General features: G+C 31.6%; 2 protein-coding genes across 2 annotated transcripts; both read left to right on the top strand.

Annotated features, from left to right (window-relative positions):
• The first annotated feature begins 20243 nt into the window (after positions 1-20243).
• On the top strand, positions 20244-30245 carry LOC127732957 (toll-like receptor 4). The gene is made up of 2 exons (XM_052242185.1): positions 20244-20523; positions 27327-30245. Exon 2 carries the CDS (start codon positions 27352-27354, stop codon positions 29887-29889), a length of 2538 nt encoding a protein of 845 aa, XP_052098145.1. The 5' UTR covers positions 20244-20523; positions 27327-27351; the 3' UTR covers positions 29890-30245.
• Positions 30246-33927: 3682 nt separating this feature from the next.
• LOC127732954 (toll-like receptor 4) lies at positions 33928-43776 on the top strand. The gene is made up of 2 exons (XM_052242181.1): positions 33928-34065; positions 41063-43776. The coding sequence occupies exon 2, from the start codon at positions 41096-41098 to the stop codon at positions 43655-43657; it is 2562 nt and encodes an 853-aa protein (XP_052098141.1). The 5' UTR covers positions 33928-34065; positions 41063-41095; the 3' UTR covers positions 43658-43776.
• The last annotated feature ends 27297 nt before the right edge of the window (positions 43777-71073 follow it).

The raw sequence follows: 71073 nt of genomic DNA, 5'->3' as shown, positions 1-71073 counted from the left end.
AGAAAACCAACTGATTTATGCTAAAATAATAACTGAAAAAACAGATATGACAGACAGCAACCAACAACAACAGCTGAATTACATGGTCCTGACTTGTGATCGGCGCATAAAGAAAGCGGCACGTTTGAACATGTTTGTGGGCGCTCAAGCCTCCCCTAACCTCGGATAGTGGTGTAACAATAAAACATAAGGCCAAATTGTAAAAATCAGTTTGAAGGGGCTTGTCAGAACAACCCGACTTTCAACCAATGTTAAAAGTCTTGAAGTGACACATGACGTTCCAGAAAATAGCACTGATTTTCTGAAAGCATTTGATACGCATACTATGTAGCACAACTACCATAATGCTGTAATGAAATTTTTTTGGAGAAGTAAATTTGTAAATTTTTACTCGAAACGGTGCAAATATATTTCTTATTCTGCAAAAACTAAACAGTTTATAACTTTCGTGCGTCCGAGCACTTTTCTGGATTTGCCTTAATCAGGAACACTTAGACCTAATATTTGAAAGCCAGGTACATGTAAATGCATAGAAACTTTAGAAGCTATTTGACCAAAAAGGACCTAAACTGAATAGCCAAACTCATCTAAGGTCAACTTTGCATTCTTAATTGATCAACGGGACAAGTATGTTGTAAATCATGTCAGTACTGAAGCATTGACTACTGAGCTGATGTTACCTTCGAGAACTAACAGTTTACCACCTGTGGTATCGATCCGAAGCGCCATTCTGGATTTACCATAATCAGGAACGCGCCAACCTAAAGATTTGAAAGCCAGGGATGTGTAAATACATAAAAAAACGTTAGGACCTAAACAAAATAGCCAAATTCGTATAAGGTGAACTTTGCCTGAGGGAGTCGGAACTTTAGTTTCTTCCACATTTCTTAATTTATCAACCGGATAATTTAGATAAGTATGTTATAAATCATGTCAGTACCGAAGCATTGACTACTGGAATGATGATACCCTTGGGGACTAACAGTTCACACCCAGTGGTATCAACCCAGTGCTTTTAAATGAAATAAACACTGTATAAATATAGTGCGTCGAAAAGCTTTACTAGATTTTCTGCAGTAGTTTCATTCATGCAAATTTATTTGTTAGTTTTAGTAAATAACAACACCAAAAGCACTGTTTTTAGAGTAGGGTTATTTTCTTGTGTTTTCAATGCCGATTGGTTGAATCTGTTGAAATGGTGGTGTTACACCTAAATGTTAGTGACTGTGTAACAAACGATGAATTACCACTAAATGATATTTGTTAAAGTGTATATAAAAAGAACATTTCAGTTGTTCACAATAATTGAATGCAGACTTATTTAAACAAAACCATGCTGTACGATAAGCTGGATATAACACTAACTCAAGCCCTATAAATGTTGACAATTTTTAAAACATTTCATTTGTACGATTTCACTGATCTATGCAATTTAGTAGCAGATTAGATTCATAACATGCTGATCTGCCTCGGCTGATATAAAGAAAGAAGGAAAAAAAGGGGGAAGTCCATAAAACCTGATAAAATTAAACTCTCGACTATATCAATCAACGGAACGAATGGGAAACAACTGTCATATTCTTGACTTGGTACAGGTATTTTCTGAAGAAAATGGTGGGTTAAAGCTGGTTTATAGCTAGCTATTTCTCCCAATGATTTGATAGCCAAATAGACAACTATCCACAAAAGACCAAATGACAAGACTGTGAACAGCTACGGGCCATCATACATCAATGAACAAAACCCATACTATATAGAAAGCTTCAATGACCACAGAATAACAAAATGTGAATAATTCGAAAAAGAAAACCAACGATCTGGTTTATACTACAACAATAAACGTAATACTAGTATGGAGGACATCAATCGACGGCAAGCAATGAATTACAGGCTCGGGACAGGACAAGCACATAAAACAATGCCGAATGATTTTTCTGTTCTCTCTAAGTTTTTTTTTTTATATGCCTATTTCATTTTTTGTCAACAATATCTATAATTACTGTATCAATTGATAAGATACGTTTAAGTTGTTTTTAAGAAAAAATGTAAAAACGTGTATTCGTGTAAAAAAAAGAATTTAGTTAATTCAATTAAAGGTTTCGTTTTTTATCTGGCGCAGAATACCAAATGCTTCGTATTGAAATACATTTTTTTTTCAAATTTGGGTTGTCTTTCTTCAGACTAAATTTCTCAACACGCTGGTTTTTAAACAGAAAAATGTATAGGACAGAAAAGGTATTTATCTTATCTATTCCAAGACATGTTTCAGTTGTCAGTGTGTTCTAATACAACAATAGAATGGATGTTCCTTGCTAATTTCTGGATTTATCAGTAATATTCAAACCTAAAAGTTTGGACTGCACAAAAAAAAAAAAAAGAAGACAAAAACAAAAATCAATATTTTGTACGGAAGCCTTTTAGGGCCATGCCAATTTACTTTTTACAATTTGTTATAACAGATTATTAATTGATATAACAAATTATCAATTTGATATAACAAATTATCAATTTGATATAACAAATTATCAATTTGATATAACAAATTATCAATTTGATATAATAAATTATCAATTTGATATAACAAATTGTGATAATTTGATATAACAAATTGTGATAATTTGATATAACAAATCAATAATTTGATATAACAAATTGATAATTTGATATAACAAATTAATCATTTGATTTAACAAATTATTAATTTGATTAAACAAATTATTAATTTGATTTAACAAATTTTAACAATAACGATCGTTTACTTACTAGTTTCATGTCAGGGAGAGAAGAGGTGAGAAGTCTAGAGCTAACCGATACAACGTAAGTATATATGTAGGAAGGTGAGAATAATTCATAGTTACCATGGAAACCAGAAATCCCTATTTTTCAGTGTTGTTTTTTTTCATATTTTGAAAAGAAGAAACATTGACCAAGTCACACTGAATGTGATGGTTAAATGTTTAGTTTTATGATCCCGCTCCTATGGGATATTGATCCGGCAGCAGCGTCGGCATTAGCTCTTGACTTAAAAGCTTTATGTTTCATACTTTGTATATAGATGCCTCATGCGACGAAGTGTCCGTCTGTCCATGGTTCTGCGACTACTTGAAAAATTCACAATTTTGCAATATTAATAAGAATATGTGGCATGAGTGCCATTGAGAGCAATTCACCATCCAAGCCAGAATGAAGTAAAAGTTAGCAATTATAGATTACAGAACGGCCTTAAACACGGAGCCGTGGTTCTCAGTACCGAACAGCAAGATATGAAGGTTCCAAAAATGACCATTGCAAAACAATTTAAACGGGAAAACCAAACGTCTAATCTATATACTAAACCAGAAACGCATATAAACAACACTCACAAACGACAATCACTATACAACAGGTTCCTGACATAGTAGTATGAAATATGCAGCGGGTTTAAGCTGTTTAATAGGCTCGCCAACCTTCACCCTAAACCGAGACAGTACACTGTAAAATTGGTGTTTAGATCCTAAACACATTTCTAAGCACATCTTTTGTGCACTTTTTTTACATGTTTAAATGTAAACGTGTCTCAGTACAATGTGTTTAGGATTGTGTTTATAATCATGTTTGGCTTAGAAATATGTGTTTAATTTTTAAACACTTTCATTTTTAAACACATTAAAAATGTTTAAATTCAAGTCATGTTTAGATATTATGTGCTTACTAAGAAATGTGTTCAGAAATTAAACACAATCCTAAACACGTTTAGATCTAAACATGTAACACAAGTGTTTAATTTCTAAGCACAAGTTTTACAGTGTAGTTAAACATAACATGAAAAGACACACTATAGAATATTACCTCGATCAAAGAGACACGATTTAAATAAAAACAACACTGAACGAATAAGTATGATCCGCGACACAATATAATATTTAAGAGTTGAATGCTTCTTTTTGTAAATTCATTGGGGTGTAAAAGCGATGACCGAAGTACATTTTGTTTAAAAATGTGCGAACGGTCAACGCTATTACAACCCTATGCAATTACAAAAAGAAGCATTATATACTTCGAATTACATTTTTTTAGCTAGGATCAGGAAAACACGATTTATATCCAGTTTCTCTTTTATTTACATGTGCACTTTTTTGTGGGAGTTCGTGTCATCATGAATGTTACATTTCATTGTTTAATGAATGTTAATTTCAGAAGGACGCGAGATTGCTGTTAGAAAATAAAAATAACGTATCATAATGAAACATACATGCAATGCAATTATATACAAAACGAGGACAAAAACACATATGAACTACAACAACCACCTGATCAACATGCTGCCTACTTGGGACAGGTGCATATAAAATGTAATATATTTAGTATCCCCTTGGACAGTTTATTTCGCTTGACCTCGACCTTATTTCACGGATCAGTGAACAAGGTTAAGCTTTTGTGGTCAAATGAAAAACTCCGATATTATAAGCAGTAGGTGCACCAAATAATTGCATAAACCCAAAGTGTCGCATTCTTAAGTGCTATTGGACTGAAAATATATATTTATGCTTTGATTTCGTAGTATTTCAAATACTACGAAATCAAAGCATAATTAAATTTCATTTCTTCATTTTCCATTCCATTCCGTTCCGTTCATTATATTTCGTTTCGTTTCGTTATATTTCGTTTCGTTTCGTTATATTTCGTTTCGTTTCGTTATTTTTCGTTACGATTTTGTTTCTCACTTTATGAGTACTTTATTTTGAAATGTGCCAAACTCCTATCTGCTTGGGTTGCTTGTAAAAACAGAAATTTAATTTCTTTTCTGTTAAATTTTAAGCAAACAGAAATGTCCAGCTTAAATATTTCTTGTCTTCAGCACAGATGCTTCATGATATGATCCTGTTATGAGCCCCCTATAAATCCCTCCCCCTTATCATAAATTTCATTTTTTTCCAATATATACCACTTATTAGTATCATGTATATACCAATACACCATATTTTAACTATAAATATGCATGTTTGCTATGAATGTGAAAATCGACTATAGAGCGAAACTTCACGCAAATATTAAGTTTTCCAGTCTTATTCTCGTCATCTGAGACTACTATAACACATGTGTTATAGTAGTCTCAGTCGTCATGCTTGAAGATTTAGACCTGACCTCAAACTCATTCATTTCATGGATCAGTGATAATCGTTTTTGTGGTCAAGTCCGTATATCAGGTACTAAATGCAATATATCACTTATATTTGGTGTGTGGAATGACTAAAAGGTGTACATGTTTGACTGGCAGGTTTGACTGAACTTGACCTCATGTTCATGGTTCGGTTGTCAATTTTTTGTGGTCTGGTCTGGTTCTCAGAAAAAATAGCTGCTTTTGGTGTATGGAAAGAACGTAAGGTGTTGAGTCCGTCTGACTGGTTACCATCTGACCTTGACCATTTTTTGTTTTTCATTTATTGGACACTAAGATTTTACTAATTGGGCTTTATTCGATACTCTAAGCCATAGGGCTACTATATTTGGTATAAATCATGGGATGGTTGTTAGGTAGACAAGTCTGTCTGGCAGCTTTTTATTGTGTTGTCCATTATCAAGCCTCATCCAACTTCTTGAAACAAGCTCTTTGATTACCTATATAAGAATGAGTTTTAGTTTATGCGTAAACGATATCTTTCAGACAATTACCATTTTCATTATTTCACTTTCATTTATGATCGAACAAACATATTCATATTTCAAATTTTTATATGGCGTAGCTTATGCCCCTTTTAAGCCTCAAACCCAAACCTAAATTGTATTGAATTTGGTATTTTTAGGTACATTCTCTGTGCTACGATTCTGGTTCATAATCATAAACTTAATATTTGTCTAAAACTTTCTTTGATGAATTTTTCTTTGTATGTGTCGCTTTTAAACATTCATTTATAAATACTATTTGCCATTTCTATTTCATTGAATCTAGAAGTATGGATTCTAACGGTGAAGAAGAGGAATCCTCCAGATCTTTATATAATTTCCTTCAAGGTCGTGAAGTAGATGTGAATAAATTAAAGGAGCAGAAGGTATGGAACTGTATATGGTGTGATTTAATTATTAAGTATAACAATTCTCCTGATTAATTAAAAGCAGAAACAATGCACTGAACTGTTTTTCGCAAAATTTAGCGTTGAAATTTGTTATGATATTTAACAACAAGTGGGCTTTTGTAACTTAAATTTGTAAATTAGAAGTTTTCTCTGTAAGAGTTATCTCCCCAAAAACCGTTTTGCGTGTAATTTGTACTTTCTCACAACAAAAAAAGAGAATGTGAAAAATAATTTTAACAGGCGCATTATTAGACTCCATATGAGAATGTTTTCCCATTCTCTATTTTACATGAAGGATATATAGGTGAAACAGTAAAACTGTTAATGATCCGCAATCATTCATGTTTAGCTCACCATGTTAGCTCAAATGGGCCAAGTGAGCTTTAGTGAAACCGTAAAACTGTTAATGATCCGCAATAATTCATATTCAGCTCACCTGGCCCAAATGGACCAAGTGAGCTTTTCTCATCACTTGGCGTCCGTCGTCTTCGTCGTCCGTTAACTTTTACAAAAATCTTCTTCTCCTCTGAAACTACTTTGCCAATTTTAGTCAAACTTCGCCACAATCATCATTAAGGTTCCTCTGAAACTACTTAGCCAAATTAAGTCAAACTTCGCCACAATCATCATTAACGTATCTAGTTTTAAAAAAAAATGTGTTCGATGACCCTGCCTGCCAACCAACATGACCAACATGGATAAAATTAGAACATAGGTGTAAAATGCAGATTTTTGTCTAGCCTGCGACTTTTGTCGCAGAAAGCTCGACATGGGGATAATAATCTGGCTATGGCGGCGGTGGTGTAAGCTAACTTTTTAAAAGCTTTATATTTTAGAAGGTGGAAGACCTGGATGCTTCATACTTTGTATATAGATGCCTTATGTTACGAAGTTTCCGTCTATCACAAAGCAGCTGTCCTTGACCTCATTTTCATGGTTCAATGACTACTTGAAAAAAAGTTAAGATTTTTGTAATGTTAATTTCTCTCTTATTATGAGTTATAGTATAACTATATTTGATATGCGCGTACCTTGCCCGTCACACAGGTTTCACTTGACCTCGACCTCATTTCATGGATTGTAAGGTGTACGTGTCCAACTGGCAGGTGTCATCTGACCTTGACCTCATTTTCATGATTCAGTGGTTATAGTTTAGTTTTTGTATTTTGTTCTATTTTTCTTATACTGTATGCAATAGGTCTACTATATTTGGTGTATGGAATGATTGTTAGGTGAACATATCCAACTGGCAGGTGTCATCCGACTTTGACCTCATTTTCATCGTTCAATGTTCAAAGTTAAGTTTTTGAGTTTTGGTCCTTTTTCTTATACTATATGCAATAGGTCAACATATTTGGTGTATGAAATTTTTTATGCTGTACATGTCAGTCTCGCAGGTTTTATTTGACCTTGACCTCATTTTCACGGTTCTTTGCTCAGTTTAAAGTTAATGTGTTTTGGTCTGTTTTTCTTAAACTATATGCAATACGTCAACTATATTTGATCATAGTTAGTGTATTGAATGATTGTTTGGTGTACATGTATTTCTCATTTGGTTTATATGACCTTGACCTCATTTTCTTGGATCATGCGAAGTTTGTGTAATATTTGTAGTAAAGCTTTATATTTAGGACTCAACATAATATCAATGGTTAGTAAAGAAGGCGAGACATTTCAGCATGTGCACTCTTGTTTTTTTTTCTTCATTTTTGCCTATTACAAATGTATCACGAAAACTATGATATTTAGTGAGAAACATTTTTTTTTGTAAGGCCTTATATGATGTAAATTATAATTGACAAATAGACACTTTAAATCACAAAAATGATCAACAAAGAAAGATCTATTAAAAAGTCAAATTTTGCCGATATAGTTAGTAGACTCTCATTCCCCTTGAACGAGAATTTTGTCCCCTCTTTTATGTTTTGAACAAAAAAATATAGTAAATAGATAGAAACTAAACAGACTAAAATATCATTTATGCAAGATCAACAAAATAAAAGATTTTTGTCATAAAGTCTATTCCAATCTATAATGTTGGAGCGTATCTTTTGTTTGATATGGACCTAGATCGAGCAACATTAGAGCTTCTAGTTAACCTATAAACACACAGTTATCATGATATTAAATCTTCATTTTTATTTAAGTAATCCCCCCTAAAATAAAATATTGAAACAAGTTCATGAAGGAAGATATAAGAATATTTAAAGGATTAGAGAACACGGAAGAGGGATCTTTATCTATTTATAGTACACATATACAAGTCCGTGCCAAATGATTTGTCTATCGAGATATTGGTATTTCCAGGAGCATGCACGTATAAAAACCGCCTCCCCTTCTTAAAGTAGCCTGGCCTGTTCCGTAATCAAATTACTCATTGGAGTCGTATTCATTCTTTCTTCGATAAGTAAATATCAATCTCTAGAATTACCCGCTTTAATCCCGAAGAAACAACCCTCTTACAATGTTGAGAATAGGACATACTTTGTTATTATTGATAATCTATGTTTTTTTTATACAATGGCTTCCTTTTCAACATAAGTGAAACATGCAGGTATATTGGTAAATAAATAAGGAGTATATACCAAAAACTATTAAATATTCTATTTCAACATAAGTGAAACATGCAGGTATATTGGTAAATAAATAAGGAGTATATACCAAAAACTATTAAATATTCTTTGGCATTCACTAAATTGTTACACGAACCATGGGTAGTATGCTGCTTATATTCCAATCTCTTTTTCCATAGCTGAATAATCATTTCCTTTTTTCAGATAGACTGTAAAGTTATACTGGAAATGGATGACAGAGAATTATCTAAATTTATTCCAAGGTATTTCTTGTGAAGAAAGATAAGACTGGACAGTTCACTAAAATCTGGACACAAAAAGGTGTAGGGCCTAGAAAGTTGCCAATTAACAAGTCTGCCAAGAAAGATGAAATTATAAAACTTGGAAAACAAATCTACTTTGGAAAAGATGGCATTTCTAAACTTGGGTCTGTAGCTGATTTCAATTTTGAAATTAAAAACTTTGAGGGTGAAGTTGTGGACGACACTCTCAGTGTTGGGGACCTTTACACAGCCACAGGCCTTACGTTATTAACTTTCTACATTTTGCTCACTCCAGTGGAGGAGGAGAGCCTCCCCAAACGATCACTACCAAAACAATCCGTAAAAATAGATGAGCAGCACAAGAAGGAACAAACTGATGAAAAAGGAACAAGATGAAAATGATTTAACACACTCTGTAGGAACAGATATTATAGCAGAAGCCATGCTATCCTCGGGGGTTGCTGATTTTGATGTGGAGATTCTCTCGATAGCATTCCGGACTTTTTTGAGCATGTAGCATTTTTAGAACTAGAGAACATAGATGTCCCAGGTGATTTTAGTTTGCCAGTAGAAGAACCAGTAACTTTGAATGAGGCTTTAACACAAAATCAAGATGGACCTATGATTTTGGATGATTTTAGGGTTTCCCACCCCTCTCAAATGATGACAGAAACCCAAAAAATAAGAGTACACAGGTCAGACTTACTTAACGATATGTTAACAATATTCAAACAACAGGATATAATACAGAGAAATTTAATGTTTGAGTATGTAAATGAAATAGGGTCAGATTTAGATGGTGTATCTCGAGATGTCTATTCTTCCTTCTGGATTGAATTCCTCAGGTGTTCCTCCGAAGGAGAAGATTGCTGGGTACCTGCCTTGAACTCGAGGTGGCAGGCAGACGAATGGATGTCCATAGGGCGTATTATGGCAAAGGGTTACCAGGACCACCAAATTTCCCCCCTACAACTTTCAAAGGTAACCACCATCGTTATTGCATTTGGGGAAGAAACTGTGACATCAGCAGATTTATTTAATTCCTTCCTTCACTTTGTTAGCCAAACGGACCGTGACTTAATACAAGCTGCGCTAAAAGACGACCTGAAAGGAGAGGATAAGGATGAGCTTTTAGACCTTTTGGAAAGGTTTCAATGCAGCATCAATCCTTCAAAGGATAACATGAAGTCAATTATAGACAAAATTGCTCATAAAGAGTTAATACAAAAACCCAAATATGCGATGGATAATATGGCAATCACATGTAGAGAAACTTTCATGGGTACTTTTTTATCAGTTGATAAGCTGTTAGAAATATATGTTAATCTTGAACCCACCCCAAGGAAATTTTTAAAACTACTGAAGGCTAGTCCAATAACGAACGCTGATAATGCCTCATTACGCTTTTTTCAACAATACGTGAGGGGCCAAAATACTGTGTCACTTAGAAACTATTGAGATTTCTGACCGGTTCAGAGACTATAACAGTTCCGAAAATAGACATATCTTTAACACAGTTGGAAGGATTTAACAGGAGACCTATTGCACATACGTGTGGACCATCACTAGAGTTACCGTCAACATATTCGAGTTACCCAGAGCTTAGAATGGAAATGGACAGCATCCTGTCTGACGACTCCTGCTTTGTAATGAATATTGCTTGAGCATATTATCATATTAACAGTGACATGGGGTTATTTTCCAAGAAATGTGTATCTATTCATATTCTACTGATTTTTTTTTCTTGTGTTCAAACTGATAGCATCATTGATTTTAAAGGACAATAAATGCTATTATTGTCTGAATGTTGTGGCATATTAAAAAAAAAGATAAGCGAATAACTGCTTCTGCACCGATATTTAAGATGCCATAAAGAAAGTAATGAGAAAAAAGGAGAAACTTTTCAGCCTTGATTTTAGTTTAGTGTGTATAAATATGCATATGATCTCTACTGTAGGAAGTAGGACTTAAAAATTGATCTGAATATTCTCGTTATATAATTACGATTATTATCTTGGGAATTTTATTTTTTTTTCTCAAAATGTGCAAAGTGCACCCTAAGAAAAGTTGCAAAATTGATGTTAATATGTATGTGCAAGGGAGACACATGTGAAAATTGTTCTTTTTTTTCTTTTTCATGTGAATTGGGGTTTTTTGTCGTTTTTGTTTGTTTTTTGTTGTTCTTTTTTTTTTTGACCTCACCTGGACAAAAAGTCCATATCATTTTCTATATGTTTGTTGAAATCTATGAAAGATAAATGATTAATGTAAATTAAAAATATGTTTTAATTTCCAATACAAGATTTTCCTTTAAAGCAGGCGACATTTGATCGAAATCAGACCTACCAGTTTAAAATACAGAGTTATTGTCCCTGACATGCCAAAGGTCCACGTTAGCTTTTGCCATCACTTGATGATTGCCGTTGTCAATAATCTTTTTTTAAATATCGTATTGTCTAAAACCACTGTACAGATTTTGATAAAACCTGGCCACTATGACCCATAGAGTATTAAAGATTGATGATAAATGTATTTGAAAATATGTTCATCAATCGGTATGCAAAATATAACCTTTATCAGACTACTTTTCACGACCTGAAAAAGTGATCACCAAGAAAATTTATATTTAATTTAGATATTCAGAGTAATTGTAGTGGCTCAGAACATAGGGAGCGGTATTATGCGTTCTTTTTTCGTTGTTTAGGCCCAGTTTATATGTCGGACCTGTGAAATCAAGTTCAATTTCAAGTACAACTGTATGAATATGACAGATATTTACGTGGCAAAAAGAATTGAAAATTATAAGTAGAAAATTATAGTGATAATGATATCAAGTTTTCAAGTTCAGCGGCGACTCGTGGATCAGGTAAGCCTCTGGTTTTAGGATTTTATTAGAGCATTGTTGACACTTTTCAAAAGTGAGATTAGTTACGTATGTGGCCTGTGCATCAATTATATAATTTGAAACACAACATGAAGCCTTCTTTTATATTTTGTTGAAAGAATATATCTCGTGGCAAGTAGTAATTGTAAAAACAACTTTTGTGATTTTTATAGTTCCTATGTTGCTGTCAGAGATAACGTTGCAGTTATCCAAATTTAAAATGTTAAAATTATTGAAAACATTTTTGTGAAATAAAAATAAAAAAAAAAATACATGAACATATATATGTGTTTGAAATGATTTTTGTTTGGTTCTAAAAATAATATCAACGGTCAGGTTTTCAGCACTGGTGACAGAAGAAAATGGTTTCATTCATACATACGAGCTATATCTTTGATTTTCTGGAAATATATTGTTTTTTGTCCCATTAGTCATCGAAACATTTGTTTTGCTGTTTCAGCATAGTTATAGTTCAAACATATTTATTTAAAGTGAATTGGGAAACAAGTTATTACAACTTATATTAATTCCTTACAACTTTGCTGGTGCGAGTGTTGCCTTATATTTGAAGGGGACTATAATAATTGGTCAGGAGTAGCCCCGGTGCCCACGTGCATGTTTGCATCCGCATAAAGGTTGAATGTCAGATTTATATCGGAACAAATATACATGATGGAATCCTCCAATCTTGCATACAGATTCATCGGGGATAGTAGATTACCACCAAAGCAAAAGTTACATGGTCACTGCGACATACATTTTCCAGTTCTTATATTAAATAAAATTGAGAATGGAAATGGGGAAAATGTCAAAGAGACAACAACCCGACAAAAGAGAAGACAACAGCTAAAGGCCACCAATGTGTCTTCAACGCATTGAGAAAATCCCGCACCCGGAGGTGGTCCTCAGCTGGCCCTTAGCTAATAAAATTTTGTACTAGTTCAGTGAAAATGGACGTCACACTAAACCCCAAATCATATAAATGAACTAGAATTAAAAAAAAAAACACACAAGACTAACAAATGCCAGAAGTCTACATCCGAGTTCATTTCTCAGCAACTATAATCGGGTTAGAAAAATTATTTGAATGGATGTCGAATTTTTTTTCAGTTTTGTTCGATTTTCTCTATTTTTTTGTTTCATGGAATGGTTTCGGTAGCATGTCGACGAATTTGATCTATTGTTTATCGTTTCCCAGATAAAGGGACCCAAATTGACGGTGTCCTGAAACTATAATTTTTGGAATTTTGTCGGATTTCGAACGTTTCAATTGATTTCTCATGGAAATCCCTGTCAGTGACTGTCAATTAGATTTCCATACCTCTTACGGCTTCTGACCTAAAAGTTATCAAAGAAGCCAAAAACGTTGTTATTTAGGGGTATCATTGATTTGAACAATTTCACTTCACGAAAAGTTGGGGAGGGGACTTTTGTGATACCCCGAACGTCCGGTTAGGAAGCATGGATTAAGTATATTCTGACTTACTGAGTCCAACATAAAACATATTGGTATGTATATGATGCATCTAGTGATGCTCCCTGCAATGCAAGCTGTAGATGCTGACCTTGACCTACATTTTTCGTTTTTTCCGCTGACTGACAAAATAAGAATCCACTATCATCAATCTTCAGTGATTTTCTATCATTTCTACCAAAATTGCAAACCACCGTTAAAATTTTCAAAATTACCGTTACCATGAGAAGTGAAAAATGTTGAAATTATAGTTCTTTTAAAACAAGAACCGGCCTTATGAAACTTTAAGTGAATGTTGTATGTGAAGTATGAAGCTCACATTGTGTATAGAATTCCAAAGTGACCGCCATGTCCATGAAAACTGGAAATAAGTCTATCATCATGACATGGGACATTCTAGAACATATGTTCTATTACTCCTAGAGACTTCAAACTTTATACGATGGTAGTGTAATCGGAGAATATGATTCAACATACAAACAGGATATTAGTGTGTACAGACGTGCTATCTGACCTTAGAATTTTTAAAATGGTCGCTGTTGCCATACAAATGCAAAAATACAAAAAAAAATCAAATTCTCAAACTGTTATGAAACTTTACAGGAATATCAGTTAAAGATGTTCAATTTGACTGGAATGTAAAAAATGGCTACCGTTATCCTGGAAATAACCAGTCCAAAATGACTGCCATTTATGTGGCAATGGCGGAGTATTGATATCCGCTATAATTTGCAATATTAATAATTGTATTTTTTTGGTACATTTATTGCAATTTAAATATTTAACTACCTCCGATAGTTTTGGAGACATTTGATAAAATCTAAGCTAGATTTAGGGTTTATTATTAGATTGCAGGGCAGATATATATAGATTCTACCACTGCATCGAGTGTGATACGATATTAATCCACTCGAGACAGTTAAATTTTCAAATTTAAAACGCGAGGCTTGCCGAGCGTTTTAAATATTTAAAATTTAACTGTCGAGAGTGGATAAATATCGTATTACACGAGATTTGGTGGTGGAATCTGTTTCTCTAATGATTTTCAAACAATACGCAGGCAAATTTATTCCTTCTTTTCGAATGATCTGCAAAAAGATGTGTTCTTTCTATGTGATGTCATCAGGCATGGTCGCCTTTTTTCATGCCGTCACAATAGGAAATTCAGAGGAAAGCAAGAAAATTCGACGTCATAATCGGATTTTAACCAATGAAGAACTGAGATCAAACGAACCACACGTTGATTAAATTTTTTTATACAATGGGTGCAGAAAGGGATAAATTGACGAAGAATTAGAGAAATATATATATATATATATATATATATATACCAATATAATATCTTGTCTTGCTGGTTTGTTTTTTTTTCTTTGGTATATTTTGTCTTTCTGTCACAATTTGTTTTCTGTAAGCCAAGACCTGAAGTTTTACTTAATAGAATATATGTTGCTTAGGTGGCCATTTTTATTTGTCTGATCAGAACAAAACGGAGGTGATTTGTAAACGATACACAAGGGATGATAACTGAAAAATTTCAAAACATTCAGTCCAATGGTCAGTGGTTTTAAAGAACATTTTGAAAAAAGGTAAACAGACGACGGACGCAATGTAATGGAAATGTGGCCAGAAGAGAGAAAACAAAAAAAGACTGCATTTTTTATGTTCATACCAAATGGTTAAACATCTTATTTTGTCAAATGTCTCAAAATCCAAAAGAGATACAGGAATATTGAAGTCGCCTTCTGTTTTCGTTTCAAAAAGTTCTGCTGAAGTCTCAAGTGAGTCGAATAAATTGAAGACTCCTTGTAGGATTATTTGCCCATGATAGGTCAAGTTGACGATTATCACTATTTGGGCTCAAATATTGAAAACTGTAACAGATAGAAAGATACATTTTTGTTCTTTCCAAAGTTGAAATAATTCTTAATCTTATGATAATTATTCCATTTGATCCAGCAGCCCTCATATAAGTTATTGCACTTGAATGGGCATTTTTTACTCATAGCATGACAACTGTTACAGATGGAATGGAATGGAGTGATCCTTATGACTACCAATTATTTAAATGGGTGGAAATATTTTTAAGACTTCTCGAAATGTTAATTGACTTGTTTACTTATAGCTTTAGTTGGTAAAGCGTAAGAGATATACAGAAAATTTCTGTGAAAAAAATTATACTTATCACAAGGACTGCCAATCAATTATTTGGGCTAGATTGATTTGACTATCCCCTATTACAATTATCATTTTTTGAAGGTTCAATTGGCTGTTCTTCATGTTGTGAAAACAGAACAGTTTTATTTTTCATAATACTTATGACTCGAATTACCAATGATCAAATTGGTTCAATGTGAGTTATTGAGTTATTACTCGTGAAAGGCAAAATTTGCGGTTTTTGGTGTATAGCAGGGAACTGTTTTTACAGATAGAAAAAAAACTTTCAAGTTGATGAAATGGTTCTCATGACAAGGGCTACCAATAGCATAAAGGGTAGATAAGATCCAATGGCAATCATTATGGCTAATATCTTAAAAACTGGCAGGGATTATATCCCAATTTTCATCTGCTAGTATTTTTTCTCAAATTTGGAATACTAATTTGTTCGAGTAGTGACCTCGAAGTATACCTATATGTAACGAACTTTATATTTTGATGCTACTACCATGAAAATAATAGAAAATGAGTGATCAATGTAAAATGCAAAATGACTTATATTTTTTGTATCCTTGACTGGTACATTTGTCATTGCTGAAGACATCAATAAGGCCTCTCCGTAAACGTTTAGTTCATGTTATGTTCTAAGTATGGTTTTTTGTTTGGCATAGGTAACAAATTTAACAAAATTCGTCAACATTTTTATTATTATCTACAACACCAAATTTCGTATAATTGGCCTCAATAACAAATACAAGTCGATCCCTTCACTGGCACATGCAGCTTCAGTCCAATTATTTTCCTCCATTTCATAAATACATAAATCAAACACATTGTGGTCACAGATTATCGATGTCTTAGTACATGCTTGTTCACAAACAGCTATCTCAGCTTCTTTAACGACATATAGATAATTATCTGCTCCACATAGTTCAGGAAGCTTATACAATAGTTCTGGTCGTCCACATGGTGTCATTACATTTTTCATGGACCTTAATTTGTGACTATTCCAGGTTCTAACAACTATATTCAGTTCATCCTGAAAAAAAAAGCATTTTACATATTTTACAGACAAAATTGGAAAACTGAGTCAAAAATACAAATTAATACCCCGCTACATCATTTATTAACTTGGAAAAGTCCATGTTTTGTTACAGGTAACCCCAAAATTCATTCATAAAAATCAAAAAAGGATTATGCATAATGGCATCATGTAATAAAATTTCCATGAAGGTTTCATTGAATTTCACACAGTGGTTATTGGAGGAGATTTGGGTGCAATTTTGGGATGGACGGACAATCGACCGCAACTCCAAACGTGATATCATATAAAATACAATAGATTCAAACGTACGCGTATCAATACCAAAAAAAGATAAAAGACTTTTACTGAAATTTTAATCCTATGGTGGAGATATGTATGACAATAAAGATGACAAGGAATATGCTTCAGCGGAAAACTATTGGAGTATGCATTTCCATTTGAAAAAAAATATATAGAATTATTTCAAGCTCCTGGAAAAGTTTTTGGGATGTTAACTAGATTTTGGTTTGAACGAAATTTCACGGTGACCTATAGCTGATAGTTTCTGTTTCATTTTGTCTCTTGTGGAGAGTTGTCTCATTGGCAATCATACAGTGTACCACATCATCTTTTTTATATTTATATACTAGATTTGACCAAATATTAAGCAATGCAACTCTTAGTTTTTCATCTAAATTTCGCCAAACGTCAAATCTTTTTGGGTGAAAACATTATATGATTTCATATACATACAGTGTTTGTTTATTTGTAATATCTAAAATGTTAATGCATTTTAAGAAATCTAGAAATCATTTATAGAAAGTAAAATGTTTTGGAAACATACCTGAATTAGGTTCATGAAACAGAATCTAATTAGGTTCACATCAAGAAAGTCACCACTGAAATGACCATCGTCTTTAATAGTTTGAAATATGTCCATCCAAAACTGAGCACTTTCTTTTCGTAAAATATTCCACCAGCTTTCAATCCGTTGATTACATTTACTTGTACCATAAAGAAATGCGTTTGTTTCATGGCCATCACAGTCTCGTAAAGCAACCTGCAGTTCCCGAACAATTCCATTTTCAGTTCCAAGGTCTGCCCTGATACATCGAGGACAACCACCTACCTCACGTACGGTATCAATAAAATACCCTGCAATTACATAAGGGTCTTTGTTCGTTGTGTCAGCTTCTAACCACATGATGTTGCGTGAAAATCCATCAATGCATCCATGAATGCATATTCCATACGGTTTTAGCTTGTCATATCCGTCCATGTGCCATATGTAGTTAGGACCGTTGTTCATATATGTTCGTCTAGTCAATTTTCTTGCATTTCGACATTTCACACCAGTTGGGTCAAGGCATTTGATTATGAGTCGGACAGATTCTTTGTCTATTTAAAGGCCTCTCTCTAAACATTTAGTGTGCATCCATCGGTACCCATGCAGTTGTCCAGATACCTTTAACTCTTTAGATATAAATGTAGCAACATCAAACAAGTTACTTCGAGATCTTCGTCGGTATAATCCTAGTGATGCAACAATTCGTTTCAATTGTCTTGTGGAAATAATAACCTTATGTTTTTTGGCCAAAATATACTTGATTTCGTCGAAAGTAAGGCGTAGAGTATAGTACATTTCAATCAGATTATTCCTTTGTTCCATTTCTTCCAATACAATAAGTAATCAACTTGCTTTTTCGAGTCTATCGCTAAAACGCACCTGAGAAGACTATTTATTGGCAGAGAAATATCGTAAAATCAAATAAATGATTCAATAAATCATATAAATTATTTGTTATATCAAATTATTAATTTGTTATATCAAATTATTAATTTGTTATATCAAATTATCACAATTTGTTATATCAAATTATCACAATTTGTTATATCAAATTGATAATTTGTTATATCAAATTAATAATCTGTTATATCAAATTAATAATCTGTTATAACAAATTGTAAAAAGTAAATTGGCATGGCCCTAAAAGGCTTCCGTAATTTTGTTCTAATTCCTGTTAATGTTTTATAAGATTTTCTCTTTTTTCAATTAAAATACAAACTATTTATATTAGAAAAAAAGGGGGATCATAAATTGATTTTGGTAATGCTATCAAATAAGGAGACGCGTCAATACATATCGATAATACATTGCCGTAAAACTGCATGTTCATAATACAAAACATTGAAAAACAATTTGTGTATAATTTAATTAAACACTGAATAACCAAGCTTCCGGATTAATTGATACTGTAAAAAGAAATGAAAAAACGCTTTCTAGATTTGGGTCGTCTGAAGCGCTTTTCTGGATTTACCTTCATCAAGACGCTCAAACCCAAAGATATAAAAGAACATGAACACGTGAAAGCCAAAATGATTTAAGGTCAACTTTTTCCGAATGAGTTTAAACCTTCATTTCTTAATATTTTCTAAATGCATCAAACAAATTCATCAAAGATACTAGGCTTGTAATGTTGTACGCCAGACTGTTGTACGTCAGACTGTTGTACGTCACACTGTTGTACGTCAGACTGTTGTACGTCATACTGTTGTACGTTGTAATGTTGTAAGTTGTAATGTTGTACGTCAGACGTGAGTTTCGTCTACAAAAGACTAATCAGCGACATTCGAAGCAAAAAGTTATGCTGCGTTCACACGTAATTCGAATTCGATTCGCATTAACTAATTCGAATTAGTTTAATTCGCATTCGAATCGTTTTACGTTTGCTTTACTGTCCGAACGACGTTAACTTTTAATTCGTATTAACAAAAACGGATTTCTAATGCGAATTGGTTAATGCGAATTAGCCAATTCGAATCAATTCGAATTAAAATGGAAGAGTGTGTGAACGCGATTAGCGAATTCGATTCGCATTCGATTCGAATTCAATTCGAATTAAATGTACGTGTGAACTAGGCATAAAAAGGCAAAATTAAGAATGAAGAATTTAAGAAAGGTATTTTATTAATCAAGTCAGTACCGAAGCACTGACTACCCCAGGAACCAACAGAGTGGTAGCAAATGAAAAAAAAAAAAACTTTTTAAATAGGAAGCGGTTTTCTGTGTTTACCTTAACCAGGAACGAGCAACCTCAAAAAAATTGAAAGCCAATAATGTATATTACCGGGATCTAAAAAAAAAGCCAAAATCATACAAAGTCAACTTTTCCTGAGGGAGTTAGAACTTGTTTTGTAATAATTTATAAATATATCTATTTTAAAGAATACATAATATAAGAATGGTGTGTTATAAATCATGTTAGTACAGAAGCTGAGCTGATAATAATCTAGGAGACTTATAGTCCTCCAACTGCGATATCGACCCTATTTCTATGAAATGAAAATAAAACTTTATACATTTAGTGCGTGACATTGTGATAAATGATATATACTGATTCTATTTTGATTAAAAAGACATATATAATATAACCAAGATATGGTAAATATGTGTTTAGGTAGCCATGGTAATAGAAATTTCACATGGACACTAATGCAAGCAAACCAAACAGTTATCACATCAACAACAGAAAGGTTAATTTCTTGGTAGAATTGTGTAATTTGGAGAACAAAATATTGTATGCAAAATTTTATAACACTATATCATGCACATGTGATATTTAAAGGGAGCGGACAAAATAGAAGAAAACGAACAATTCTTAATTTGCATTTTATTGTCCGATCCTTGACACAGTTTGAAAATTTCCATCCGGTAATTTAAGTTGTAAAGGAGTGTTGAGATTAAATAAGATTAAAAGTTTAAAAACCAATAATCGTCGAAACTAGTTTTTTTTTCTAGTACAAGTCAACAATTTCCGATTTCTAAATAATAGGTCGATGAATTATGCAAATAATAAATAGATTTTAACATAGTTATCAGACCGTACTATGGAAAACAAGGAAGTTTACATCAAAATCTGAATATAGAATAAATACTGGATTTTCCTTATATTTGGGAATTTATATTCACGGTACCATTGCAACCATAACGATATAATCAACTCGTTACATTGAATGATTCCCTGAAAACGGAGCTTGAAACAACTCAATGCAATGGTCAACATCGACACCTTTGGAAGGCAATGATATCTGTATACGGTTAGTAAGTTTAAGCTTTGTAAAGTACTAGTAATCAGTTTATAATGCTAATGATTATTATTTGGGAATAAAATATTTCCAGGTCAAGAGTTGAACAAAATATGCTACTTTAAAATTATTGATTGATTGTTGGTTGCTCAACATCCAGTAGCAAATATTTCATTCATGTTCAGGACGAGAATAAATTAACAATACATACAATAGGTAGGTTCAGTAATAAGGGTTGACTGGAAAGAAGGACCAGAAATTAGACTGCCACTGGAAAATGAGGGTAAATTGGATAGGGACAGAAATTAGGCCTAGTAATAGGCCAACTTTGGACTCCTCAAAGAGTTGCTGCAAGGTTTCTTAACGTGCAGAGAGCGTGGCACTCTGTCTACTTGAGGCATCGGATCTAACGTCTTCATTCTGACCGGACGTGGCTGCAAATTAATACATCCCGCACAACCAAACAGACGCCCTAATTTGGCAAAAGTCTAAGCATTTCTTTTGATAATAATCTATTGCAAAAACTTTAAAAAAAATAATGCCAGAAATTTATTTCGAAGTAAGAGTGTTTTAGTTATCAATCTACGATTTGAAGAACGACGAATCGTAGATATCAACTAGATAAGCACAAAATGAAAAATCTATTCAGAAAATCTTCTAAAGATCATTCCTATAAAATAGCAAAAATGCAAACTATATCAGAGAAGTTTGCAAAAAGCGGCAAAAGATACCAAAGGGATATTCAAACTCATAAGCCGAAGACAAACTTACAACGTCATGGCAAAAACGAAAAATTACCAAAAGACAACCAACAGTCTACAAAAGACAACATAGACAACTAGAGGCTAAGCAACACGAACCCCACAAAAATCCAGGGTGATCTCAGGTGAAGCAAAGTGATCAAATAAAACCAATGCTGCTTCTTGCAGCAACGATTTTAACCATTTTAAAACAAAATAATAAATTTTTATCAAAGTACCTTACCGGTTTCTTTTAAATTTGGATTTCTCAAGTAGATTACATGTTTTATTTTTACCTTTTGTTTTTTTAGATAATACGATAATACATAGTACTAAAACAAGAAGCTTAACCCCAAGCTTACCATACGTTATTGTCCTTTCAAAAAGAGGGTTACCTGGTTAATAGTTTTCTTTTATCATTTATAAATGACTTTACCTTTTGTAAATAATTTTGTGCCGATAGTTTTTTTTTATTATTTTGATGTGAAATATAGCATTTTACCTGTAGTTTGAACTGACATGAAATAGAAATATTCTAGTGTTTTAAACATTTGACATTTTCAATTTACGATGAATTTCAATAGCCATGAACTTTAATTTTCAACTGTTCATGAATTTACTCTATTTGTCCGAACGTCAGTAATATAGAAAAATTTAAAAAAAGTATTTAAAAATATAACACTTAAGGAATGACTGTAATATTTTTTCTGTCTATGAAGAAATAACATCAAAAATGTGGTGCACACTGAATAACCCGCGTAATTACAGTCATTTCTTATAATTTAATTCAAAATTCCATTTTAAACCGGAGTAAACCATGAAAAAACGTTGATGACGTCACGGTCACATGACAAATTTATGTCTATGAGCTGATAAACAAAACAACGTCAGCCAATCAGAAGACGCGTTACATCCAAAATTAAATTATTTAACGATAACATATACTGCTCTTCAACTTCATACTTTATTTGGCCTTTTTAACCGTTTTTTATTCGAGTGTCACTGATGAGTCTTTTGTAGACGAAACGCGCGTCTGGCGCAAATACAAAATTTCAATCCTGGTATCTATGATGAGTTTATTTACAGCGTTTGATCGATAGCGCTGCTGATGGAGGATATCATCAACTCAGTAGTCAGTGCTTTGGTAGTGACATGATTTATAACATATCTTTTTGAAATCATCCCTTTATTCATTTATAAATCATAAGAAACTAGTTATAACATTCCAACTTCCTCAGGCAAAGTTGACCGTAGATGGCTTTGGCTATTATTTTTTAGGTCCCTTTTGGTAATAAAGCTTTTCACATGTTTCGGTACGAATGTTTGGTTTCGAGTCTTCCTGGTGAAGATAAAACCAGAAAAGTGTTTCGGACGCATAAAAATTATAATGTGTTGTTTTCATATTTTTTTTCAATTTGAGAACAAATAAAACATAATGTTTCAGTAATTGTGAGCATTCTTTGATACGGTATAAAATAGTTTATTATTAATAACTGTCTTCTTGTTATTTATTATACAGCTACGTTCTTTTTGTATACTTTTAAAATATGTTACTGTTCGAGATAAACTATAAATATTTAAATCCTCGTCATTTGGTCACTAGTGGGCAGTTGTCTCAATGGCAATCATACCAGATTTCCTTACTTTTATATTATATTCTTTGCTTTGTAAAAATTATGTAGTATATCAAGAAAAAGTGATAACTAATTAAAAAGCAATGTGTAACTTAAGGGATTTAGTTTTATGTTTTTTTTAATATGTATCATATCTCTTTACGGATGGTAAGAAAATAAACTGGTAAATTTCCAATTGAACTTAGCAATACAAATGAAATTTTCTGTAAGAGATGGGTAAAACAACCAAAAATACCAAGTTTTGGGTGTTTAAATCTGTGTAAATTGTCATGAAAAGATTATTGTATAATATAGCATTTTTTCATAATATATTTACTGAAATTATTTTGCAAAGGTCAAAACATAGGGTTGTGCGGCATATTTTCGACATTTATATGCCTCGAACTTCTAAGAATTTAAACTTAAACTAAAATTCTGTACTACCCCTCCCTATACTTGGAGTCTCCCTGATAATTCATTTTGACCGATATCCAACTGTCTTTATACTGGTAAAATTTCCAAGTTGTTCTCTGTGAAATGAAACATGGAGGTAATATCTGGGAATTAGTAGGTAAAGAAAACAAAATATCTATGAATATTAAGTATCTCCCAAAAGAGGCGTAGTTTGTGAATCAGCTGTATTAACAAAGTGCAACCTTTAATTCACCCAATAACTGATTTTGATATCTTGAACATGCACATTCATTAATTCTTTTGAAAAAACTGCATAGAAATATTAAATATCTGATTTGATTAAAGCGTTACTTTACATCCCTTTCCTGACAATGGTTTTTATAAAACTATCCTTAAATAGATAAACTGTTGTTAATTTATTTTCTTTTTCGTTAAAACATTAAGAATGAAATATTCGGTATCTTATTCGAGAAAATAAACAAACAAACTCAAAAAGAGATGTCGGTAGTTTTCTGACGACCCCATTTCTGCTAAACATATTTAGCATTATTGTTTTTTGGTTCTTGAAAATAACAACGTCAGACAGAAAATGAATAAATAAAATCATTGTTTGTGTGTTTTCTGTGGCCACTTGTCTTCAGTGTCCGAAAAAGTTCTAATATGTTCCTGCAAAAAATGTTTTAATAGAATTGTTCTTATGAAACCTTTCAAAAATAAATCGGATGGACAACTAATCAGGCAATCATTTTAAGTAATATCAATGGATAAAAATCAAATGCAATGATTAGGGAAACAAACATTTATTCTTCAAAATATAACTTTCAAGAAGGAATCGTAATGATTTAGTGTTGAAAAAATAAAAATGACAGGACCTCTTCATTGTAATGGTGACTGTTTAACCCCAAGCCACCATACGTTATTTTCCTTTTCAAAATTCGATTACCGGTTAAGGTGGATGGGGGTTTTAATTAGAATCCATAGAATTTTTTAATAATTTGTCAAAATGTAGTTTTTAATCATGCTTTTTTCCAAAATATAATAAAAAGTATGGGTCACCTGACTTTTTTCACGCTGCAGGTTGTGCAAAATTGTCAGATTTTGTATAGATTATGCATGGAAAATCCAATTTTGTGTGATAAAAAGAAAACTACACCATAGAATTTTAAGATAAAATGAGAGAAGATAGCTCTTATAACATGCTTTCAGATAAGAACATGAAAAAATGGGGTCACCGGTCTTATTTTCTTGCTACATATTAAAATAGGTAAATTCATAACATTTTCTATTATAAAAATTACTTTATCTGAGTTATCTCCCCTTTTGTGGCAAATTTAAAAAAAAAAAATGATTCAAACAAAAATAATGTGTTTTTTTTAGAAAAAAACAGCCGTAAATATGATAAAACACATAATTTTCTATATTAAAATGAAAAGTCTTACACATGAATTACATACTACTCTCAAAATTTGCACATATCATTAAAGATCTAGACCAATTCTTATCTGCTACTTCAAAATCCAAGATGGAGGAAGATACCCCAGCCACCTTAATAGTTTTATTTTATCATTTATAAATGCCCTTTCACCTATTCATGAACTTTTATAATTTTTCCCGAACGTCAGTAAAATAATGAAGAAAAAAAAACAACAAAAAAAAAGACGTAAATTAAAAATAAAACACTTCACGATAATATATAGGACCTTCAAGGAAAAATTAATCAGAAATCTTTTTTTTTATAATTTTGGAGGTTTTCAGAGTAAAAATGTATTATGTTCCTTTTCAAACTTTTAAAAGATTTATCAGTTTTCTTTCTAAACATGTCAAAAACTTGTCACTTTCTATTAATCTAGAAAAATTTTCACTTGGTTCTATCAGCCACTTTTTCTTTTTGGATTGAAATGATAAATTATAGCAATTTACTAGCAATTAAAATGATTAATCAAAACCTATCAGGAATGCAGATAAAGTTATCATTGAAGTGAGCTCCCTTTTTTGAAAAAAAACATGAACTCGACAGAATTTTTTATCACTTTCAATGTCATTGCGTGTGTGCATCAGTCGTGGCAATACATTTTTCTCTCGGAGATCTCCTTTTCTCTGTTCATGTTTTCAAATGTTACATTGCACGGAAAAAAGCTTTATAGTTACTCAGTAACTGTTTTTATTTCAAAATTCGATTGCGCTGTTAATTTGATCGAAATCGACCTATTAATTTCATTTGATTAAGAGAGGCGGACGCCACAAGAGAGATATTCAAACTCATGAGTCCAACACAAACTGACAATCAAGAAAAGCGCTTCGGACGCGTACAATTTTTTTCTCATTTTTTTAAAGCACTTTGTCGATACCGCTACTGATGGAGGGTATCAACAGCTCAGTAGTCAGTGCTTAGGTACTGACATGATTTATAACAGACCTTACTGAAATTTTCCGTTTATAAATTTGCAAATTATAAGAAACTAGTTATAATATTCCAACTCCCTCAAGCAAAGTTGACCGTAGTTGGATTTTGAAATTATTTGTAGGTCCCTTTTGGTAATATAACTCTTCTCGTGTTTCGTTAAAGATATTTGGCTTTGTGTCTTCCTGGTGAAGGTAAATCCAGAAAAGTGTTTCGGACGCATAAAAATTATAAAGTGTTGTTTTTATATATTTTTTTCAATTTGAGAACAAATAAAAAATAATGTGAGCATTCTTTTATTGATAAATGTCTTCTTGTTATCTATAATACCGTTATTTTAGAGTTAAGTGCTTGTATACTTATTTTTATTGTACGTTCTTTTTGCATACTTAGATGGACTACTGTTCGAGATTTACTATAATTGTTTACATCCTCGTCATTTGCTCACTGGTGGATAGTTGTCTCATTGGCAATCATACCAGATTTCATTTTTTTCATTTTATATTATTTGCTTTGTAAAAATTATGTAGTATACCGAGAAAAAGTGATAACTCAATAAAAACCAATGTGTATCTAAAGAGATTTGTTTGACCTCCAAAGGTTCATGTGTCTATATAAGGTAGGGAACTTCATTAGTTTTGTCATCTAGGGATTTAGTTTATTTTTTTTTAATATGTATCATATCTCTTTACGGAAGGTAAGAAAATGAGCTGGAAATTTTCCAATTGAAATAAGCAATACAAAACTCTCTATAAGAACTCTCTATAAGAGAAGGCAAAAAAAAAAAACCAAAAAACAACAACAAAAATGCCAAGTTTTGGGTGTTAACATCTGTTTAAATTGTCATTAAAAGATAATTGTTTTTTATAAAAAAATTTAATAATACATTTACTTATTTACACTGACATTTTAGTACGGACCTAAAAGATATAATGCATCTTTGAATTCACACAATAACTGATTTTGATATCTTGAACATGCACATACATAAAAAATCAACAGAAACATTAAATATTTGATGTGATTAAAGCCTTACTTTACATTCATTTCCTGGCAATGATTTTGATAAAAGTATCCTGAAATTGGTAAAATATTGTAAATTTATTTCCTTTTTCGTCAAAATATTTAAGAATTGAATTTTTGGTATGTTATTCGTGAAAGTAAACTATAAAAGAGATGTCGGAAGTTTACTGACGACCCCATTTCTGCTAAACACCGCTGGCGACAGACTTATAAATTTTGGGTTCTTGAAAATAACAATTTCAGACAGAAAATAAATGCATTAAATCATTTTTGTGTGTTTTCTGTGGTCAGTTGTCTTCAGTGTCCGAAAAATCGCATGAACAACCAATCAGGCAGTTATTTTAAGTAATATCAATGGATAATGATTAGGGAAAACAAACATTTCTCTTTACAATATAACTTTCAATAAGGAATCGTAATGATTCAATGTCGAAAAAAATATAAATGACAGGATCTCTTCTCTGCAATTGCGACCATTTTATCGATAACAAAAGTCAAAACGGTTAACGGTGAAAATTATAATCGCATGTGCAATTAAAGAGGCAATTGAATATATTATAACCAAACTGAATAGGTAGTTTGAAAAATAGACAAACGATCTAATATTTGTTTTTTTCGTTTCAGCAACCTGTTGATAATGAGATGAAAGATGTCATCTTCAACATTATTCTTAGTTATTGTATTTGGCGGTTTAGCTTATTCAAAGCCTTCGGTAAAAAATACATTCAGCACAAGCAATCATGCTGCATCTCCATGCAAGCTTACAAATAGTACAGAATACAATGTTGAGGTGGACTGTACAGACAGAAACCTGACAGACATCCCGATACTGTCGATGTTTGCGACTTCTTTAAACATTTCAAACAATAACATAGAATCAATAACGGATGGAAAAGTATTTCGGAACCTTTCGTCGTTACATACGTTAGATCTATCGGACAATCCATTGGAACTACTGCCATATAATAATATATTCAAAGAATTAACCAATCTATCGAAACTTTACATTCGGAACACATACTTATATAAACAGAAAGATCTTGTGTTAGATTTATTGTTACACGGATTAAACAATTTGAAACATTTGAGTTTTACATTCAAGTTAGAACCAAGTAATTTGAAAACTACTCCCAAGTTATGCTCACATAAATTCAATAGTCAGCCATTTGGTAAGATTGACCGTCTACATTCAATTGAATCGCTAGAAATAGATTCTGCCTTGTTGAAATTTGAAACAAATGCGTCTTTAACATATCAAACTAGATCACTCCGTGTAATAAATGGCTTTGTATGTTATTACAACACGTTCCTTAAAGAACAGTTCATCTATATGCCTTTCATTGAAAAAATTTTCCTCGAAAGTCCGTTTTTCATTGATATAATCAGTGACGATTTTATATCAGCACAGAATTTTTTAACTGAACTTGTTATTGATGGGCCGGACTTAACTTCTACAAATGCTGTAGATTTGATACAAAATGTAACTACTTCGGTTTCAAGATCATACAATTTAACAAGTCTAATGCTTAATGATATCTATAATCACAAGAAACTGGAAGTAAAACGCTTCTATAGTATATATAATTTGGTCAGCTTAACTTCCTTGGAGATGTTAGGTCTGGTTGGAAATGGACTTTGTTTTAAAGGTAAAAATTCCGGGGACAGATTTCCACAGTCTCTGAAAACTTTGGTCATTCAAGAAAATTGTATGACTAGTTATGGAATAAACCATCATATTCTAGAAGTAAATTTTCAGTTAGAAACTATAGACGCTAGCAGTCAAAACAATTGTGTACTAAAAAAGAAGAAAAAGAGGAAACACCAATTTCATGCACATAAATTTAATGAAACTGATAGAGTATATAGTTTACAAAAGCTGATCTTAACTAGGTCCATTGATGAACTGAATTTTGGTAATCAACATGACTATTTTCCGAATCTTACCTACCTAGATTTGTCTCTTAATAACAAAGTCCCAAACAATACAATTCCCAATTTCTTCTGCTCAAGACGACACAATTTAAGGTTTCTGAATATGTCTAACAGTCATATCACAAAAATAGAGAAATTGGCATTCGTCAACTGCAGTAATTTAGAAGTATTAGATCTATCATTTAACCTACTTGGGTGCATTGACTGTCATATATGCGATAAACTCGTGAATCTTGTATCACTGAAAGCATTAAATTTGAGTAGTAACCATATTAAATGTTCAAATCTTCACATGTTAAATTCAATGATAAAGATTGAACGTATAGATATGAGTAATAATGTATTGCAAAGTTGGGATATCTCAATTCAAAATGCAAGAAGTCTTAATCATATAAATTTGTCTAGAAACCGAATACAGACACTTTCGAAAGGTAACATGGAAGAGCTCGACACAATTGCCAAGTCAAATTCAGTTGAGATAGATCTGTCTGAAAACACGTTGCTTTGCACGTGCGAAACAAAAGATTTTCTCCAATGGATGTTCATAACGCGAGTATCAATTATAAGAAGAGACGAGTATTTATGTACATTCAGCAATGGTAGTGTCACTTCATTAAATAACCTGGAATTCATTGTGAAAAGTTTAAAATCGCAGTGCGTACCATCAAAGACTGCCTTAATTATAGGTATGAATGTATTAAGTGTATGCCTTCTTACATCAATGGTGCTAGTGTTTAAATTCCGATGGCGAATCCAACATTGGTACTATAAAAGACGTTTTATTCTTACACTCAATTATGTCGAAATGGTTCAAATGTTTACATATGATGTTTTCATTTCCTATTCTGCGGATGATTTTGAAATAGCCAGAAATGAGACGATGGAAGAGTTGGAATCAAGACGAGGCATTAAAGCTTGTATCCATGAAAGAGACTTTCAACCAGGTGAATATATAGCTGAAAATATTTCAAGAGCGATTCATAGTAGCAAGAAAATTATCCTCTTTATATCAAAGAATTTCCTTGGGAGTGAATGGTGCGCGTACGAGCTAGATATTGCTTTGATGGAAGAAATGCATAGTGGGCGAAGAGTTATCATGGCTATCATGGTTGAGGATGTTCCAAATACGAAACTCCCAAGTGGACTGCGACACATTGTTGATACATATACGTACTTGGAGTATCCTAAAAATAGAACAGAATATGACATAAACGTGTTTTGGAACAAATGTGCAGAATTTATTCAAGAAAATTGATTATTCTATACGTAAAAGATCGCCCTAACACCTGAACAATCACAAAAAGAAACGAAATATATCAATTTGTGTTCTTCAAAAACTCAAAGCATATAAAATCGAAGAAATCGACTGCAATTGATCTTAATGACATTCTAAAATACCGAAGAGCGACTGACAACTTCTTTGCAATTTTTCCCAAATGTTTATTGGGGATTTCCATACGAAGCATTGACTTTGCCATACTTACAAAAGGTGGTAGGCATGTATATCAATAACTACTCTTTAACTATCAACTGGATTTCAATAAAAAAAATTAATCCTAGACTATCTCTTTCATGAGACAAATGTACACTCCCTATTTATTTTTATCCCAATCGTTTTTGTGATTTCCTATAGGATTTTTGTGGTGTCATCTAGTAATAAATTGGCTTTTCTGTATCTACAAAACGGGTATTCCTAAGAAACAGCTTTACAATTTCAATATAAACTGAAAGGGTTTGGACTTGTCAAAAACAAGAGGACCAAAGAAGCCAGATTAGTTAATTTCACTTTCAGATGTATTGATGATGTTTTTTCCATAAACAATCCGAACTTTTCTGATTGGGTTCCAATAATATATCCCCCAGAACTAGAAATTAAAGAAACAACAGACACGGCTTCCTCCGCCTCATTTTTAGACTTATACCTCGAATTTGACATACACAGCAGGCATGGGGCGAATTATATTGCAATGTAATGCATTATATTACAATTACTTTGACCAAACCATGCATTATATTACAATTACAATTACATGCATTTATCAAAGTAATGCATTATATTACAATTACTTTTGCAAAGTAATGCCTTGAATTACACATTACATTTGAAAATTTTATTAAGTGAATAGAAAAATTAAACATTTTGAAAAACAACTAGAAGTCACAAAAGATTCTAGCATATGCAGTAACTGTTCCATGAATTGAATATAAGTATACATGTAAAAAGTCTATTTAATTCGACTTTTACAATTTTAATTATTTTAACTTAATGTTGACTTTACTTTTATAAATATACTTTTTGTTGTTTTTTTTTAAATTTTAAACGAAATATTTAATTACTGTGAATTACTTCCATAATTATAAAATAAACATATACCTTAATTAATGAACAATTGTCTAAATGGTGAAAATATTGATTGTAAAACAAACCAATTAGTGTTTTATAACAAAGTTTAATTATCTTTTATTTAAGCAAGACAAGATATTCTTTGATCTTATGACAACAATACAGTTATGCTTTTCATAAATCAATCTTTTTATGCAGGAAAATGTATGAAATAAGATGAAATAAAGAATATATTCTAATGATTAACATATTCTTAGTTAATCAAAAATCTTAAATTTGGTTTAGTTAAAACTCCAACAATATGTTAAAGATGTAGTATGTGAAAAAAGTAATGACATGTAATGCCATGTAATGCATGAAATTACAAAACTTTTTGCTAAAGTAATGCATTATATTACAATTACACGTAATGCACAAATTGCTGCATTACACATTACATGCAATTACTTGGAAAAATGTAATGCATTACCATGCATTACAATTACAAATTTGCATTACCCCATGCCTGATACACAGTCATCTCAGTACCAGAATCTATGACAAACGAGACGATTTTAATTTTAAAATTATCAATTTCCCCCACCTTAGTAGCAATATACCAACTTCACCTACATATAGGATATACATTTCCCAACTCATTCGGTATGCAAGAGATTGCAGCTCCTACTGAGACTTTGTAAAACGTCACCAGTGTCTGAGCAAAAAGTTGATGAACCAGGGGTATGTTAAAGAACGTCTCGTTCTTTTTCTAAAAAGTTCATCGGAAGGTACCAAGACCTTGTTGATAAATATTCCGTATCAACATCACAAATAATACATGATGGTCTTGAAGTATAGATTCTGCGTACTGACGCTGTTTATCATCTTAATAACGTGTTAAAGTGTTCTTTTATTTGTCTTTATTAATATTACTTTTACTGTTTGGTCTGTTTTGGTGATATACATTTGACGTGGCTCTGTACTTATGCATCCCGTCATTGTGTTGTTTGTATCATTTTTCATTTTTACTTGTGTGCTTTGTCCGTGTGACTTTTTATGTTTCTTTGATACATATGACGTGTCTCTGTACTTTAAACATCCCGCCATTGTGTTATTGCTCTATTATAATTTTTGCATACTTTTAACGACAAAATTATTTTATATCTCTACCTGTGTGACGTTTACGTTCTTACGTCAAACACGCTATTCTACGCCAGAGTTATTGTTAAAATTACGATTCGGTCCCAGTGCTTAAAATCCCTCGATCCTTTATAGGTTGATTTGGCATACATGAATAAAATACAAAAATAAGTTAGCAATGAACGAGGTTGTTAAATGTGATATATGTTTTTTTGTGCTTCTTTGTTAAATATTTGTTTGTTTTTGTTGTGATTAAGATTGTGACACGATGTTGACTGCTGTACCCCTATTTTGACATTTTTACCTATTGTGTCTGTTTGTTTTATTCACGCATCGTTGTCAATATAATGGAATTTGATGCGACTGTCATACAAGTGAGAGGTTAAGCGCTATAAAACCAGGTTCAATCTACCATTTTCTACATAAGAAAATGCTTGTACCAAGTCAGGAATATGACAGTTGTTGTCCATTCGTTTGATGTGTTTGTGCTTTTGATTTTGACATTTGATAAGGGACTTTCCGTTTTGAATTTTTCTCGAAGTTCAGTATTTTTGTGATTTAACTTTTCACTAACAGAGCAAGATCAGTTTACCCTTCTAAAACATTTAATTCACCACTGGTTTTAGTGGAGTTCGTATTGCTCATTCTTTACTTATTTCGGTTGTTTGCCTTTTCGACTATTTTTTAAATTGGCAACTATACTTCGACTAACGAGTTCCTATATTGAATCATTGGTATGTTCAATTTTTTATCGATCAGTTTTATCGAGGTCTGGAACTAGCATGTCAGAAACTGCTAGTAGTCCTTTTTTAATTTATGTTGATCATTGTCATTTTGCTGAATAAACTTATTCTTAAAGGTTATCAATTTAACTCAGTAAAATTTTTATATATTGTTTTTATTGGTACTGATTAACATTATTTTTTTTTAAATTAAAACATAATTAAATATACATTGCTATATATGAACCTATACAACCTGACGTAACTGTTTACTTATATTTTGGCATTGCACAAGGTCATGCATTTCTCAGACTGTTTATGACGTCTTTATACTAAACATTCGGATGTGTAATGATTGATACTTTAGTTTGGGAGAACAAGATTTATTTATTAGTTCTAATTGGTTTGAACTAGCTTTCAGTAACTGTGAGTACTCTTATTTCGGTGCTTTGTGACTATTTTTTTGTGCCTCGTACTGATCATTTGAGGTAAGCCAATTTCAACTGATTTTTACAGTTTTTTCTTATGTTGTGCTGTAACACCGCTGCCCCATGTTGGGGGGAGGGATTAGCGCTAAAACAAACATGTCTAACCCGCCACATTCTTTATGTGCCTGTCCCAAGCCAGAGGGTGGTATTTCACTGGTTGTCGTTTGTTCATGTCTGTCATATTTGTTATTTCCTAAATTGTTTTGTTATAAATTAGGCCGTTAGTTTTCACAGTTGAATTGTTTCATATTTTTCATGTCGGGGCTTTTTATAGCCTACTACACGGTATGGGTTTTTCTCATTGTTGAAGGCCTTACGGTTGCCTATAATTGCTTACATTCACTTCATTTGAACTTTGGTGGATACTTGTCTCATTGGCAATCATACCACATCTCCTTATTATATTTTAAACAGATAATTTAGAAACAATGTACAATTGTGGTTTCGAAATTAATTTTAATCAATATGGTTAACGACGGAACAATTAAATTTGTCAGTTTTGTCATAAATAGGTTACTCTTTTGTTATCACATAGTAACTTTTTCCACTGAAAATGCGGAAGTATAATTTGAAAAACCGATCATATTCCTTTACATGTGTCATGTGTTGTACTTGTTTATTTAATTTGACCCTAAATAAAGCCTATGGACTTTTCACTTGCATCAGGTTTACATTCTTTTATGTCAACTTATGATTATATATACGAGGTATATAGCACCACTTGGATAATTCGAGCCTCATATTGATAATTATCTGTGGTATGTGACTTTTTCTAAAGAATACTTATTTAACATATTTTAGTCATAAACATTGTGGTTTTGAAATGTAATGCAGACAATCATATCAAATTCATGTCTTAAATACTTTTATATATTCGACAGTCCCCTTCTTGATGAACATATAAAGCGAACAATACACATTTCTAGATTTTACCTGTTTAAATTTGTTGAATTTATACATATGGATATCAGGGTTGGCAAAGTATTACCCAGGCGGGAAAACCCGGGTGGGAAAACCCGGTTTTTCCCGGGCTGGGCAATACCCCCATAAATGGGTAATACTGGGTAATACTGGGCAATATGATTTTTTTAGCTTATTTTTACTCAGAATAGTAAAGACTTGTTGTAGTTTATAGTATTATAGCTAAATATATACATTTTATACAGATAACCATTGAGAGTCATTTCTAGAGGATTGAACATTCAATTTCTTCCTTTTCTCCAATAATTCTATGTAGCGGCAGAATACAAGTTTTGCACATTTTAGGATATCTTTTAATTTACAAGCTTTGTTTCAATAATCCAAACTTTGAAAAAAAGCATTATATGGAAGTGTTTAAGTGAATTGTAAATTTTAATTGTTATACAATCATATTGCTAAATAAACACCTTAAGGGGACATGTCATAAATACTTATAGAAATGAAAAGGCTGATTATTGTTATATAAACAAATCTGTGTTCTAATCTGAATAATTACTTATTAATCAGTGATATACATAGATTAACTACTTAGTAAACATTTTTAGCAAGGAAAAACATTGTTTAAAATTAATTTTCCTTGCATATCTTTGTTAATTCTAAATAGTTATATATATTTAAAACAAGTGATCTTATAAATTAAAATACTATGTTTTATTTTTATACGCCCGTTTACGGGACGTTTTATGGTATACCGTTGTCCGTCCGTCCGTCTGTCCGTCCGTCGTCAACATGTCGGACATTAACTAAAAAACGCTTGTGCTCTTCTCTACTTTTTGTAATGTCAGTAGAAATAATGGCCAACCAACTAAGGCAAAACAAAAATATAAGAGGCATAGAATTAAAAATTGATAGTAAAACACATAGCTTGAAAATCACGCAAGTTGCTGATGATACAACTCTATTCCTCAAATCGAAAGAAGAAATCCGAACAGCATTAAATGTAATCGAAATTTTTGGAACTTTTTCCGGACTACAACTAAATAAAAATAAAACAGAAGGAATCTGGATTGGTAAACTCAAACATTGTAGAGATAAAGTAGATGAAATAAATTTCACGGATAAATCCGTAAAAGTGTTAGGAATATTTCGGCATTAATAAAAAAGATTGTGAAAAATTGAATTGGGATACTAGATATGAAAAGAGTCGAAATCTAATTACATCGTGGAAAAAAAGAAACTTAACAATTTTAGGTAAAATTCTAATAGTTAAAACCCTCATTATACCACAATTTACTTTTTTAGCGAACGTTACAGTTTTAAGTAACTCAAATATACTTGAACTAGAAAGAGAAATCTTTAGTTTTATATGGGATGGTAAAAAAGATAAAATCAAAAGATATACATTGGTAGCAGATTACAACCAGGGAGGGCTAAATATGATCGACATAAGAAGCTACTTCTCCTCTCTTAAGATAAGATGGGTCTCTAGGTTGCTACAGGCAAAACAAGAAAATTGGACATTGATCCCAAAGCTTTTAAACAAATGAGGGGAAAATTTCCTTATTTTTAGAATGAACTTAAATAACCAAACCTTAAAAAAACTAGATATAACTAAGGATATTCCAGATTTTTACTTAGATATAATAAAAAGTTGGATTTTAATTCATGAAACGAAAAACACAGAACTGAAAAACTTTGTCGAGATAAGAAAGCAAGTTATCTGGGGTAATAAATTTATCAAATTTCAAAACAAGCCGCTTATTATGCATAATTGGATACACAGTGATTTCATTTATCTTAATGATATTATTGACGACAAAGGAAAAATTGCCCACGAAAAACTATTTAAAAAACTGCAAAACACTAAAAATTGGATTTCAGAAATTTCGATAGTCAAAAAAGCAATACCAACCTCATGGCTAAAAGTTTTAGCCACGAAAGAATCCATCAAATCAAATGTAAATTTTAACAGATTATTTATCAATATAAACAAAGAAAACATTGAATTTGAAAATTTAAGCAACAAAAAGGCATATCAATACCTCGTTCCACAAAAAATTTCTCCAAACATCGGCATACTGAATAAATGGAAAAAAGAACTAGAAATCAATTACAATTTTACCAAATATACGTTTAAATTTATACACCAACATTTAAAACTGAATAAACTTAAAATGTTTAGATGGAAATTGATAAGCTGCATTCTCCCAAATGGAGAAAATCTCTACAAATGGAAAATCGAATCTAGCCCATATTGTCAACTTTGTCAACTTAAAGACACGTATCATCACTTTTTTATTGAATGTAAATTTCTAAAAGAATTTTGGAAAATTATAAATAAAATTTTATCTCAAATGAACTTTAATAAAAAAAATCAACTTAAAAGATATAGTAATAGGCTACAAAATAACAGATAGCGAGTATATCGGATTCAATATAATTCTGACAATTATAGGATTTGCAATCTACAAATCGTACTATGTATCAAACCAAAGAAATATAAATCTACTAATGTATTCATTCTCTTTAAATTGATAAACGAGATGACAGTAGATAATTTATTTCGGATTAGTGTATCATATTATTATTGAACATTGTATTTAATTGTAAAAAAACAGTAGATAATTAATTTCAGATTAGTATGTCATATTATTATTGAACATTGTATTTAATTGTACTATTACTAATATAAAATATAACAAAATACTACTTATCTATATGAAACCCTGTTCTTATAGATATTAACAATATTGGGGTACCTTACTGTTAAAGCTGTAGCGGTAAGGTCATTGTTAACAGCTTTAGTGCAATAAAACTTTATTCAAGTGCTAAAAAAAAAAAAACAAAAAAAAACTAAAAAACGCTTTAAATAATATGCATGAAACTTTGGTGAATTGTTTATATCCATTGACGTGAGCTCCCTTTCGTTTTTTATAAATTTCAGATTTACCGTTTCTGAGTTTTGGGGTTTTATTCATTAAAAAGTGGGTGATTTTCCAGTTTTCCGACAATAACTCAAGAGTGCTTTCACCAACTTGCAAGACATTTTGGTGAATTGTTTATATCTATTGACATGAGCTCCCTTTCGATTTTTATAGATTTTAGATTTTACTTTTACGAGTTACAGGGTTTTATTCATAAAAAAGGTGGATTTTTCCAGTTTTCGGACAATAACTAAAAAATGCTTTCTGCAGTTCTCATGAAACTTTGGTGAATTGTTTATATTTGTTGATATAAGCTCTCTTTAGAATTTAATAAATTTTAGATTTTACATTTCTGAGTTATGGGGTTTTATTCATTAAAAAAGGGGGGATTTTCCAGTTTTTGGACAATAACTCAAAAAATGCTTTAAGCAGTTCGCATGAAACTTTGGTGAAATATTCATAGCTATTGATGTAATCTCTCTATTGATTTTCATAAATTTCAAATATGACACTGAGAAGAAATTGAACTTTATTTGTTTATAGTCTGACAACAGATTTACTAAGTATTGCGCAACAGCACAGTGTATTGCACAACAGCAAGAAATCTTTAATTGAATATAAATTCAATTCATATAACCAATTTCAAGTTCTTTGACTACATTTATTCAGAAACCTATAATATGTCAAATATTTAATTACAATCCAAATTCAGACCTGTATCAAGCTTGAATATTGTGTCCATTTTTGCCCCAACTGTTCAGGGTTGGACCTCTGCGGGCGTATCCAGCTGCGCTCAGCGAAGCAGTTTATTATTAATATCATAATCTTTAATGTATTGCAGTTACGATTAATCACTGAATCCTATTTAAAATTCAGGTCAGTATTTCATATTACCAAGTATTACCCAGTATTGCCCAGTATTACCTAGCATAAAATGTAATTATAAGAAATTAATGCTTCTTTTAGTAATTTGATAGGGTTTTAAAAGTGTTGATCGTGCACACATTTTTAGATTTTTAGAATGAAACGCTCCCGCGCTTTATACAAAACTTGCTTCGGTCAACACTTTAACACCCCAATAAAATTACAAAAAGAAGCATTCATTTCTTAAATAATAAATGCAGTGTAATATTTAAACTAAATATGTTTTAAATGTTTGATTTGTTTGCATGTAACCCAATGACATCATATTAGCATTTTTAAGATAGGCCAAGTATCATTAAAAGAATAGACTTATATTAACCAACTCAATTAGGATTAACAATCTTACGCTTGAAAGTTTTAGTAATCTTTCGGCAAATGATAAGTAACTACCGTTTTTCTGATTTTTATAAAATGGTGTATGCATTTAGAACTTGTTGACTTGCATCTGGATATCGAAAAAGATTAAGTTACATCTATATAATTAATTTGTGAAACAGCTGGGGCCACGTCAATGAAAATATCCTAGAATTAGGACATTGTTTATGATGGTTTGAGGGCTATCCTAAGACCATCGTAAGACACCAAATGAAGAACCAAATTTAGAACATATCTTATCTTAGGAGACTTTCGTTAACCTGACTTAGGACTAGGACGTGCCATAATACCATCCTAAGACAAGTCCTAGTCCTAAGACAGGTTCGTTGACACGGACCAAGATCTATAAATGCATAGTTTGTAGGTAAAAAGCGGCGAAATAATTCTTTTTATATGGGATCAGCGGATACATTTTTTCGTTAATATGTAGTGTAAAATTAGCACCAAAAGGACAAAATAAGCGTAAAGTGATGGTTTCACGCTGACAAATAGTTTATACATCTCTGAAACTGAAATGATTTCGAATTCGGTTACCTATTATTTTCATATCAAAAATAACAGCTGTAACATATAATTATTTAGCAAATTTTCAGAAATGGCAATTTAAAGTGATTTTTTTTATTAGTATTCGCGCCTCTTTACGTACTTTTTATATACAGTTATAGACCAATTTCATAATTTTTAAAATTTTTTTCTAGAAGTATAAATGCTACATTTATTTTTTTCGGCAATAAGTTGCAGCTTATCAATTCTAAATCCAATATACCACCAATTACGTATACTTCGCCTCAGTATAGATTTACGAAATATAAATTTTTGTTCAAAAGATTCATGTTTTTTTTATCTTAAACAATGCGCTTTTTTAATATCAGACAAAAATCGTGTCCATGTTTCTTTTACATTTTATCAATTTGTTATTTCTGACGGAGTCATTTAAAAAAGTTCACTTTATCCAACATCTTGCTTTCATTTTTTTCCATCAAAATAAACGATAACATACAAAAGAAAATATTAAACACATCAAATCTAAGCCTACTCTAAAATGGTTGCATTTGCTTCAAAGTGAATAAGAAGTTCACTGTTTCTATTACTGTCCACAGAGAAGACCGTATATTGACCTCTAGATTCTTTGTTTCTTTTGTGTTGCTGGGAAACTGTTTCATTGATACATACCCTATATCTCCTTTTGTTCAAGGTCAAGCAATTCTGAAACAACTGCAGGTTGAATATCCTGCAGATTGTTTCAATGAATCAAATTGTCGAAAAGGTAAGATTTTTTAGGGATCTGTTTATACGAGAGACACTGTATTTGCTGCGCATCACGGTGCGGAGCTATTAGTTTCAGTCGATATACACGCCATCTTGAAATAATTACTAATCACATATAGATTCTGATTGGTTGCTTTATGATGCGGCTGAGATACAGCAACAGCTATTGGCTTAAATGAGATAAAGAATTACAGACTTTTCTCGTCTCAGGATAAGACATCAAATGCCGGAAAATTAACTATGTGTATTTCAGTTCCGATCAACTGTCATTAATTCATGTTCGTTTTATTATGCATATATTGCACACTGAAATTCAATATTGAAATATCAATTATTGATACGTGTTTATTTGCTTTGTTAATCTGCAATATGCACGATTTGTTTTGCTAAACAATGTTCCTATACAATGTTTACAAAAATGCATTATCTGTATTTTATAACTTCTGCCAATCTAGGCACACCTGCAGAGAGGCACACCTCCAGAATACTAATTCAACAACCACATGCACACATATTACCTTAAATTAGGATAGAGCGACGCTTTTTAGAAAGCTCAAACTTGTTATAGTTATTAATGTTAGTAATACAAATGTAAGACACAAGCATACTTACAATTCTATTAAATTTGAAATTGTTTTTGTTTTTGTTTGTTTTTAGCCAAATAACATGTGATACTGTATATAAAAGATATATAGTCATATTCGAATTACTATAAAACCCATAGATTTAACTTTTGTATTATTTTTTTTTAATGAAAATATCTTTGAGCTCGCATGGGACTAAAGCCTAAAATTTTAATTGAAATATAATACATTAAACTTTAAAATATGTTCGGCTAGTCTGAAATAGAGATCAACTACCGCCTTTTTTAAGAGAAGGAAATTAAATAGTCTTTGTTCGAAGTTTGAATAATAACTACGGTACAACATGTATGCTAACGAACGTTAATACTTAAACTTTACAATTGTAAAGCAATTCAAATATGATTATCATACATATCATTAAACTTTACAATTTTTATTAGGTAAATAAAGTCCTGCAGTCATGAAGATAAATACAGTTGATCAACTCTAATAGGATTACAAGAAGGCGTTTGCCTTGTCCTTGCACAATGACCAATAATGACTTGACTGTGACTCTCATATTGTTGTTTGGTAAAATTTCAAGTTTAATTTCATGGAACAAGCAAAAATTGGGTCTTATGTTTTTACTGGGTGGCAATATTAAGAGTGATACACTTAGTCAAGTCACAGTAGATGTTTATTAGATAAAAATGGAATGTGAGAAATATAGTTTATATGAACCACATATTATTTAATCAACTGACACTCTTTATTTTCAGACATATCTTCAAAAGTGAAAAATAAATTAAGATATGATGTTATTCTGCATTCTAATCTTTAACCTGGAAATGGTAACTGGATTCAATGTATTAACTTTAGATGTTTTTACCGAGAAGATCAATAATACAGAACATTTCAGATCGGAATGCAAAGTAATAAAGAAGGAAAAAGAAGTGTTTGTTGACTGTGCAGGCAGAAACTTAACTTATATTCCATCGATTCCTAAGTTTACGACATCTTTGGATCTTTCAAATAATGCTATCGTTGAAATGTCGAATTCTTCGGTCTTTAACGGAATGTCAGTATTACAGAGAATAGATTTGTCGAACAACCCATTAGAAGAAATAGCCGTTCAAATTTTCAGTGGACTGCAAAATCTTACAGAACTTATCATTCGAAATTCAATGCTTCATAAACAAGATAGAACTCTGATATTGGACGATTTAATCGCAAATTTAAGAAAACTAAGATATTTCAGTTTTACATTTATGTTGCCAAATTCTATAAGTTTCACACCTGTTATTTGTGCACTTCTTTTTCGTACTCAGCCATTCGGTAAAATAGACAAACTTCATTCAGTTGAAAAACTAGAAATTGATTCAGCCTTGTTGAAATTGGAAAGTAATGCAGCTTCAATGGTTATTTTCAATACCACATCACTTCACGTTATCAATGGATTTGTATGTTACCATGATGTACTCAACAAAAAAATGTTCGACTATTTTCCTTTTCTTAAAGAACTTTTCATAGAAAGTCCATTTTTTGTGAAATTCATTAATGACGATTTTGTATCTGCTCAATCTAGGTTGCGTGATTTTTCTATTTATGGTGCAAATTTACCACACCCATCAGGAGTTCAAATAATATACAATATAACGAAGTCTGTTTCTAGAGCATATGATCTGTCGAGTCTAATGATAAACGGTATCTCAAATCACAAGAGACAGGAATTCATCTGTGGTTACCACTTCTGTGATCTCACAGCTTTGCATTCATTAAGAATTTTAAATCTGGAAGCAAATGCTCTTTTTTTGCCAAATGCATACGTGCTACCATGTGACAACTTCCCGACTTCACTTACATATATGAATATTGACGACAATTGTATAAACTCTTTCAATATCAATGTAAATATTCTTCAAAATAACAAGCAATTAGAAAGTTTATCTGCTAAGAGACAAAATAATTGTGCTTTTGTGCGTACACATGCCAGAGTAACACGCAATCCACGAAATAATAATTATGAGGGTAAACGAGTCTACAGTTTAAAAACGATGGTTTTAACAAACTCAATAGACAAACTAGATTTTGGCGAGAAACACGACTTTTATCCGAATCTAACTTATTTAGATTTATCCCTGAACAACAATACAATAGACAATGTAATGCCTGGATTCTTTTGTTCCAGTCGTCCCCATCTTAAGTATTTAAATATTTCTTACAGTAGAATATCTTACATAGAGAAATCATCTTTTTCTAACTGCAGCCATCTAGAATTGTTTGATCTATCGTCAAACCGTATTGGAAACCTTGGTTGTGACTTGTCTGATAGGTTTATTCCCCTGGTTTCGTTGACGGACTTAAGTCTGAAAAGTAATAACATCAAATGTATTCAACAACACTTGCTCAAATCAATGATCAAGATAAAAACATTTGATATTAGTCATAACCTTCTACAAACTTTCAATGTTTCCATCGAACATACAAAACATCTTGAATTTTTAAACTTTTCACACAATCGAATACAAAAATTGTGGGAAAATAACATGCACGAATTGGATACAATTGCGTCGTCAAGGGAGATTAAGATAGATCTTAGTGAGAACATGATGTTATGTACATGTGAAACCCTTCAATTTTTGCGATGGATGGCGAAAACAAATGTAATCTTACTTAATATGAATAATTACATATGCTCCTTTGGAAATGGAAGTGTTACAACCTTACAAGAGCTACCATTCATTGTAAAACATTTACAGTTACAATGTAGGTCAGAAACGGTTCTGATTGCAAGCGTCAGTGTGTTGATTGTTTGTAGTTTGATAGTTATCGTAGTGACGATGGTATATCGGTACCGGTGGAGAATCCGATACTGGTACTATAAACGAAAATTCAAAGCAGCATATACGATGACGGACCAGGGCTATGAACAAATGTTTGAGTACGATGTTTTTATCTCATATTCTTCTGACGATTATGAAATAGCTAGGCATAGTACAATGGAAGAGCTTGAATCAAAACGAGGTTTACGAGCCTGCATCCATGAAAGAGACTTTCAACCAGGAGAATACATTGCACAAAATATTTCAAAGTCGATTCATAGTAGCAGGAGAACTATTCTTTTTGTTTCCAATAATTTCCTTGGAAGTGAATGGTGTCAGTATGAGTTAAACATTGCGTTAATGGAAGAAATGAATAGTGAACGAAAGGTGGTCATGGCGGTTATGATTGACGATATCCCGAGAAAATCTCTGCCAGTTGACCTGCGTCATATTATCCATGCTTACACTTACTTAGAATACCCTAAACATACGACATATTCAAATTTAAACGTCTTTTGGAATAAGTGTGCAGAATTTATTAAAGAAGAATGATTTTGTTTTCGCCTTCAACTTTACACCTTTTTATAAGTTCTGATCACTCAGAAACACACTTGGTTTGGAGCACAATAAAGATTATGATACTGCCACTTAATTAAGATAATTTTTATATTCTTATGGTTTAACTCTTTTTTCTCGGATGACCGACTTTCCCAATTTGAATGTTTTTTCCATAAAAAAGTAAAAAAAAACAATTAAAAATAATTTGTACACTGATAGAACGCCTTGAGTTGAAAGAGATGTTCATTCTTCTGATTCAAATGGTAAATTGAGAACCCCATATCACAAGATGCTTCTCCATATCACAAGATGCTTCTTTTCTTTCAAAGAATAACATTTATTACAAATAAAAGATTTTTTGGCTGGAATTTCCGATAATTTTTAGTTTCATAAATGCCATGTGTGTAAGAAGGAATTTCTTTGTTTAAGTATATCAACGTGAGGTCAAGGACTGCATGTTCCATGCATGATCATCTAATTATATTATCTGATTGGTCAGTTCTTGAGATTAGTAATTAATATCATATTTCTACATGTGCTCGGACATGCGGTCATTCGCCTTTGTCCTGAGAGAGAGAAAAGATCGTTTTTGAATTTTAACTGAAAACCCACCAATTTCCCTCCCTTTTTAGTATTATTATATATAGGACGTTTATTTTACTTTAAAAATCAATGTAATTTAACGATTATATTCATAGTGTAAAAAAGAGTTTATATACTTTGTATATTTTGGTGAGTTAATTTTTTCAACTCATTTCTATTTTTTGTACATTTTATAATGTTTATTATGTTGGGGTGGGGCACTTTTTCAACCCCACCTTTGCTTATTAAACTCATTGTCATTTATGCAGTATATTATTTTTTTTGTAAAGTGTTTATTGGCAAAAGCTACATAGAATCATGTGCAAAACAGTGTAGACGAGATCATTGATTGGCGCGCTAAAATATCCCATTGACTGGGTCAGATTAGGTGAACGTTCGTCTGTAACGCCCACAACTCACGACGTATTTATTATAAACATTTAAACTGTGGGGTTGTCAAAGGGTCTCAGTATATATACGAACAACAGTGCACAGTTTATTATATACATATTTATTTGCGATCATAAAATGTACAAAGTCGTCCATTACTATGTAAATTGGGTCGATTAAAAAAAAAGCTGAATATGTTTCTGTTGCCAAGGGTTTTTCACAAGTATAGTAGTTACCAAACTATACATTTTACCTATTCAAAAACATAAAGGCTTGATCCAAATAGCCTTTTTACTGTCTAATAACTTGCAAGTACGAAAAAGACAGGAAAGAAGTATATTTTGTCTATATGTTTTGTGTTTACACACTTTTTAAAGTTGATCATGCATGCGTTCTAAAATAAAATTTTGATCAGATAAAAGTTAAAAGATGACATAATTGGACAACCGCAATTGTTAAATCGCTTTGACGTCCGAAAAAAAGATAATAATCAACACATCCATTGTAACCTTTAAAGCCAGTTAAATCCTTTTTTGCTGAAAGAACGTGCGATATCATAAAAATTGATTATCAAAACATAACAAAACCACAAGTAAAGAACGTTTAAGTATTCAATATAAATCAAAACACAAAGGTTATTCCTGATTAGTTTTTCGAATTATTTTATTTAGGCACTGAGACCCTTTGGCAACCCCACAGTTTAAATGTTTATAATAAATACGTCGTGAGTTGTGGGCGTTACAGACGAACGTTCACCTAATCTGACCCAGTCAATGGGATATTTTAGCGCGCCAATCAATGGTCTCGTCTACACTGTTTTGCACATGATTCTATGTAAATCATCATAGAAAGTAAGTCCATAGTACATCAGCAAAATTGAGACAAGTACATTTAGCTGATATTTTGAATCATTTGACAAACTTAAAAATAATAATAATGGTAAAAAAAAAGAGAAAACTAACCTGGGTAGCATGGATTGGGTAGATATATTTATTACTGCAGTACTATTATAATTGTTTAGATGTAAGTTGCATTTTAAATTAATTTCTGAATAAATGACATTTTACTCAACATGATGAGTTTCATTTGTTCCGGAAAAAATTGCAAGTATTGTTGGTCGAAAGAATATATTTCTGAATTTGAATAGTCTCACATTTGTAAAGTTATCATGGTGTTTTAATTTCCCTTTAAGGTTATCTCACCCTAAGGTACAGTGTTAACTGTTTGCCATCACTTGTCGTATGTGGTCTGTTGTCCGTTAACCTTTCCAAAAAATATGTCCTTTGAAACTACTCAGCCAATCCTCAAATACACTGTTACCAATTAAGTGCGTTCTTGTCTATCATCTTGGAAACTGTAATAGAGAATTTTTTATAGTGGAAATTTCCAGCGATACAAGATATTAAATGCAAATAAATACAAATATACAAAGGTCGAAAAATTCAGTCCTTATAGGAGTAATTGCCCTTAAAGGAATATTTTTTACCATTTTTGCATTTTTTGCTTTTATCTTGAAAATTATAAAAGATAGAGCGGCACTTTATAATCAAATATAATCTACAATATCAGATTTTTCAATAAATCTACACGGTCAAAATATCAAGTCAAATACTTATAGGGCTTAAAAGACAGACAAATATGATAAATAATCGAAATTAAAAGAGTTGTCGTCCTTTAATGATGATTTTTACCATTGTTTTGTATTTTTGGGTCTTAAAAACTATAAAGAATAGAAATTAAAAACCAATTGTTCAGAGAACAATTGAAGGTCTTTCCACCCGAAACGATACTAATATATTAAAATCCAGTTTAAAATGTCATTTCCAGTGTCAAATGATAGCTTATGGTATGCTGATTTTAAAAATATACGGTTTCTATACACTTTTCTTTGATAAAAGGAATATAATTTGTTACTTCCGGTCTGAAAAATGTCACTTTCAGAATTATTTTATAGTTTTTTTGACACTGATTCCAAATATATATGGTTCTATATACTTTTACATTAAATAAGTACAAAAAATAGCTACTTCCGGTTTACACAAGGTCATTTCCGGTTGCAATTTTCAAGGTCATATGGATTGCAACCTAATGTAAAAAGTCCCATGGCTTTATCATGTATTAATATGAAGTTTAAGCAAAGGTCAAAATCTAGAACGTAAAATTCAACTTCGACCAAGGTAAAAAACCAAGGACCTCAAATCAAAAGACCCTATGTCTTTATTATATTTGGTTAATGAGTAATACCACCATATATATAATTTTAAACATATAGAGGGAGAAAACTTAAATTTTAAGTCAATATACCCTTCCAAACAAAATTTACATGTTACGACATGTCGCAACTTACAATTTAGTAAAAATAATTTGTCGATATCATATACAATTTTTGAAAAGAAGTGAAAATAAGCCAAAATCTAAATTTAGTATATGACCTTGACCTTATTTTCTTTTTTTTTTGGTCCAAGGACCTCAAATCAAAATACCCTAGTTCTCTATCACTCATGGTTTACCAATTACAAATTCATATCACTTATATCAAATGCATAAGGGGAAATAACTCTCATATGGAATCTCTATACCGCTTCGGTCAAAATTAATCAAAACATCCTGATGATATAACAAGCAATTTGGTAAAATAAATTTGTCATAATCTTTTACGGTTGCGAAGGAGTAGTACACACAAGAAAAACAGTGTTCGGGGAGATAACTCTTACAAAATAAAATATTCGTTTTTTAAGCGGTGTCAGTTTCAAAAGCGTATAAACTGTTCGATATCATATACCAAAAATCTAAGCGACATATTTTGAATTAACAATACAGCGGAAGAAAAAAATTAGGCGGAAGAAAAAACAAATAATCATAACAAAAGTAAAAGGTCTTTCCACGGAAAAGTGGAAAGACCTAATAAACTTTAAACTGCACAAAGTATAAGCAAGACTGAATAACGAAAACATCAACTGGCCAAAATCATCAGTCCACTTTTTTTTAGGAGTTTTTGCCCTTCAAAGTAAAATATAACACATTTTTGTTTTTTGGCGAAAACTATAGTTGATACTTTAAATAGCAAAAGTATCAGCAAGATAAGATATACTAATAAGTTAAATAACAGAAATCATCAGTCTTTAAATGATGTTTGTTCACCAATTCCAGTATTTTTCACCAAATATCTTGATTTTTTTACTTTAGTTGTTGTCCATGCATCACAATTTTAAGAAATTATTTTTCTTATTTGCCTATTATAACCTTGGAAACAATAATGAATAGACAAATATCTATATGGATTTTCTAACCCAGGAATATATTACCTTATGAGTATTTGGTAAAACCTCTCAGAATATTTGATCCTCGATGCTCTTCGACTTCGACCTTTATTTGGCCTTATTAACCTTTTTGATTCGAGCGTTACTTTTGAATCTTTTGAAGACGAAACGCTCGTCTGGCGTACACGTTTTTAATCCTGATATCAATGAAGAGTGTAATGATACTAATTTAAGTAAAAATGATTATGATGTTTCTATTTGTTATAAATATACTTGCATTGTATCAACTATATGCAAAAATAGATGAAATACATAATCTTTAAAGCCTCTGTGATACCTATAGCGCCATGCCATATCAATGATATTTTTTAAACTATATTCAAACTATAATATGTATCGTCATTGATTCGTTGTGATATATCAGTTTTCAAATATCGAGTTTCTAGAAAGCAAGCTATTTCCACTTCAAATTACATGTTTTAGTTTGCAATAGTATTCTGCACCAATGAAATAATCGTCGATGGTGAATAAACAGGGAATAAGTTAACGCGGCAAAGCAATTTCAAAGAATATTCAATGGAAATCTGATCCAAATAAATTATACGTAGACATATTTGAAACGATTGTATTAGTGTAGGAAGGTTATTTGAGTGACAAGATAAGCATTCAAGGTAACAAGTACATATACTATTATTGTGCTCTAAATAACAAAATGGGGACAAAGTTGTTGTCCTTTTTAGTGTGTTTTCATTCTTTGCTTTGCCTTAGTCGCTGTGAAGGTGATGATCGAGTTTCAAGATTGGAAAATATGCTTACTATTCAAACCAGACAAATAGAAGAATGGACAAACCGTGTTGCGACTCAGAGTGAGACAATATCACAACTTCAATGTGACATCGAAAAATTAACTAGAAAAACCCAGGCAAACAAAAGGGAAACTTTAGTCTTGAAATCCATACTGAAACGGGCACATACGAAAGCAAACACTAGTGATGATCTTGAGCATAATATAATGCACAACGACTTTGAAAACACTTAACTAGAGAATGAGAAAGCTGCTATTGGTACATATAATAATATAGGTACTAGTATAATTGATATAATAACATGTATCATTGTCAAACTCTTAGCGGTTTGTATCAGATATTGAGACGGCTTTACACTCACCATGTATACATGTATTAAACCTAAAAAGAAAATCTCATATCATATTTTTCGCAAACTTATGACACAAATTCCAGTGCTGTGCTAAAAACAAGAATATTGTCGCCAGTTTCACGAAACTTTTTTAGAGAAAAATCTGTTGGTCTACTGAAAATCCGACAATTATGATGACTTTATGTATACATCGTTCAAATATTCGTTTTTGGTTATTGTTGACTGTAGAAAGTGTTCAACACTTTTATTGGAGATCAAATTTAATTGATCATGTAAATTTGTGTTGTCCATCGTAGAAGATCGTAAAATGACATCTTGACATCTGTTTCAAGTTAATTTGTGTAACATAGTTGCTGTTTCATTCACGTTTACCGAACATTTATTTGTAACAGTTTCTATGAATACAATATTTATAAAACTATATTCAAGACAGTTTGATGCTACATAAGAATACAATATCATATACTTCAATAGACAGCAACTTAATGACACCAACAAAAAAACCAAACATCTAGAGTACAACATGCTGCTTCCAAACAAGACAATTGTCTATACAATATTTCAATTAAGCTCTGAATTGTCCTGAAAACGTGACAAGTTGTGAATGAAATTAAGATTAAAAGGTCTGCTATAAATAACAAATTTCCCTACATGACAAAAATAAAAAATAAAAAAAACCAACAACTACTCTTTAATATAAAGAAGACACATATTGACGAGATTACTGACTTCAGAAAAAACTAGTCAATCCTCCCTTTATATTTTCGATCAGGTTTATAAAAACGAAACAATACTATCGGTACAGTAAAAACACTTATTTAAACTCTTTTAATTCCGGCTTTATAGAATACAAAAGTACAAGCAAACAATATTTCATAATAGAATATCATAGAATGCTGACAGCTACTGAAAAAAACGGTTGATAATGAAACCTGCTGATATAAAATCATACCGTTCTTCTATCTATATCGCATATTATAAGTATTTATATATTGATTTATTTACAAGGTATCATTGATGCGAGACATACCAGAACGGGAGCAAGTAAAGGATTTAATTCTAATTAGATGGTTTATTGTTACAGACAAGCGAGACAGACAGACTTAATATTTTATTATAGTGTCAAATACCAATATATACAGAATAATACATGGCAAAATCCGTACCGTACATGTATGTACTTATACACAACATACTAGTGAAGAGAGAATTGGTATTTTGATCATTTTCCATTTTCTCTTGCAAGTATTGTTTTGAAATTCTGATTAAATTTCGTTACATGTTGTATCATGCCAGGAAACACAGATGACGTCACGCCCTACGTTCGATACGTGCATGGTATGCGATACGGGTTTAGCTATGCGATACGGAGTATGCGATACGGGTTTAGCAATGCGATATGGGGTATACGATACAGGGTAGATGATACAGACTGGAGAAAAGAGCCTTTATTAGATATACAGAATTAAAAGAGCATTTATTAGATATACAAAATTGCTATATTTAGTACTAAATATATGATAAAAAAACAATATCATACATCATAACATAAGTATAAAAATATAAAAAATTATGACCATTAAAACAGCTATACAGCTATACAATGTCGATTTCAATTCTTCGACGTTATAAAATTATATTCTGTTGTTTTCTTTTCCTTATGTTCATCTGGGTAATGATCAGCAAAATGATGTTATTCTTGTTCATGCACTCTTTTTTGAAGGAAAGTCTTCGTTACCCATGTTAAACGTTTACCAAGAGAAATCCGCCTCTGTTGGCAAGAAAAAGATGTGGATTGCTTTATGTTTTTTTATATCAATCAATGCGCAACGACAGCCTGGTGATAGTTTAGATGTTCGGCCGTCAATATAAAATAAAAAAAATGTGGTGTGATTGCCTACGAGACAACAACCCATTAAGATGACAAAAGGACAAAGATGTGAACAATAACAGGTAACCATAGGCCTTCAGCAATAAGCAAAACCCATACCGAATAGTATGAAACTTATCATAGAATATTTCTTACGCTGTTCCACCGGATATTACCGACAGTTTACTCAAATAGCGCCTAAAAACAATAGTCATATTTAGCCCTTTCATCATTGTTCATAGAAGTTTACATTAATTTATGACAGCTGATCGGATCCTCTGTGTGACCTGTTCGAAGAAATTGTTAAATGAAATTTGATCAAATTTGAAAAAGGGTCAATGATAAAAAAAAAATATCAATACATTCGATTGTGGTATATTCCTCCTGCCATATAATGGTATAAACATTTTCAAACTTTCATATTTTAAGTTTTCAAAATAACTTGGGCTGTTGTGATATGTAGAATTTGTGTGCTTAGCATAATTTTTTGTTCTAAATCAATTTATTAACAAAAACCAGACAATTGGATTGCTAAATGTTTCTTCCGGTCATTTTAAGGAATAACAATAGTCTGCCACTATCAAAGCGTACATTTAAAGTTTCCAAAAAATAATGAAATTATTTAATTCATGTTCGTAATATTCATTTTGCTTCATATGAATTTTTAGGGAAGATGGCGGAAACGTTAATGGAATCAGATGGTAGTACTCCACCGACTGTTCCGTTTAATGTTCACATGTCCATAAAAGAACTTTTTCAAAGTAAGTATCACACGTTGGTGTTTAATCACGTAGTCACAAATATAGGTAACGCATACAAATACCATACTGGGGTCTTTGTTGCCACTGACGAATCCATTCCAAAAGTTTTTTTTACAAACTATGCTTCAAGTACTAATGTTGTCTCATAACAAAGGCGACCCATGTTTTGGTAGAACACATACACAACTTGTAGTAAACTTCCAAATCACTGAAAACAAAATTACATAAACACGATTAATACTACAAAACTCCACAATTACTCCTTACGCATTTTATTTCATTTCTGCATTTAATAATTTGTACGTTTTATCGTCTTATTTTTCGCTCTTATATATAATATTGCACTTTAGCCTTGGAAATGATGTTCAAGCTATTAAAGTTTTCTAATTAAAAAAAAAAATCCTCCAAAGATATCAAGCATATAATTTTGTACGGCAGACGCGCGTTTCATCTGTGAAAGACTCATCAGTGACGCTTGAATACAAACAGTTAAAAGGCCAAATAAAGTACGAAGCTGAAAAGCATTGAGAACCAAAAATCAGAAAGGTTTTGCCAAATAAGAACCCATAAAGACTATGATTCAAAGAGGGGACACTTTGGACTTCTGACTATGACAGGTCGACATTCTCAGGCTAGAAAATATCAGGATAATTGCTCAATAAAGTCCAAATTGCATTTTAATGTAGTTCAATATTTTAAAGTATATGAAGCAAATTTTCCTTTTTTGGTTCATGGTATTCAGCAAGATGTTCAATTGCCTATCCTTTCAAAACGATTTTTAAAGGAAACTGATGTTCTATGAATCTTAACTATAAAATAAAACAACCAAAAAGATAGTATATGAAAGGTTTACAGTTTTTGTTTTTATATTTTGACAATTATGAATGTAAATACACTCATCATAGATACCAGGATTAAAATTTTGTACACCAGACGCGCGTTTGGTCTACAAAAAACTTATCAGCGATGCTCGAATAAGAAAAAAAAATTAAATGACCAAATAAAGTACGAAGTTGAAGAGCATTGAGGACCCAACATTCCTAAAAGTTTTGCCAAATACACAACTTTTACGGTATGATATTTTATATAATAGTTTATTTTTCTAAGGTACTATAAAGACGTCAAAGTTCCCAATCCATAATAATCTGAATATGCCTAAATAATTTCACCTTGATGTTTAGCAAGACAGAGACAGAAGACTTCAAAGGGATAATCAAACTGATAAGTCGAAAACGAACTGACAATGCCAATGTAAAAAAATGATAAACGAGCAAAAGACAAACGATGATCAATTACTGAAGACTCTTTTTCATGAGATTAATGTAATGAAATTTCGTTTTGAAGATTTGTACTTTTATCTTTCATATGTATACACACATGAGTGTTTTTTTTTTATCAAAATCACACAAAAATACCCTCTTACACATGTTACGAGTGCTTTCTTCATTACAATATCCATATTTTACTACTCATGTAGGATTAATGCTGCACAATCTTATTCAACCAGTTCTGCTTCGACTCATTCATTCAAATCTGTTAGATAGATGAATGAATGGCTGTTTAACGTCCAGTGGCAAATTAAATGCATAAATGCAAATTGAGGACGAGACATTGATAATGTGATATGAATAGAAACCCTGCTTTGTAATAGACGGATACGCTGAGCCTGATTTTTCGCGTACTTGTTCTCAATGAAACTTCAACAGGAAAACATGTCACCCTACCCGGACACATTATTTTGATTCCGAGCGAACCAGTCAATGTTTTACTCCTTAATGCCGCGTGCTAAGCGGAGAAGCAGCAAATACCAATTTTAAAGTCTTTGGTTTGACCCGTCTGGGGTTTGAACCCACGACCTCCGGCAATCGAGGCGAACACGACTACCACGAGACCACCGAGGCGGTCAAATCTTTTAGAAAGACACTGATAACTTGATCGGAATAAAAAAAGGAATATCAGTGTCTTTTCATGATTTTCTGGTTTCTTCTTGTTGATATACAACTTAAAAGTTTGGAAACACAAATTTCATTGGTTGACATATAAGATATCAGAATATAACATAGAACTGATTATCAGATACTTTTAAACGAGGCGTGACACATGATCTGTGTTGTTATCAGATTTCTTTTCTTGTTACCAAGGAAAATGTGTTGTATTAAAATTCTATAAAAATGTTGTCTGTCGTATCAAAATGTCTCATAAAATGAAGAAAAGAAGAACAAAAATTCGCCGCGCGATTCTGCAGTAAAGTTAGTAATTACTTATATTAAAAGAATTTGATATCAACATCCTTAAAGGTACAGTTGTTTTTTGCTTTTTTGACTAAAACCCATGGTTCTTCTATCATTTCGTTATTTCCTACAATTCATTAAAATGATTTTTGTCTAAATGTTTTTGTTTCTGATACGCTTTGAATCGTTGCAATTTCATTTTGTTATTTTTAAATCCATTTCGAAATTGATTTTCATCTATTTTGGAGCGGTTTTTTGTGTTGATATTTACCAATATTAGTTGTAAGAAATGAATGCCTTTAATGATTTCTATGCATGTTTAGTTTGTGTAAATTTTGCATTTTATAATGAAATTGAAATTGAAACGACTACACCAGATATAGTTAGACCCAAAAGATTAGTTTACAATATATCAAAATTTCTGAAAAATCTCACGTGAAATTGAAGTATACATAGGAGAGAAAACTAACTGCCTTACCTGTCAATGGAGTCATACCAATCACAGATGAAGGCAGGCAATTGCAGACTTGAGGGATTCTTATATCCCAGAAGGAGTAAATACCACTTGTTTCATAAGTTTTGTAAAAAATAATGTCCAAATAATGTTTAAAGATGGACGTATCAGAATAATTTTTCAATAAAGTTTAAATTTCAAATTGGATTTGAAATGGTGTTCAATGTCTTAAAAGTATGTGAAACAAACTTTCCTTACTTGGGTCGTGGTTTGCCGTAAAACGTTAAATCCTTTTCAATTTTTTTTTAAACGAATAATAAGTTCAAACGACATTTTTAGATTTTAAACAATATGAACACATGTGTTACATGCATAACTTTGTTCAAATGTATAAGCAATTAAAAAAATAAATCATAACTTATAATTGCAAGAAGTGTAAACACTTGAAGAAAATCACCAGTAAACTAGAATAGACTTAAATGATCGAAGTCAAAATATTACAGATGACAAGATAAGAATTCTACATACAATTATGGTAGATAATATTGGACCGAAAGGATTGTTCTTTTCCATATTGACTTTTCTTTGTTCTGTGACGCCAACATACAAAAATCAAAAGATTTCATAGAATTGTTGAAAAATCAAAGATTTCATAGAATTGATTTCAGAGGGAAATCGAGATTTTGAATTATCCAGAAGTTCTTTAGAGTTTTTAGAATCCATATATGGTTAATACACTAAGCGAGTTTCACAGTATTTCTGAAGACCCTCTTTCACCGCGGACATACTTTTTGTCAATCTAATGGACAATTCCTTCGTAAAACATGCAGATGAGCCAGCAATGTAAAGATACTTATATTCTTTCACCTGTTTGAAATGATATTGATATAAAAATACAGAATGAGTTTTGATTAATTCAATCTTTTAATGATTTGAACCAATGGCATTTGAAAGAAACTGCATAAGAGCCAAAATAATGGAAATGCATGAACTATCTGCATATTTTGAAAATACAAGAAAATATGTTCTGCATATGAAAAAGATCAAATGATCAATCAAGCTAGATGTCCATTCATTTGCGTGATGATGGGAGTTTTTAACGACCTTGACTAGCTATACAGCCCTTGCACGGCCGGTATTCATTTGCAGGCAGGTTTTTTTGTCTTTTATCCTAACATATGCAGAGATTCTGGATTATCAAAAAATTTCAACGATTTTTTGTATATGCTTTAAATAAGGTATTTGTAGTTCGCTTTCAATAATTGCATGCATTCGTATTGTTTAACAAATACATCTAGATTCGGTTTTATCATATTGCTTAGTGACGTACTTTTCCTGTATTGATTGTCTTATATGTTTTTCTTTGTGCCTTTTTTTTTATTTCACTGATGTAGAAAATATAGGGAGTGTTAAACTACCTTTTTATAAATATTCAAGAATAAACGTCGTTATCCAAAAGTTATTGGTATGATTTTCTAAATGTGTAATAAATGACGTATATTCCTCACATTTTCTGTGTAGAACAAACATTAACGTATTAAACAAACTGATAGTAAAAAAAAAAAAAAAAAACTAACTTCATTTTTTAATATTTTATAGGATATATACTCCAAAGATATATTGAACCAGTTTGAAACCCTTTAGTGTTTGTTGGATTTATGCCTACATGTCTAATAGTGAACCTGCACCAAGTAAGTCTTTGGTTACGTGTCACCAAATTGAATGTTGGAAGTGTTGGAAATGGGTATAATCGGAAAACGGATATATCTGTTGCACCTAGTGATTGTGTTTACACGTTTTCATTTTCAGAATGTTCATCTTACCAGAAATGTATTCCAATTGACTATATGCTCAATGGTGATATCATGGCACCGTCTGTTGCAGACAACAGTGATTATTATTTTATAAACATTACATCAGCCACAATTCTGTCGTCGCTTGAAAAAAGAGATGCATGTTATTTGAGAACAAACCAACGATATTCACCAAGTGGATCTAACACGAGTGCTGACAATAAAAAAGGTTGGAAGATATCAGAATAGCGACTAACAACCAAAAATAAAATTTTCCTTCAAAGTTATATGTAATCAGTTTATATCAACCAACAGTGCACGTTTTAGGCGTATGCTTGGAAGTTCATTGTTAATGACGTTCTAACAATTGTAAAGACGAATAATATCAATGAAAAACGCTGTTCCTGTCATAAATGGGACCTTCGGGTAGTTCTGTGAGTTTTGGCTCATGTTAATTCACTTAATATCTTTTTTCCTATGCTTATAGGTTTTTTTTAAAACCATAGCAAAGTTTAAATACTTTTACATATAACGGGAGATAACACGGATAATTTTGTTGCATAATATATAGATTTTAAATTTAGCAAGAAAACGAGTAAGGCAACTTATTTTTTTTTTCTGAAAGTAATTAATCGGGGTTATCTTCTCGTATAGTATAATTGAGTTTCCTTTCTAATACATATAAATGGGCGTCTCTTCATTAGGAATTTTCAACAGCCTGTACTCACCTTGCAGTGAACAGAATGACAAAATCTTTATATTCTAAGTTTGGAAATTGCACGATATAAACTATATGTTTTGTCCAAGAATAAAAAAGAACTCTCTAAATATTTAGATTGTACTCCCATACTGTTTAAACCCCCCCCCTTTTCCAAAAAAAAAAAAATAAGCAGTCCTAGGACCGTAGCTCATATGCATCTTTTTTAAAGGTAAAGTTTTGATGTTTAAAATATATAAACACACACACACACACACACACACATATATATATATATATATATCCTTTACAATAGATATTTCAGCTGATCTGTAACAATTCCATCTTCATGCCTTATATATCATGTACTGTATTACGACGCTAGATTAAAACTGACGAGGAAAGGTTACAACCGGCCACCGAAAGCTTCATTTTTGTGAAGCCTAGGTGGTCGAGTGGTCTAGCGCGTCGGATACAGTGCAGGCGATTTGGTGTCACGATATCTCAGTAGCATGAGTTCGAATCCCGGCGAGGGAAGAACTAAAAATTTGCGAAAGCAAATTTACTGATCTAACATTGTTGGGCTGATGTTTAAACGAGTTGTATATATATATTTATATATATATAAGTCTAAATTGAAATGTGTGTGTGTGTTTATATATTTTAAACATCAAAACTTTACCTTTAAAAAAGATGCGTATGAGCTACGGTCCTAGGACTGCTTATTTTTTTTTTTTGGAAAAGGGGGGAGGGGGTTAAAACAGTATGGGAGTACAATCTAAAAATTGAGAGAGTTCTTTCATACTTGGACAAAAAATATAGTTTATATGGTGCAATTTCCAAACTTAGAATATAAAGATTTTGTCATTCTGTTCACTGCAAGGTGAGTACAGGCTGTTGAAAATTCTTAATGAAGAGACGCCCATTTATATGTATTAGAAAGGAAACTCAATTATACTATGGTGCAGGCGGTGTTATATATATATATACAATTCGTCTCAAATTTAGCCCAACAATGTAAGATCTTCTGTAACGTCTGTGACATCGTGGCAACACCGCCTCCATCGTGTACAGCGCCCTAGACCACTCGACCACCTAGGCTACATAAAAATATAGCTTTCGGTGGTCGATGTAATGCCTTTCCTCGTCGGCTTTATCTAGGGCTGTAACACAGTACATGATGTAAAGTGGCAAGTAGCTTTCAGATCAGCTATTTTGTCTGTCGTAAAGGATGGTAATGTTTATTACCATGCCGCCACATCAAATTTTAATTTATTATACACGTCTAAACATGTGACAACTTTATGACAGACATTCTCTATCGGATAACACGTGGTTATACAGGGCTAACACCATAAGATAAGATAAGAATTTTATTAATCTAATCAAGAACCCATAAAGGGCATCATTTACAACAATATTAAGCACAATATGATTGGAAAAAAGAAAAACTATATCCTAATATAATACTATCATATATTGGACAGGATCAGAGCCTAACACATCATGTGTCTTACATAACATTAACAATAATTGCATAATAATTTTATATATTTTGTATCCACCTGGATCTTATTTCTAAACACTTAATTATATAATTGCCATATATATATATATATATATATATATATATATATATATATATATATATATATATATATATATATATATATCAGTTTAAGCGAGAAACAGTTTTTATTTTATTGTAGGTCATTTGATACCTGTTGGAAAGTATTCCATGCACATTGAATCTTCGCTAACCAAGGGTTACGATCCAGTCCACTCCTCTCCACCCTTGGCGGATTAAGATAGAAAATTAAATTCACGAAGTAATGATTTCCATTGGTTGCAGTTGTAACTGGCTGCATCCAATCAAAAAGAGCCGTGATCACGTATAAATATAGAAGATGTTAATAAACAATTGCCACGTGCTGAATGTGCAACAAATCTTTATCCCCAAACACAGGACGATATGAAATGACAATTTCAAAGTTCTTAATCAACTAATTGAAGTTTCTAGGTATGCCTCTTGCGCAAATGTTGGAATGTCGCTGTATATTTTCGGTTCCTGCTTCACGAAATTTGTAAACACTGAACACATTCATTTCACACCTCCAAAATGAAGAGAGTGAAATCGCTGCCATTGGTCAAGAATGATGTAGTCGGAATGGGCGTGACTTTTACCTACCGGTAGATGGCGCAGCATTGTAATCACAAGTGTTGGCTTTATCTGCCTAGGGTGGAGAGGAGAGGACTGGATCGTAACCCTTGGCTAACAAAGATGTTCACATTGAGATTATAGGGCTAGACTACATATTTTCAATAACCTGAAGTCGCGGTGCAAAGTTGGTGACTATCCTAGCGTCTGTTGAATAAACAGTTCATTTTAACCCGCATCACGAGGATATTTTTTCTAGATACATTTTTTAAACCCAGTTGGCTTCTTGAGAAATTAACTTTTTGTTTTCATAAAACTGTATGATATATGCACAACGTTCTTTCGTTCTTTCACGAAGCCTTTTAGAAAAACGATGAATTCTTAAGACAAATCTATCAATTCATAACAAGGCTCTGAAGTGTAAAGTGTTGATGAGAGAAATCTTTTAAAACAAATACAGAAATCATTAACATTGAATTCAACCTTTAGATTTTTTATAATAAACACAAGAACCACTGCATCATAATCATTCTGAACGGTAACGATATAAAAGTACATGCTATCCCTTCGCTTCTTTACAAACCAAGTTTTCATTTCTGAAGAGAAAAAAAAATAACAATAATTTACGCTCGCATAAAACACGAACAGAAAACATGGTAATAGTATTCACGAATCGACAGTTTCTCTTAGATACATGTTTTCTTCAAAGGTCAAAATTGAGCTGTCAAACACAAGAATTAATTATGAAACTTTTCCACTTAATGTGATTGATTAACTTTTATTCGTATGTCGATGTGCCCAGCGTGACATTTTGCTGAAATTGTTTTCGTCGCTTTAAAATACATAATCAACCAGACTTAGCGCTCAAAAGCATACATAAGATACCAAGGAGAAGCCATTGAGATAACCCACGAAAATCTTCAATTATTCATCCTTAACTTATATCAACACAATCAATTCAATTACCAAAAATGATTGAAAATTAAAGTCATCACAGTTTGAAAGCCGAATTGAGATCAATTTTAAAATTCAATATTATGTGAATTACAGGTTTTCGATTTTCCTACCCCTATATATAAAGAAGCAATTTCAACTTATTCTTGCATCCAACATATCACCGATTAGAATAGAAATTTTAATGTACATTTTGTAAAGAAAGTCAATCAGTGAGACTTAATTTGAGTGAGAAAATGCAATTTTGACACCTAAGAGCCTTTATGGAGGTATGTAATTATACAGTGTATTGTAATTTATATTCTTCGTGTGACTTAGGACTACGACTACTAGTTGTTGGAATTTAACAACTTAAAAAGTGTATAGAAACTTGGTAAAATAAATGATCCCAGGGCTACGTTGCTCTCCTCCATGTAAGTACCGACTGATCAAGATAAACAAATACATCATATAGTATCATCATTCAGATTATGAATATATTTTATAACGGTCGTAAAAGCATACATGGAACTATATAAACCAATATGAATTGACGACAAAAGACTTTAAATGTGCAACAAAAGTTTTAAGTAAATAATTGATACCTATCTTCTAACTTCAGAAGAGGTAACACAAATACTTATTGTTTCCTGATTGACAAAAAGTATTTCATTACATACTTCAATTGGGTTTGCTGGATCTTTAAAAGACACTTTTTAGAATTTATTTCAAACAAGAATCCAATAGATCATTATTATATAAGTAATACTGTGTCTTTATATTACTTTTATGGATAATGATGCATCATGTTTTTACTACTTTTTTTACCATATGTTGTAGAACTCTGATGAGTAGATAACGTAAACCAATTTCGACATAACAAGAAATCAGTCAAGATGGAAAGGTAAGTGAAGATTTTGTTTTTTACTGTTTAATAATGGTTATATATGATGAGACAGTATATGGCATTGTTAATGAACAAATAAATAAGTGAATTATAAAAAGTGAGTGGTCAATCTTAATCATAATAACACAGGTTATTCGCGAAAATCAAATTAGCGATGATAAAATTTATCGGAAAGGATTAATGATTTTCCTATTTTTTTACATTTTATATTATTTGCTGACATATTGAAATATTCTTTTAAAAAACGCGGCAGAAGATACGAAGGGGACAGTAAAAAAATCTGCAGTCAAAGATGACTAGACTTTTTCATCAACAAATAGAAAAACGACGAAACACTACACAATGTTTTGTAAGGAGCGATCCAACATAACATTACATACGCATGTGATAAACGTATATGAACATATGATGCATTTGTAATTGGCAACTTAACAACTGAAAAAAAGATTACCTTCCGTTTGCCCAGGAAAACACATAACAATGGGTATTAGCTAGTAAATTAGGAATTCACTATAAGCTTTCCAAGTTTTAATGTAATAACCAGCAATGAACAGCTAAACTAAATTTAATAGGACTGCCACAAAATATTTCCTTACGCTTTTGGACATAGACACAGTTTCAACAAAGCATCATGAATCAATGAATAACTTAAGTTTCAATGAGAACTAGCTGTCACGTGTATGTTAACGATGCTGATAGACTCATGTATAATTTTTGCATGAGTTTTTCTACTTGAGGAACTTATAAAATTTGGGTTATATGAATTTGGTGTAATATTGATTTACTGTATTCAGGTTGGCATGCAATTATTTTATTTTCTTGGCACACCTGCCTTGTTATATTATTTATTTTCAATTTCTGTTCATTTGTGTGATAGTAGTTTCAAGCTAAATGTATTTAAATGGTATGATTAAAAATTAAATAAGAATATGTCACACATAAATTGTAGTCTGTTGTTTTATGAAACCAATTTTAAGTTGTAAAGCTTTATTGTGATGATTTCTAGTTATGTATAGACGTTATTTTCATTACACTGATTCACTTCAAAACGAAGAAAGCAAATACGTTATCTATATGTTTGAAATCTTCAAACGTTTGATGTACATTGTTGGAACTTTCTCACACGTTAATGTAATTTTTGACAACTGTCATCCGTACAATGAGTAATACAGACAGCCTTTCAGTCTCTCTGGTTTTTGTCAGTATTTATAAAGACATTCAGAATTTTACGAAACTCTAAATATTCTTTAAATATATATCTAATGCATTTGCTACTATTTAATAAGGCTAAAATTAGGTTTATGCTTATTGTCTACAAAATTAAATTAAAAAAACTCACAAGGTCATGGTTTTTACAATAATTCTTTTCAATAAGGAAAGTAGTTCTTGTCAACAATCGTGCCGATAAACATCCAGTACATACCTCGATAAATTGTTTCATACAGAAGTTTAAAAAACGAAATAAAGCACACATAAAAGATTAAAAAATGGCAACATGTAAGAGATAAAAATGATTTTTTATCAAACCCTTTAAACCATAGTCAACTCGTTTTACTGTTATTTTTATTTATTTATTTATTTTTTTTATTTATTATTTTTATTTATTTCTTTGATTTCAGTTAAACTGCGTCTTTTTAATTTTTCACTTCAGGCAAAGAAAAGGGGTGCTCTTATCCATTACATTTTCGTATTTGTCAATTGTCAAAGGCTAATTACATGCAGAAACTACAAGACCTGATTTGTTTTCGTAAATATAACAAATTAAGACATATGTTCATTAAGCTAGTTTTTCTACCCCAGGCATAGATAAACGTACTGTATTTGGCACAAGTTATAGACATTTTCAGGTTTTTAAGCTCTTCAACTTCGTAGTTTGTTTGAACTTCCAACTATTTTGATTCGAGCACCACCGATGTTTCTTGTGTAGACAAAACCAACGTCTGGCTTACCAAATTATAAGCATGATGAATTTTTAAAGCCACTTTCGTTATTAACAGAGACATGTAAAGATTATATTTTCATCGAACATTTGTTTCGGTTTATTGTTTATTTTGAATTTCTCTTGAAATGTCTGAAACAATTGCTTAGTTTTATCAAATCATATATATTTAAATGGTAAGGCTATGGAAAGACAATCTGTACATTTTAACACATGCCGGAATTTCAATTTAAATCAAACGGCTTTATTGTGGTGAATTCAATAGACAGACGTTTTTTTCGTAAGACTGATGTTATTTTATTATTTTTAAAACTTTAAAGCGTTTATAGACATCATTGAAGGTATTAACACAATTATACTATTTTTGTTAACTGTCATTCATACAATGAATATCATGAACAGCATTCGTTCATTCGTTGACAGTTGGTTATTCAGTAGATTAATATAAAAAAAAAACTGTAAATATTAGTTATGATATATCCAAGTAAACATACTATTGTATTGATACTATTATGAAACGATATTGAAATTATTTTTAAACCGATATAGAAAATAGGGGAAAACACGACCAAAGTATTTAAAACAACTCTTTAGGAAAAAAAAAACCTTTTAACATTTTTGTTAACAAACATTTAATGCATACCGTGGTCATGTTAGTTATTTCAAAGAAAAATTTCAATGGAGTTTTGCCATATGCGAAGAGTATTATATGAGAGGCAAACCCTCTAACAAGTTCAAAAATACAGTATATTGAATTCAATTAAATTCACCATTTCTAAAATTGATCTGTCTCAGTGAAACCAACTGTTGGAAAATGGAAAGTAAAATTGTGATACAGCTAAATTTTCCTTAATAGGGAAAACCAACTGTTGAGCATCTATGCATCGGAAGGATAACCATAATTAAACATATGTTAATTCTGTGTTCGTCAATCTAAAAATTACAAATATACCAATATCATAGTATAACATCTAAAAGTATTTGCAAACGCGTTTTCCTGTTACATCTGTAAATATTTTCGTATTGTGTCATTGTTTTTTATTGTATTTTTCGTTGTCTCTGTCTATGTTTGTTGCTGTCTTTTTGTGTTTTGTGTTTGGCACTGGGAAATGCATTTGTTCGTCCTTATTGGGTGTATCCACACCTAGTTTAGACAGTGAGCTATTGAAAACGTTTCCAATGTTGAAGGTTCTATGCCACCTCTTCATATATATTATAGTTACTTGGAATATTTAGATTGCTGAATCATTGAAGGTAACACTCAAGCCCTCTTCCGTTGACAAGGCACACATAATTTTGTAACCATTTCATTACTATTTGAATTATACTTTTGCGAAGTTTATAAGATTGGTACCGATTAACTGGTTTTCTGCAAATTGATACTGTAAAATATAAGCTAGTAACAATAGAAGGCTTTTCGGTGATTGGGCACAGCGTACGAGTTCATAAAGGCATCATAATGTATTATACAGCTGATATTGTACACTATCAATATGATGAAAATCTGATACTAGATTTATCGGATTATATTTATGTGTTTTAATAAACAATAGTTTTCCTTTATTGAACCAGAAAACCCGAAAGCAATTGAAAAGTAAGGGCCAAACTTGTCAACGTCGGGTAAAACATTATGCGACGATGATAAGTCCGGGTCAAGTATATTTGACGTCACAGAGTCGTGATAAGCAATTTTATCAAGAACCGAGCAGATTTGTACAGGTACAAGAAAGATAATATTATTTGATTTTTCTTTCGTATAGAAATTTTAGATTATACAATAAGAATACCAGTAATCGTGGGAATCTAATTTTGTTTTGTGATGACATCAAATATGTAATTTGCCTTGATCTTTCAATATCTTACGAAGAGTTATTCGCATGACCGATCATATGCTAGAATTATGTAAAATAACAAAATTTTTCTTAATGATATGTAATTACAGTTGGGAATTTTTAAATTGAAATACAGATTTAATATCAGCCTAAAGTTCGTAATTATTTAAAAGCAAATGCCATGAAATACCTAAATAATGATCTTTTAAGTCGCTAATACAGCTTGAGACCATCTGCTGGCTTTATGGAATCTTTGATGAGTTTTAGTTATTCAAACAATATATGTTTCTAACAAATTATGATCAATTCACTTTTAATTGATCGATACTACTGTAGTCCAGTAAAAAGCATGTTCCCATCAGCCCACCGACAATGTCACATGGCCCCTAATGACACACTGGATACGATATCATTTAAACATTAATTACAACCTGATAATTTTGAACATATCAGATATTTGATATCAAATGCATTAAAAAGACAGTCAATATGGAATTCAAAAAGGACATGAACAGGCATAACCATTAATTTGTAATTATGACAAAAACTAATGTTGTTGAAAATGTCGTACGGTGACTTATGGTGTTTGGTTACATCCTCTTCCCTTTGAATCTGGTGGATGGTTGTCTCATTGGACGTATCTCTTTATTCTTATACCGTTTAAAAGTTTGATGCTCGGTTACAACAGCTTTTGATTTCTGCTCTCCTTTTCACATTTATATGGTTGTTTTTTCTAACTTCAAGTTGCCATGCGTGTACCTAATGAATATCAATCAAGAAAATCACAAATTACAACCAGTTTCCGACAGTATACAAATCAATTAAGTAAACGAGCAAATATCTCAGACATTGATATTACGAAGACCCTAAATTGTAAAAATATGATAAGTACTAAAACCAAAAATAGCTCCAAAAGCATATATTTGATGCACCATAGTAACAAAACGGAGCACTTTTTGTTAGATAAAAGAATGTATTCAATTCAGGTCCTGGGAGATCGTTAAAACTAATGTTACTTCAAATTTATTCAAGTTTACTCTATTTTGTAACCATGTATTCTGTAACCATGATCGAAAACAAGAACGGGTTCCCTCTAATCTGTCAGATATTTATGTTAATCATTGGTTAAAAAATCGTCGCCTTAAACGTTATCAATTTGAATTTCTTCTAAATCTCATTTATAATTTTTTTTATTTTTTAACTTCATAATTCTACATGATTTGTTTTTGAATGTCTCTACATTTAACTTTTCTTCAGGAAGAATTAAACAAAATTATATTATATATTTATTTATGTGTCTATCCACCTTCTGTTTTTATGAATTGTGTTGTCAAACATACTCTTTATATTTTAAATACTCTGACCGTTGATCATATAATATGATTCCAATCACTAAAGGACTATTGCACTTGCATACATTAAATGTAGTAGATATAATCAGATACAAATAGATTTTAATGACATAGTATTTACGTGTAGGTGGTCGGTAATACCATTATGGCTGTCATTAAAATAGATTTAAAAATGTATGTACAATGTTTAACTAGGCCGTAAGTACTAAAACACTTGCATATTCTGAATGGTCTAAAACATAGTCATGAAATGCATATACAGCACTTTATTTATATCTTTCAACATTTTAATGTCTCTAAAATTGCACCATTTAATGAACTATTGTTTTTACATATACTACCGTAAATTATATTTTAATTTGAAAATATGCTTTAATAAAACATTGAAATGATTTAATACAACTCAATTGAATAGTTGAATATTATGGTGTTTTAAAAATGTCATTTTTTTTAATTAAAAAGCGCACGACAATTATGTTTTAAAAATATTAATATGATTATTTTTATCATTTTCATTTTATTATTTCATCATCAGGAATACATGTTATGTGTTTTGAAAAAAAGAAACTGTTTAAAGTTGAGCATGTCCACACTATGGCGATATTACTAACAAGGACAAGTTTTCCAGCCTACTAATTAAGGCATGTTATGTCTGTCAAAGGTTTCATGTCCATTGTCAATATGTTTTTATAATATTTATCATATTTATGGCCGTTACAAATGTTACTGTTTGTGTTTTTCTATATGGCAAAAAAAAATATATCGTTAACACGTAAGTTCTCTTACATTTAAACAGCAGTATAAAAATAAGAACATAGTTTACCGATGTTCAATTTTCATCAAGCTATTAAGAAACAAATTTAGGTAAAAAACAACTATTATGAAATCTAAAGATCTTGGACTGTGACAACATGTCGCAAGTGAGTTGAGACACAGACATATTGTATCGGTCAACCTAATTCGTGATGGTGACCGTAAAACTTGTGTAGTGTCGATTTTAGTAGCTCTTCTGAACAAATGTTTGTGTAAGGAGCACACCCCTGCTAACAAAGTCCATACAGTGTGAATATGCACTAGCATCTCGTATTAGTTGAGATGTGTAAACTCGATACCGTTGGACAGAGGGTATGTTACTGCTAATAAATAGAAAGAAGTTGACAAATGGGAAGTTGACTTCACCCCATTTGTCCTAGATTCTAGTTTGGAGTCGTCCATCGGTGTCAATCGAGGAGACAGATATTATTGTTTTGGTATAGTTTTGGTATAGTACCCTTAATCTCAAGTTCATTGGAATATATATATATATACCAACCTCAACGCGGTTCTTCTATAATATGATTTTTCATGACCTAAATTTAAAAAAATTCTCGCTGTGTTGAAGACCCATTGGTAGCCTTCGGCTGTTTTCTGCTCTTTGGTCGGGTTGTTGTATCTTTGACACATTCCCCATTTCCATTTTCAATTTTATCTACTGTTTCCAACTTTGGAGAACATACATTTCTCTTTAGTTATGCTTCAAAAGCAAATATTATAAATGCAGATGTATCAAGAGCTTTAAACCCAAATAACAGCAAAACAAGCGACAACCCCAGCAAAGGTTTTTTCGTGTGATTTTTTGTGTGAAAAGTAAAATAAAAAAAAAGTATTTCCATATTATCAGGTTGCTACGTGATATCTTCAAAACATATAACATTTAAGGTTGAACTCGAATTGATGTTTTTCTCAGCTATTTCACAATTTATTTTCAGCGGGTTTTTAGTAGGCGTACTTGTGCATTGTATAAATATTGACTGTTACAACATTTTTGACAACGAGGGGAGTGTTTTAATATCTTTCCTAAATTTGTTTTGTAAGGCATACGTGAATACACGCTGACAAATTATAAATTTCTGTTTACATCAGCATATTATCATTATTTTTTGGTTGTCGAGACACTTACACGTTATGAAGTTTGTAATAGAAACTAAAAACTATAATAGTTTTCTTTAAAAAATCGTGAATATTATTTTGAAATTAGCGTATAGGATGTGAACATAAAGAAACTAAAAAATAATTGGCTACACTTCTATGCAAGTCAGTTTATAAGAAGACAGTCTTTTCGATTAATTTACAATCCTATTATAAAATTCCTTTTATAGTAATAATAAAGGTCTGCTGGTTCATCATTCAATATGGAGATTCAAATTATAATTGACTGGTATCATATTCTATATTTAGAGATGCATATAAAATGGTGCGTTAAGTTGATTTGACGAGTAATAAAACTTGTTTACTGGGACGGATAAGATTCTTTACGTCCCACTTATCCAAGAAGGTGTATCAATTTCCAAGGAGTTTACTGTCTTAAAAATGGACCTTCATAATGGTTAAGGACATCGCTCTGAATTTGTATGACAGTTTTAACAATACAATACCACAAAAGATAAACATTACAGAAACAACATAGACATAATACTGCAATTTAGTCATTTGGATGTGTTTTTCGTGACATTCACAGGATTATGGGCTCATATTACCTCTTAGTGTTTGTAATCCCCCGAGCCGCCCCTATATCCCATGTGAAGCCCGAAAGACAATATTATTATACTGTAGTGTCCTGATGTCAATATTATTCACCATTTTAATCGTCGTGTTTGTACCCCGCTCGACGCGTCACGGGGGACATAGAAATACTGTGCGCCCGTTCGTCCGTCCGTCCGTCTGTCCGTCCAGTTTTGTTAGCGCTCTCACGTGTACAATTCTTGCGAAACTTATGAAACTTATATCATATGTTTATCTTAGCAATGTTTTAGACAAGTTTCAAAATCAGTGCATATGAATTATTTTTAAAAGAGTTATGCCCTTTTAAATATTAATTAAAGGAAGATTGCATTGTTAGCACTCCCACGTGAACAATTCTTGACAATTTTTTATAAAAATTACAGTATAGGTTTAAATCAGCAATGTCTCGGACAATGGAACTCTGTTCTTTTATTTCACAGGGGATATAGGCTCATATCCATGCAATAGCAAGGTAAACAATCAAATAGCAGGCTTAGCTGGGATATTTCACTGTAGTATTATATATATATATATATATCAAAACACAACAAATTGAATTAATTATGATTTAATATTCTAAATCCACTTCTAATTTTATTCATCAATGTGCTAACAGCAAAATAACGGATAAGACTCCAAACAGAATGAAACTAGGTGCGTCGAGCAATGAATGCATCACCCTTCATGCGATACAAAAGTTACAATCAAGTAGCAATTATATCACGATACGACTACTGCACTGGTATACATTAAATATCATGATTTCAATAGTTTGATAATGAAGGTGGTCGGAAATCCCAGTATTTTTTTTAAAACCATAAGTCGTATTTAAGCTTTCATTTTATGTTAATTAAAGTAAAAATCGTTTTCATCATTTTGGTATCATTAATATCAAATATTCAATACTTTATAGACCATGGGTTGTAAATAATGTTCGTTGTTGTTTATAGGAATTGTCGGGGGTGTTGGTAATTGGTGTGGTCCGTTTTACTGTCCAATACATTTACCGCTGTATTTTACCTGCAAATAAGTGCAATTGTTAAAACAATACCTATTGTGTTTTGTTTGTTGGCATAAGTTGAATTATATTTTTCACTTGTAGGGTAAAGACACCTTCTGGTATCTTTTTATTTATTATTTTATATCATTCTCCAACTCCAAGTATAATTCTCCAAGTTCAAGTATTTAAAGTATTATTTAGACAAAACACACAGTATAATACTTTGACTAAGATCTGGCGATGCATACTCCTCTATTAATAATTATAGGAATTATAGGAAAATTGAATTTAAGAATTAAACTAGATGTTTGTTGTTACTATGAAACAGTTGTAAAAGAGAGGCGAAAGATACAAAAAGGGCCATTCAACCTCATAAGTCGAAAATAAACTGACAACGCCATGGCTAAAAAAGAAAAAGTCAGACAGACAAACAACAGTACACAAAACACAACATAGAAAACTAGACTGAGTAACACGAACCCCACCAAAAACTGGGGGTGATCTCATGTGCTACGGAAGGGGAAGCAGATAAAGTTGTTTCCTTGGATTCTGTCATTACAAATACCCATTGTTTGTTGAATGCCACAGTGTGTTGCTAATATGTTAAATACACAATGTTCGTTGAATACCACAGTGTGCTGCTATGTTAAATAAAAAATGTTCGTTGAATGCCAAAATGTGTTACTAATATGAAACCGTCATAACGGAATGTCTCACCCAGGAATGCAGTAGTCTGAAGCTATTTTAAAATCTGATTGTGTATTATTATTATATAATACAAAAGCTATGTTTCATATTTGTTTTAATTTCAAATAAGGTAAAAGAATCAATCTTGCCACTTAAACTATTTGAAAATGTAAAAGAAATAAGAGAGGGAAGGATAGCATGCAGAAAAAGTATTTTAAATATATATAATTCAATAATTGCGTTAAATTTCATAATGCAGAAAATATTTGTGGTTGTTAACGCACAATCATTAACATTTAAGTCAAATCATTGTAATAGCTAATTTCTATATTAAACTCCTTTAAACGTGTTAAAATTTGCAGAAAAAAAACGTGCACTTATGTTAATAAAGGCGGTCATTAATGTATCATTTGAGATCTATTCAATTATGATTATGATATGTCAAAACTGTTAATATAAATTGCTTACTTATAACTGCCATAAAATGTGATGTTTAAGTGATATCAAATCTAAGCATTTCATTTATTCCTTTCCATACAAGCTTTAACATTTTTAAGGTTTATGCATCAGTAAAAGGTGTTGTTTTAACAAGGTTGCAAAACTATTATTGTGAAACGTACCTGACTGTGAAGATTATTGGTGGCTTCAAACTCGGCTTATTATATGTACTGCCGGGCGTTCGGACGTCAACATTTTGGTTTCTTTACAAAAAGAATTGTTTCAAGGTCAACTACAAGACTGTGTGAAACAGAGGCGATTTTTTAATAATAATTCTTATATCATAGTAATAATATGGTTATTGAGGTGTACCACGCATCTCTTTTACTTCATATTAATAAGGAAGACTGTATGTTAACACTTATGT

This window comes from Mytilus californianus, unplaced genomic scaffold (assembly GCF_021869535.1).
Source record: "Mytilus californianus isolate M0D057914Y unplaced genomic scaffold, xbMytCali1.0.p SCAF_3, whole genome shotgun sequence".
NCBI classification, from domain to species: domain Eukaryota; kingdom Metazoa; phylum Mollusca; class Bivalvia; order Mytilida; family Mytilidae; genus Mytilus; species Mytilus californianus.
The sequence above is the reverse complement of the archived record's forward strand: the minus strand, read 5'-3'. Positions and strand labels throughout refer to the sequence as shown.

Coding starts and splice junctions, on each gene's coding strand:
- LOC127732954 (XM_052242181.1), top strand. CDS start 41,096: ATGATGTTATTCTGCATTCTAATCTTTAACCTGGAAATGGTAACTGGA.
- LOC127732957 (XM_052242185.1), top strand. CDS start 27,352: ATGTCATCTTCAACATTATTCTTAGTTATTGTATTTGGCGGTTTAGCT.